Source organism: Salvia miltiorrhiza, chromosome 6 (assembly GCF_028751815.1).
Source record: "Salvia miltiorrhiza cultivar Shanhuang (shh) chromosome 6, IMPLAD_Smil_shh, whole genome shotgun sequence".
NCBI classification, from domain to species: domain Eukaryota; kingdom Viridiplantae; phylum Streptophyta; class Magnoliopsida; order Lamiales; family Lamiaceae; genus Salvia; species Salvia miltiorrhiza.
Window position 1 is genome coordinate 39,755,745 of NC_080392.1, and position 72,089 is coordinate 39,827,833.

General features: G+C 40.2%; 1 protein-coding gene and 2 long non-coding RNA genes across 5 annotated transcripts; 2 read left to right on the top strand and 1 right to left on the bottom strand.

Annotated features, from left to right (window-relative positions):
- Positions 1–1,040: 1,040 nt before the first annotated feature.
- On the bottom strand, positions 1,041–3,337 carry LOC130989483 (uncharacterized). Of its 2 annotated transcripts, XR_009090634.1 has the most exons (3): positions 2,618–3,337; positions 2,232–2,412; positions 1,041–1,282 (listed from the first exon to the last, which is right to left on the bottom strand). It is a non-coding gene; the product is annotated as an uncharacterized LOC130989483 (long non-coding RNA). The 2 variants fall into 2 exon arrangements; XR_009090633.1 differs by having other exon boundaries at positions 2,232–3,337.
- A 9,620-nt stretch (positions 3,338–12,957) lies between these two features.
- On the top strand, positions 12,958–18,720 carry LOC130989414 (uncharacterized). 2 transcript variants are annotated; one of them, XM_057913413.1, is made up of 2 exons: positions 12,958–13,888; positions 14,511–18,720. In XM_057913413.1, the coding sequence occupies exon 2, from the start codon at positions 15,565–15,567 to the stop codon at positions 16,666–16,668; it is 1,104 nt and encodes a 367-aa protein (XP_057769396.1). In that variant the 5' UTR covers positions 12,958–13,888; positions 14,511–15,564; the 3' UTR covers positions 16,669–18,720. The 2 variants fall into 2 exon arrangements, 1 of the variants encoding a protein (XP_057769396.1); XR_009090599.1 differs by lacking the exon at positions 12,958–13,888 and having other exon boundaries at positions 13,895–17,392; positions 17,477–18,720.
- A 230-nt stretch (positions 18,721–18,950) lies between these two features.
- LOC130989477 (uncharacterized) lies at positions 18,951–20,790 on the top strand. The gene is made up of 2 exons (XR_009090626.1): positions 18,951–19,894; positions 20,517–20,790. It is a non-coding gene; the product is annotated as an uncharacterized LOC130989477 (long non-coding RNA).
- Positions 20,791–72,089: the final 51,299 nt, after the last annotated feature.

Here is a 72,089-nt window from a genome sequence, read left to right on the forward strand (position 1 = left end):
AATACAATTGCAAATTTAGTAATCTACCATTTATGCGTTCTTAAGAAAACAATTGTCCGTGGCATAAAAAAAGAAAACAATTGTCTGTTGTTTTGTAGCATATCAATATACATGACCGGCAGTTTTTTTTTTTTTTTTTCATTTATAATTTTTTCCTCAATTCCAATTTATCATTCTAATTAAATTCATTTACATTTATTTCTCTCTCTCTCTCTACATATATATATAGTTAAACTATTAATTAAATAAAAAGAAGCATAACACCCTGTATGCAAACCAACATCCAATATCTTAAGAAATTAATTACTTTACAAACAATATTTTTAGATAACAAATCATTATTCTATATCAAATTATGGATTTGGCATTAGTTGCAGAATTGTTGTACGATTTTGTTCAAACAAATCACCAATATTATAAAACCAAAGCCCATAGTTAATTTGCAGCAATGTGTATTCATTTATAGCAAAATCAAAGCCCATAGTAATAGTGTAAATAAAAAAAATAAATTAAATTCAAATTTTTTGTCTTATACAAAAGTGATTTACATATTGGATAACTGAATGAATTTTAATTCACATTACTTCTTTCCCAAAAATTTATGTGCATGTGTCTTCATTAATAAAATTGAATTTGTATGATTTACATGCATTCATAATCCATGATTTAAAATAATATTTTCTTTATATTTTTCCAATTTTACCTATACTGTCTCTAACTTACAAATTAACCCATATAACATTCAGTTTTATTTGATGTTTGTAATGTATATCATTATTACATTTATCATATTTGAACCTATAATAAATAAGATCAGATATAATGGATTGAAAAAAAAAAGTTTATGAATTGTATAATTTTTTCTTGAGAGGAATTATGTTTAATTTTCAATAACTCATATTTTGTGTTTTATACAAATCAACAACCCAATTATAACAGGATTGTTTTGAAACCTTAATTAGATTAAATTAAAGGTTGTAGGCGTTAGTGGTTACATATGAAAAAACTCAACTACTATTAAATTAACCTAAAAATAGATCCAAATTTCAAGTACTAATAGATAAAAGTAATTCCCTCAAAAAAGAAGAAAAAAGAAAAAAAAGAGAAGAAGATAAAAGTAATTAAAAATATGTAAACTTAAAAAAGGATGATAAGAAAATAACATAAAATGCAATACAGATTAGGAAGCCCTAATTTTGTTCCTCAATCAGTGTGCGTCGCTTCATCTTCTCGATTCACCGCTCTCTAATTTGGTACCCGTACGTTGTACGGAGTGCAAACGCTAATTGGATTAAATTATAAAAATTTAAAATTGGCGCATTGATTTATTTTTAACTTTGAAAATGAAACCTTATAACTAAAAATTAACGCACAAACAAAAAAATTGATATCCAATACATAATAAGCAGTAAGCAATAAATAATATAAAACAATAAATTTTGTCTAAAATGATAACAACAATAATGATAAGCCCACTATAATTATACAATATGTACTATACAATAAGCAAATATATACAACAAATATTCATCTATAATTATATACAATATATTGCTCCCTCAAAGAATATAATTGGGCATAAAATAGTATAAACCCACTAAAACCTATTGTTTTTTCAATTCTCAGCCCATAAATTTTAAATTTTAAATTTTAAATTTTAATTTTTGTAAAATATTTATGACTTAAGTTGAAATATAACTATTTATTAATACATAAAAAAATATAAGAAAATATATAAAAAAGATAATTTTTCTATTTTTTTTTACTTTAAATTGTACGTATTTATTATTTGTGTACATACACAACACATCATATCTTGATTATTATATAATGTCATTAATTACTCAAATATCTTGATTATTATACATATTTTAATACAAAGTGGTCAATGTTTAGTATATATTGCAACGTGGGCACAGGTTCTCCATTTAAATTTATCTATAAATAAATGTTTGTTAATTCATGATTTAACCAATATTGCGTAAGTGAAAACCGATCGCATACTATGCGACCGGGTGTATGCAAGACCAGCCCAAAAATAAAATATGTAATGGGAACAAACAAAGTAAATGAAAAAACAATGCTAAATTTGCAATGTGATGGCACATTCAAATGCAATCTCTCGACAAATATTCGAGTTTGATCACCAAAAACCATGAAAATTATACGAAACCATGCACACCATAGGCAGTAAACTATCATTAACAGACGAAGCGAGAATCAAAACTAACCTCAAACGGGCCTTCGAAGAGGGGAGGCGGCTACCGAAGAAAGACTAAGAGCGGCCGGTGAAGCACGGCGGACCGGAGGCTCTGAGCGGCGGAAAAGCACGGCGCTGGTGTAGACCAGGCAAGAGATTGCTGATCGGAGGGCAGCGGCGAGGGAGGAGAACAACGAAATCCAACCAGATCACTGCTGAAGACACTCACCATGGTTGAAATTAATGTGAAAGCAATATATAATTAAAGGCGAAGGTTGGAACATTAGAAAGACTGATATATAAGAATATGATAGATATATGTGATTAATCTCTTCTCTGCTCCTCAATTCGTCCGACAACACAAAACAAATTGAAACATGAAGGTTTAAAGAAAAAAACTTAAAAAAGATCCCTGACCTTTGCAATTGTCTTCCTCAAACTGACAAACACAAACATGATTATCAGTATATGGTCACTCAATATTGCTACTCTCTAGAAAATTGTAACCCAAAATCGTGAGATGTGCTCCTGCCCCTCACATGAATTTTCACCTGATCTCGACTTCATGAAAATTATACGGAAACCATGAAGTTGCAGACGATGTTTTGCTATATTGGCGTACGAAAGAAGTATTCTAATGCAATAAGTAATCCTATAGTTGTAAGATATTGGATATATATCTTATTATAAAAAGTAGATCGGAACTAAAAAAAAAAAATCGAATGGGTTTCGATGATGGTGGTAGCAGTAATAGTAGTATTGGCAGTGGCATTCTAATATTTTCTTTTTCTTATCTCTTCTTCTTCTTGTGTTCTCGCTGTGGTTTTCGGTGGTGGTGCTTGCTGGTAATTTTCGGATGCTCCAATTAAAAGAGCAGCCATGATTTATGTGAGATGTCATTTGATTGTGAATCTCTAAGGGCAAAACGTGTTGGCTAAGCATACTTGTTCTCCAAGAACAAATCTCAGTTATTAATGTGAGAAGTTTTGGATGAAGAGGTGAAGGGGAGGTTGGTGGTAATAATCTGCTGGATAATACAGATTTTGTTGATTTTGCTGATGACACATACTTACACATTGGATAAAAAAGATGACGCTTTTGGCGGGAAAAGGCTCTTAACATGTTAGGGCTAAGCTTTTATATATATATAGATGTTATAATTAAGCTCAAGTCCTATTTCCTTTATTTCTTTTTTCCCCCAAATTACAAGTTGTAAATTAAGAGTTGTAATTTTATTTTAGCATCCAAAAGTTGTAATTTGTAAATTATACTAATAAGAGTTGTTATGTGTAACTTAAATTATATTTGTAAGAATTGTAATTTATAAGTAGTTGATTCAAATAAAGTAATTATGCAATATTTGTAAGAATATATTCTTAGAAATATATATTCTTACAAATATTCTATCAAATATATTTAACTTAAAAATTGCAATTGCAAATTTGTAAGAATATATTTGATAGAATATTTGTAAGAATATATTTGTACTCCTAGTTAAATATATTTGATAGAATATTTGTAAGAATATATTCTTTGTTAGAATAAATTGCAAATTTGCAATTGCAATTTTTAAGTTAAATATATTAGATAGAATATTTGTAAGAATATATATTTCTAAGAATATATTCTTTGTAAGAATATATAACTTAATTACATAACAATATAAGTTAATTAAATAAGTTAAGAATATATTCTTTGTAAGAATATATATAAGTTAATTATTTTATATTTGTAAGAATTACAACCTTTATTTTATTTAATTAAAGCATATTTAATTTGAATACAATTTAAAAAAAAAATAACGGCGGTTCGGAACCGAAACCGACGGTTCAGAACCGAACCGGAACCGCCGGTTCACGGTTCGGAACCGGAACCGTCAAAGGTGTAACTCGGTTTGGGACCCAATGCTTCGGAACACATCCCGTCGAGTACCCTTATAACGCCTCATACATGATTAGTGCCCGATGGAGATCAACCCACCAGGTCAGCTAATAGGTGTACACAATTCTCAAATAACGTGTTAGGTCAAGAGAGAACCTCGATCGATTCGTTGTTGCGAGCCTTAAACAGAGCAGAGTGCACATAAACATTTTATTGGATAAACAGTTTTCATTTCATTAAATAAACAGTTTGCATTTCATTGAAACATTTAGAGCTTAATAACTCAATCATACTTTGTACATTTGGAAAGTAAGCCCACCTGGATAGGCAAAGCCTGAAGATCATACACATATAACTTGTCTTGGGAAAGCAGCGCTAATCCCCTTGGTCCACAAAGCCTACAAGAAATTCTATTCTTAATAGGTCTCCTTAATCTTATCTTAAGTCATAGAGGACGTGCTAGACATTCTTTGATTCATCACGCCGAGTTCTCAAAATTTAATAAAGATTGAAAACTAATTTTCTTGAGTCAAGGACACCAACAATATCCTTACTCGATTTTCTTAAATAATTGGATTTATAAATAAACCAATTAAATCATAAATACTTTTATTGCATGATGCAAATGCAATGTCATGTCATGCTTAGCATATAAGTAATTACTTAAAATATGCACTTCATAATAATAATATTATTATGCTAATTATCTTTAAAATAATTAATCAAACTTTATTATAAGTCTAATTAATAAATATTGGGTAGCCCATTTAAAATAATTAAATCAAGGGTTAATTACGCCAAAAACCATGAACTTTGGGCCCATTTCCAAATTTTCCATGAACTTTGTTTTTTATCAAATTTTCCCTGAACTTAAGGGCGTGATCAATTTTTCCATGCTTTTTTGCTCCGGTGATGTCCCGAGCTGACGTGTCGCCTACATGGTATTACTAAGCTGACATGGCGCCTATTGGACTGTATGATTGACACTTGGAAAAAAAAAACAAAAAAAAGACAAAAAATAAACAAAGGTGGCTGTCCTCCACCGTGGAAGTCCATCGGAGGTCGCCGGCAGCCATGGCTCCCTCCAGCCATTACAGCCGCCACCACACAGGTGGCTGCTCCTCCACCGCCGCCGTCATCAGATAGCTTTCTCCATCGCGAGCCCACCGCCTTCCCCCACCGCGCGCCCACCGCCTTCTCCCACCCTCACAAAACCAGATCTGGCGCCACCAACCACCTCTGCGAACTTGGGCTCGACTGCTGCTGCTCGATTTCCGGCGGACTCCACCGCCCATTCTCTCTCCACCAGATCTGCCCCCACCTTCGCAAAACCATCTCTGCGAATTCCACCAGATCCGCCGCCTCCACCAACCATCTCTGCGAATTCCACCACCAAATCCCGATCTGAAAATTGGAAACTCAAACAGAAAATCCCAATCGACCACCTCCACTGCCGCCGTCCACCGCAGATCCGCCGCCCCCCTCCGCAGTACCTGGTTGCTGGCTATGCTGTTGTTAGCCAACGCCGAACAAGATGAAGTCGGAGTTCAGAGGGCAGGGGTGGTCCGGTGGGCGACGTCGTTTCTTCACATGAGTATAGGACGACGTCGTTTCTTCACATCGTCGCCGGTGCCAAGTCAGCTTTCAGGTGACTTAAATGGTGCCAAGTCAGCAGTCAAATTGGGGATTTTCGAAAATCATGGAAAAATTGATCACGCCCTTTAGTTCAGGGAAAATTTGATAAAAAACAAAGTTCATGGAAAATTTGGAAATTGGCCCAAAGTTCATGGTTTTTGGCGTAATTAACCCTTAAATCAAAGACACCCTCACATTTTTATAAAAATTTCGTAGCCCAAAATATAAGGGCAGCCCAAGTTTATTATAAATAAATCGGCCCAACTCTTTTGAATTAAAAGGTCCAACTGAAATAAAGTCAAGGCCCAAACCTAAGCCCAACACCCCAAGCCCAAACCTAGCCCAACTCTCAACCTTTTCTCCCCCTATTCTCTCTCTCGGTCGCAGACTCACATGCACACACACGTACCCAGCGCCGCCCAGCCTCCCTCTTCCTCCTTCTCTCTTCCGGCGGACGACGGCAGCCACCGCCGAACACGCCGCCGCCCCTTAACTCTCATCTCCCTCAACTGCTCCTCTCTCCCTCGACTGTTCCATCGTGCCCGGCGACAAGCGCCACCCGGAACACTTCTCCCTCGACTCCTGTCACTCCCGCCGCCTCCCTCGCAAAATCGGCGGCCGCAGCAGCCGACAAGGCCTACCGCCGCCGCCTGACGTCCCTCGAAACAGACCAGCGAACAGCAGCAGACGAAGCCCACTGCCGCCGCCGAACGCCCTCTGAAACTCCCCTCCGTCCGTCCTTGGCTGGGCAGCAGCGGCACCACCGCCGCCAAGCCCAGCCTCCCTCATCTCTCTCCGACGACGACGCAGCTACAGGCTGCGCCTCCGCCTCCGGTCTCGCCCTCCGTTAGACCGCAGCAATGGCCGCTGCTACCACCCATCTACCCCTTCACCCTGCTCAATTCTGGTCGACAGCAACTGCTCTTTGCAGCCACCGTCGCCGCCCAGACTCTACCTGACTCGAGGCAGCGGCCCGACTCAGGCATCGCAGTTTAAAAACAAGGAATAAAAATCAAAGTTTCAAACTCAACTTCTTCTCCTTTTATCTCAAACATGCATCATATATGTATGTATATATGCAGATATATATAAAGCTTGTATCTTCAGTTATGGGGCTGCTACTCATGCTTGTTGGTTTGTAAAATCTTAATGGTGTTTGAATCATGCTGCATCAATGAAAGAGATTAAAATAGGGGTTTAAAGGCAAACCTTGATTGAATGAGTTCTGCTATGTTATGTGGTGATCTTGTTTCTGTTTGAACTTCGTTGCTGGGGTGAGGAATTAGATGAATAAGGGAGATATTTAAGGGAGTAGGATGAACATGTTAAGGTAGGAAACGTGGGTGAAGGAGTCAAAAGAGTGGGCGCGCATGGTGGTGAGTTGCGCTGATAACTGTGAGTCAAAAGAGTGGGCGCGCATGGTGGGTGAAGGAGTCAAAAGAGTGGTGCTGTACTTGGCAGCTAGGAAGCGTGGGTTGGTTGGGCTTCTCTTTTAGGAAAAAATGACTCTTGGGCTTAATTATTAACAAGGAAGGCTTAATTAAAATTAGGGCCCAAAATAATATTTGTCGAAGCCCAACACATTCAAAAATTAAAGCCTAACATAGACTTAAATTAAATCATGTACAAATAAATACTAATCATATAGAATAATCACATATTCATATAATTCGATTTATGAAATGCACAAAATTTCAAAAGACTAAATTTTTATAAAGGCTTCTGAAAATAAATTTTGTTGGAATTTAAAATATAAATCATTTCTCATTTTTCCGGCGTAAATCATCCTAATCTAAGTTTAAAATAAATTCTAAACTTAATATAAATAGGCGGGGTGTTACATTCCTCCCTCCTTATAAAAATTTCGTCCTCGAAATTGCATATCTGAGTCATCTAGTTTGTGATACTAGTCATTCGTTTGCGAACTCCTTCACGCGTTTCTCATACGTGTCCACCATATTTGGAGCACGTCCCGACATTTTGTTGAAAACTCTATCATACTAGTGATCTGCTCTGGTTCTCCACTTGGGATTCCAGAAGTTGCTTTGTTTCTACCGACTGACAGTTAAAAGATAGGTTGATGCTTAGTGTATCTTTCTAACTGTGAGAATATCACATTCTAGTACTTTGAAAACTAATGACAACTAAGTAATTCTAAATTATCACTATACTTATCATGATAAAAGGAAATCTTATTGTGACAACTACATAGTGCGAGTCCATACATTGGGATGACGTTCTACTTAAACATTAAAAATCTAAATTGACAATCACCGAGATCTTAGTCATGTGGGCTGGCCAGACCCAGCACAACGAATCACTCAGTCAAATGGGAGCTTCGCCCCTAATCATGTCAACTTCTTATCTCTTATAAAGCTCTAAGTCAACTTCTAACTTAAAGCACTTACTTCTAAGTACTTAAATCATAAATCATTGGTACCATATAAATCCATTCTATGCCGTTCTAGCGGTGCTATCACGACTAACATTCTTAAGACATTCTTGGGTGGTTCTCAAACAGTTTGTAAAAGAACTCATCATTCTCATCATATAGGCAGTGAACCTAAAATGATAACATAAAACTTTCACATTCATTCATACATACATACATACATACATACATACATACATTTGCTTTCTTTAAAACTTTGAGTCATATGGACATTAAATGCCCCTTTCATGAACAATTTTGCTTATGCCGGAAAGATTCAAGGAATCTAACTCGACCATACATACATACATACATTGATTCGTTAAGGGCTCGGGTAGTCCCAAACACGACATTGAGCTTAGTTATATGAGTCAGAGACCCAAAATAACAACATGAAGAATAATTTGCATTCACATAACATCATAAACATAAGGCGCACATTTTCTTGAAAATTTTTCATAACTTTGAATATACATATATATTTTTGAAATTATTATCGTACCTTAGTTGCGGCAGTGTGACGGCGAGCTAAGGGCTACTAACATTCTTAGAAGTCTAGAGATACTATTCTAGACTCTACATCTAAAAGCTTATGGTTATCAGAAACATGAAAGAAAACTCATGCTCTGATGCCATTCTGTCACACCCCAATTCTTGAATGAATAAATATAATCGAAGTGTAACTAATTCATAGAAATAAACAAGGAACAACCTTGTTAAAACCCGAATAATAAGATAAAGAGTCAGGCTAGCCCCCTTTGGATCACAAGTTTTGTTTCATGTTTCTGACAACCGACATTCATTGGCATAAATTTAGTAGTGAAGAGTCTAAGCTCGGTCAGGTATATCATTTGAATTTTAACATGAAGATCTTAAGTTGGGAAAACAAAAGACTAATATGAGTAATTGCTACAGCGGAAGTCTAACATAGGAATTTATCTCTAGCCTCAGCTCAGTCCCATCAGCACCGGCCAGCCAACCTGAAAACATTTGAAAGTATTTTTGGGCTAAGTACTAATGTACTTAGTGGGCATGCATTTTCTGAAACATCTCATATTTTAATAAAGACAGTTTATCCAATCATACTTGACATGACTTAGAAGGTTTTAAATTGAAATAACTTCTAAGCATGTTAAAACATTTCTTTCATTTGTGCGCACATGTCACACTCCCTTTCCGTTACTCGCTGTGATCCCGGACCTTTTAGCCACCGACGGATCCATTACTCCTGCTTTACTTGGACTGAGGGCGTAACCCAGCCAAGTTTCCATTTGGGACCCAATGCTCCGGAACACATCCCGTCGAGCACCCTTATAACGCCTCATACATGATTAGTGCCCGATGGAGATCAACCCACCAGGTCAGCTAATAGGTGTACACAATTCTCAAATAACGTGTTAGGTCAAGAGAGAACCTCGATCGATTCGTTGTTGCGAGCCTTAAACAGAGCAGAATGCACATAAACATTTTATTGGATAAACAGTTTTCATTTCATTAAATAAACAGTTTGCATTTCATTGAAACATTTAGAGCTTAATAACTCAATCATACTTTGTACATTTGGAAAGTAAGCCCACCTGGATAGGCAAAGCCTGAAGATCATACACATATAACTTGTCTTGGGAAAGCAGCGCTAATCCCCTTGGTCCACAAAGCCTACAAGAAATTCTATTCTTAATAGGTCTCCTTAATCTTATCTTAAGTCATAGAGGACATGCTAGACATTCTTTGATTCATCACGCCGAGTTCTCAAAATTTAAATAAAGATTGAAAACTAATTTTCTTGAGTCAAGGACACCAACAATATCCTTACTCGATTTTCTTAAATAATTGGATTTATAAATAAACCAATTAAATCATAAATACTTTTATTGCATGATGCAAATGCAATGTCATGTCATGCTTAGCATATAAGTAATTACTTAAAATATGCACTTCATAATAATAATATTATTATGCTAATTATCTTTAAAATAATTAATCAAACTTTATTATAAGTCTAATTAATAAATATTGGGTAGCCCATTTAAAATAATTAAATCAAAGACACCCTCCCATTTTTATAAAAATTTCGTAGCCCAAAATATAAGGGCAGCCCAAGTTTATTATAAATAAATCGGCCCAACTCTTTTGAATTAAAAGGTCCAACTGAAATAAAGCCAAGGCCCAAACCTAAGCCCAACACCCCAAGCCCAAACCTAGCCCAACTCTCAACCTTTTCTCCCCCTATTCTCTCTCTCGGTCGCAGACTCACACGCACACACACGTACCCAGCGCCGCCCAGCCACCCTCTTCCTCCTTCTCTCTTCCGGCGGACGACGGCAGCCACCGCCGAACACGCCGCCGCCCCTTAACTCTCCTCTCCCTCAACTGCTCCTCTCTCCCTCGACTGTTCCATCGTGCCCGGCGACGAGCGCCGCCCGGAACACTTCTCTCTCGACTCCTGTCACTCCCGCCGCCTCCCTCGCAAAATCGGCGGCCGCAGCAGCCGACAAGGCCTACCGCCGCCGCCTGACGTCCCTCGAAACAGACCAGCGAACAGCAGCAGATGAAGCCCACTGCCGCCGAACGCCCTCTGAAACTCCCCTCCGTCCGTCCTTGGCTGGGCAGCAGCGGCACCACCGCCGCCAAGCCCAGCCTCCCTCATCTGTAGTAGCCCGCTCTTTTAATTATGATTAAAACTAGTAAATGCAATTTTTATAAATGAATCCAGTTTATGCTGTTTGTGATTAGTATAGCACCAACAGGTTTTAATGTGCTTTATATCGTATGTACTTATGTGATATATTTATGTGTATGAACATCATGAAGATTATTGACTATGATAAATCATGTGTACGTCTATTCAATATATACAATTAAGTGTCATAAATCATAGTGATGATGTGTGTATATGTGTAATATAATAACTCTACATTATTGATGTGCTAATAGATAAAGCAAAATCAAAGTTTAGATAAGTTATTTTTTTTCATCTTTTGCTAATGATGTACACGTCTCTCTCCACCAACTCTTACTTTTTCCAACTCCACCACCCTTTGCTCCACCAACTATCAGCCACCACTCCTACATCATTTGCTTTCCACCCAACAAATGCAATGCTTGGCTTCAATGCTTTCTTCTTCTTTGATTAAGTTCACCTGAAATAAAACAAGAACCATCGTTCATTACAGTTAATCTCCTATTAAAACCAATCTACTATAGCAAACAGTACAGCAACTAAGCCAAATAACTTCAAGGTGAGTTTTATATCTTTTAACTCTACCATTTCTGCCAGAGTTTTCTTCATTCGTGTAAGCAAAGGCACCTTCAATTTATTTCAGTTTCTATCCACTGATTCAATCACACAGCAGCCACCCAAGCACAAGGATCCACAGGTAAATACTAAGCACTATTATTTCGAATCCAGTACGCATATCATCCAACAAGCATGAAGTGAATAGCATAATCAGTTCCAGATGATATAAGACTCTCATAAGCATGATAGACATAACAGACGCGGGCTTTATCATGTAGAACACCAACCACTGTTGTGAACAAGTGACAGTTCATATGAAATTTTAAACGAGCATAATTTGAGATGTAAGCAAAACAAGAAAATTACACCTTATCTTTGCCTATTTCACGTTAAGAACCGATAGAAAAAGGAGCGAGATTATTTTTGACTTAGCTTTAGAAGGGAGCGGGCTGCTGCCCTGCTCTGATTTGAGGAGACGACTCGACGACGGAGTTTCCATCAACATCGGAATGGGAGAATCGCCGCTGCAGCAAGTTTTCCCCTCAACTCGCCGATTCTGGATGGAAGCAGGGGCGGCATACCTTCATCAAAACCAGCAGCAGCGTGGCTGAACCGAAGGCGAGAACGACCAGCAGTGACTGATTCGCCGGATCCCGGAGCCGCGGCGGCGGACTCCTCGGCTGAGGACGGATCGAGAGAAAGAGATGGCTGCGGTGCGTGAGTTGATGCGAAAGAGAGAGAAGAGGTGGAAGAAGCAGACGATCCCTGGATTCCGAGCGGCGGCTGCTCGCCGGCGGTTGGGACGGCCAGAGCAGCGGTAGACGAAGCCCTCGGCGGCCTGACGAGCAGCGGACGCCGCTGCGAGTGAAGCGGCACGGTGTATCTCGCCGGCCTTCTAGTTGCAGTGGCGGCAGTCTTCGTTTCTCTGGAAGAACTAGGGCTTGGTTCTAGCCCCATCATCCGTGCGCTCTAGCGACTGATCGAGACTCGAGAGGGAGAGCTGAGGTGGTGATTTCTGAATTGAGAGAAACTAGGGCACGATTTTGGGGACTTTGCGCTGAGGAGAGAGAACGGCGGTGAGGTTGGAACGCCGGTCGGAGAAGAGGCGGCGGCTGAAGTCTCGACTGATTTTGAGAGAGACCGCGATTGATTTTTGAAGAAGAGGGAGAGAAGTCTCGACTGGTTTGAGAGAGAAGGAGGAATCGGCTCCTTGAGAAAGAGAGAAGCCGAGAATTGAGAGAGAGAGAAATAGTATGGGTTGTGTTTTATTTGGGCCATTCCCTTATGTGATTTGGGCCGAATGATTTTAAAAATTTGGGCTTTCTTTTATTTTGGATGGGCTGGTAGTGATTGGGCCGAAAATTTTTGAAAGAGAAAGAATTTTGGGCCATTTTCCTTTAAATACTAATTTTGGAGCAGATTGGGCTTTATCCTTATTATTATTAGCTTGGGCTTTCACAGTTAAATTCGAATTGGGCCAGTCTTTTATTTAATTGGCCCTTCTCATTAATTCTATTGGGCTCGATTAATTTAAGGAGTTGGGCTGATGCATATATTTATGATGGGTTATTATTCTAATCCCATTTATATTTTATTGGGCCAGTTTAATTCATCACTTGGGCCGAGTTTTATTTAATTTTAAGCTCAGAATAATTCATTCTATTCTTGGGCTAATTTTAAATTATGGACTGAAATTTTATTTAGTTGGGCTTTACATGATTTATTTATTTGAGCCCAACAGACCTTATTTTAATATCGGCCTTATTATTTTATTTCTTTGGGCCGAGGCTTATTTAATTGCAGCTGGGCCTTGCGTACTTATTTAACTTAGCCCAGCTATTCATTATTTATTCATTGGGCCAAGATTTATTTAATTACTTAAGCCAATGAATTATTTCGATTGGGCTTTCGTACTATTTATTCAGGCCCACTTCTACTTAATTAATTATCAGGCTGCCTTGTTGAGCCTCTTAATTATTGAGCTTATATTATTGTTTCCTTAAGGCCAAATATTATTTTGAGCTACCATTATTTATTTGAGTTAAGCTACTCGTTTTATTTAATTAATTGGCTACTCTCTTTTGAGCCTATTAATTATTTGAGATTATATTAGTAATTATGTTTCTATCGAAAAGCCCGATAGTTTCTACAAGGTCACACCTCGTTTAAAGCCGAGTTAGTCATTTTTCAATCAAGTACAAATGCGAGATTTATTTCACAACTAGAATATTACGATGAGGAAGGAAGAAGCACAACTTTATTCGACCGCGTTAGACGAGAATTAGTTAAATCTATTAACAAGGATTAATAGTAGAATTCCCGATTATCGCTCAAAAGATTAGATCATGCATACCAGATTCATGCATAGTTAAATTACGCTTTCTCATTAATTAAGAATTTTCCTCGAGGCAATGTCTTATTTTATATTCTCGTGATTAAGGTCAAGCGCGAGAGTAAGAACTACACAAGGAGTTAGAGTACCTTAGCAAAACTTTGCTATCAGGTGGGCAATTTCTTACGCGTAAATAAAATGCTATGCATGTGTTATGCTTTATAATGCAAATTGGATCTTCAAGTATGGTATGCTTTATTATGCTTTACGCTAAATGATTTACGCTTGATTACGCTTATTTACGCTTGAATGCTTTACGCTGATAAGTTTATGCCTGTGTTTGATGCTTGCGTCTGTTGGGGGAGGCCTCCCTCAACAGTACGATGCCGTGTCCGCTGAGGAGGGCCTTCCTCACGGCGCGATGCCCGTGTCCGCTGAGGGAGGCCTCCCTAGCGGCGCGATGCCAGTATTCCAGTGTTACAGCGTCTATTGGGGGAGGCCTCCCTCAATAGTACGATGCCGTGACCGCTGAGGGAGGCCCCCTTCACGGCGCGATGCCCGTGTTCGATGGGGAAGGCCTTCTCCACGACACGATGCGTGTTGATGATTGTTAATGATGAAGAATGCGCTCATGCTGTTTATGAATATGGAAATGTTTAATGAGCAAAGGATTTGAAAGAAACTTATGCCTCTTATGCGAAGTTGTGTTTTGTTGTTGATATTATGTTATATGCTTGGCACTGCCCACTGAGTACTCTTGTACTCAGCCCTTCGTATGTTTATGTTTGTGCAGGTTGAGTTGTGATGGGCGATGAAGTGTTGCTGAGTGGAGTTTTTGTTGAACTTAAAGTAGGCTCAGAAAGGATACATGTCTTCATACATGTATCTCAGTTATGCATTCCGCTGTAAACACTGATTATTTCAGTTACACCTTCCGTTGCAAACTCTGATAATGTTTTAGCCAAGCCCCTAACGATGCCTTTTTCCTTTTAAGGAATATAACGCTTATACAAGTTCGTTGAGTACCCTTTTTATGCGAACTATGCCTTTTTCCTTTTTAAGGAATATTTCACGCATATTCAAGCTCTTTGAGTATTCTTTTATGCGCCCCTTTCTAAACCCGCTTCTTAATTTCCCTTCCCCAGTCATGGTTTTCCCGGATTAATTATCCTTAATTAAGGCCGGTCGTGACAGAGTGGTATCAGAGCAGTTCGTTTGCTCTGAGCCTAAGAGTTTATTTAAGCCAAACTTAGAATGAATCACTAAAGTGTCTAGAGTTCAATCGACAAAGCTCAGCACTTCATCGCATCACACTCAACGAAGCAGAATGGTAAGCTCTTCCATGTTTTGAGTTAATGTTTACAAAAAGTGAGAATTATCGTAATAGCAAAGTGAGTAACTGTCAATAGCTATGTTATGTTGTTGAATGAAATGATTTACGCAAGCGCGATTAAGTATGCCTATGGAATGAATCCCTATGAACATAGAGCTATTAAGATATGAGATCACCACTACGACAGAACATAGAAGCAAACATAGAAAAAAAATTAGATTGTATCTTTTGGTGGCTATAGTGAAGGAAGCAAGATAAGTGATACGTATAGAAAAATTTTCTTAAGCTGATGATATTATAGCCACTATAAATCTCCATGACTTATGCTTAAGTATCCAGTTTAGATGATGTGATATTATATGCTTAAGGATTGTTATGACTCATAGATTTGAGATGCTAAGGACCCTTAAAGCTTACTACATCAATGATCAATGATGTCATTGGAGTCATGACTTGTTTACAAGTTATATTAAGTTGACATTTACAAGAATTCTTTTGAGGTTTGTATTAGATTATGCTAGGGTGTACTAATTGGCACATCCTTGCTATCAGAATGCCACCTAAGAGAGGACGCCCTGCGAGAAACAATAACAATCGCAGAAACCGTAACGCTGTACCCGAAGAACCACAAGATGCTCGAGGACATAACCCATGCCCTCCGCCCCCAACTAGGAGAGTCGAAGAACTCTTTTTAAGGCAGAACCCACCTACGTTTGACGGAACGAGTGAACCGGCTGAAGCTGAGATTTGGGTGCGTGCAATGGAACGTATTTTCAACTTTCTACGTTGCACTGATGAAGAGCGCCTATCTTGCGTCTCTTTCCAGCTAACAGGATCAGCTGACTTCTGGTGGGAAGCACGTCGAAAAATTCTGACACCTGAACAATGGGCAAGTTATACTTGGAAAGATTTTAAGACAGGATTATATGATAAATATATTCCAAAAAGCTATAGGAAAAAGAAAGAAGCTGAGTTCTACGAGTTGAAGCAAGGAAAGAAATCTGTGGTTGAATACGATAAGGAATTCTGCAACCTGTCGAGGTTTGCTCCACAACAAGTGGACACAGAGGAGAAGATGGCAGAGAAATTTTGTGCTGGACTGCGGTACGAAATTAAGATGGCTCTAGCAAGCCACGGAGGACTCTCATACACGGAGTCTCTGAACAGGGCACTTGACATTGAAGCTGCAATGCCGTCAGACAAGTCAGCCCCACCATTGATCTCAACGCCAAACGATCCACCAGGAGCCTCACATACTCTCAAAGGGAAGCGCAAGTGGAACAACAACGAAGACAATATCAATCAGACTAGTAAGAAAGTGTGGCAAGAAAAGGAACGGGCCGAACAGTTTATTCAACCAAGGTACGAGGCACAGACTAATCTCGAGCCAACTGGAGGTAACCAAGGTCAGAAAGGATTTTCACCTTGCCCAAATTGCGGTAAGATGCATAGGGGTATCTGTCGGGCTGGAACTAACGGTTGTTACAATTGTGGCCAAAAAGGTCACTACTCCACGCAATGCCCCAACAGACAACGAGGTTCAACAATTGAGAACAACCACACCTCTTTGCCAGCAATACGCGGACACTTGCGAAATCAGCCTCAATCACATCAGTAAAAATCTTATGGAGACACCGCAGACAAGAGAAGCTACGCGGGAACTTGAAGACAAGATGAAGGAAAAATATCCCGAACTATTTTAACAGAGATATGCAAATTTCGGGACGAAATTTTTGTTAAGAGGGGTAGTATGTAGTAGCCCGCTCTTTTAATTATGATTAAAACTAGTAAATGCAATTTTTATAAATGAATCCAGTTTATGCTGTTTGTGATTAGTATAGCACCAACAGGTTTTAATGTGCTTTATATCGTATGTACTTATGTGATATATTTATGTGTATGAACATCATGAAGATTATTGACTATGATAAATCATGTGTACGTCTATTCAATATATACAATTAAGTGTCATAAATCATAGTGATGATGTGTGTATATGTGTAATATAATAACTCTACATTATTGATGTGCTAATAGATAAAGCAAAATCAAAGTTTAGATAAGTTATTTTTTTTCATCTTTTGCTAATGATGTACACGTCTCTCTCCACCAACTCTTACTTTTTCCAACTCCACCACCCTTTGCTCCACCAACTATCAGCCACCACTCCTACATCATTTGCTTTCCACCCAACAAATGCAATGCTTGGCTTCAATGCTTTCTTCTTCTTTGATTAAGTTCACCTGAAATAAAACAAGAACCATCGTTCATTACAGTTAATCTCCTATTAAAACCAATCTACTATAGCAAACAGTACAGCAACTAAGCCAAATAACTTCAAGGTGAGTTTTATATCTTTTAACTCTACCATTTCTGCCAGAGTTTTCTTCATTCGTGTAAGCAAAGGCACCTTCAATTTATTTCAGTTTCTATCCACTGATTCAATCACACAGCAGCCACCCAAGCACAAGGATCCACAGGTAAATACTAAGCACTATTATTTCGAATCCAGTACGCATATCATCCAACAAGCATGAAGTGAATAGCATAATCAGTTCCAGATGATATAAGACTCTCATAAGCATGATAGACATAACAGACGCGGGCTTTATCATGTAGAACACCAACCACTGTTGTGAACAAGTGACAGTTCATATGAAATTTTAAACGAGCATAATTTGAGATGTAAGCAAAACAAGAAAATTACACCTTATCTTTGCCTATTTCACGTTAAGAACCGATAGAAAAAGGAGCGAGATTATTTTTGACTTAGCTTTAGAAGGGAGCGGGCTGCTGCCCTGCTCTGATTTGAGGAGACGACTCGACGACGGAGTTTCCATCAACATCGGAATGGGAGAATCGCCGCTGCAGCAAGTTTTCCCCTCAACTCGCCGATTCTGGATGGAAGCAGGGGCGGCATACCTTCATCAAAACCAGCAGCAGCGTGGCTGAACCGAAGGCGAGAACGACCAGCAGTGACTGATTCGCCGGATCCCGGAGCCGCGGCGGCGGACTCCTCGGCTGAGGACGGATCGAGAGAAAGAGATGGCTGCGGTGCGTGAGTTGATGCGAAAGAGAGAGAAGAGGTGGAAGAAGCAGACGATCCCTGGATTCCGAGCGGCGGCTGCTCGCCGGCGGTTGGGACGGCCAGAGCAGCGGTAGACGAAGCCCTCGGCGGCCTGACGAGCAGCGGACGCCGCTGCGAGTGAAGCGGCACGGTGTATCTCGCCGGCCTTCTAGTTGCAGTGGCGGCAGTCTTCGTTTCTCTGGAAGAACTAGGGCTTGGTTCTAGCCCCATCATCCGTGCGCTCTAGCGACTGATCGAGACTCGAGAGGGAGAGCTGAGGTGGTGATTTCTGAATTGAGAGAAACTAGGGCACGATTTTGGGGACTTTGCGCTGAGGAGAGAGAACGGCGGTGAGGTTGGAACGCCGGTCGGAGAAGAGGCGGCGGCTGAAGTCTCGACTGATTTTGAGAGAGACCGCGATTGATTTTTGAAGAAGAGGGAGAGAAGTCTCGACTGGTTTGAGAGAGAAGGAGGAATCGGCTCCTTGAGAAAGAGAGAAGCCGAGAATTGAGAGAGAGAGAAATAGTATGGGTTGTGTTTTATTTGGGCCATTCCCTTATGTGATTTGGGCCGAATGATTTTAAAAATTTGGGCTTTCTTTTATTTTGGATGGGCTGGTAGTGATTGGGCCGAAAATTTTTGAAAGAGAAAGAATTTTGGGCCATTTTCCTTTAAATACTAATTTTGGAGCAGATTGGGCTTTATCCTTATTATTATTAGCTTGGGCTTTCACAGTTAAATTCGAATTGGGCCAGTCTTTTATTTAATTGGCCCTTCTCATTAATTCTATTGGGCTCGATTAATTTAAGGAGTTGGGCTGATGCATATATTTATGATGGGTTATTATTCTAATCCCATTTATATTTTATTGGGCCAGTTTAATTCATCACTTGGGCCGAGTTTTATTTAATTTTAAGCTCAGAATAATTCATTCTATTCTTGGGCTAATTTTAAATTATGGACTGAAATTTTATTTAGTTGGGCTTTACATGATTTATTTATTTGAGCCCAACAGACCTTATTTTAATATCGGCCTTATTATTTTATTTCTTTGGGCCGAGGCTTATTTAATTGCAGCTGGGCCTTGCGTACTTATTTAACTTAGCCCAGCTATTCATTATTTATTCATTGGGCCAAGATTTATTTAATTACTTAAGCCAATGAATTATTTCGATTGGGCTTTCGTACTATTTATTCAGGCCCACTTCTACTTAATTAATTATCAGGCTGCCTTGTTGAGCCTCTTAATTATTGAGCTTATATTATTGTTTCCTTAAGGCCAAATATTATTTTGAGCTACCATTATTTATTTGAGTTAAGCTACTCGTTTTATTTAATTAATTGGCTACTCTCTTTTGAGCCTATTAATTATTTGAGATTATATTAGTAATTATGTTTCTATCGAAAAGCCCGATAGTTTCTACAAGGTCACACCTCGTTTAAAGCCGAGTTAGTCATTTTTCAATCAAGTACAAATGCGAGATTTATTTCACAACTAGAATATTACGATGAGGAAGGAAGAAGCACAACTTTATTCGACCGCGTTAGACGAGAATTAGTTAAATCTATTAACAAGGATTAATAGTAGAATTCCCGATTATCGCTCAAAAGATTAGATCATGCATACCAGATTCATGCATAGTTAAATTACGCTTTCTCATTAATTAAGAATTTTCCTCGAGGCAATGTCTTATTTTATATTCTCGTGATTAAGGTCAAGCGCGAGAGTAAGAACTACACAAGGAGTTAGAGTACCTTAGCAAAACTTTGCTATCAGGTGGGCAATTTCTTACGCGTAAATAAAATGCTATGCATGTGTTATGCTTTATAATGCAAATTGGATCTTCAAGTATGGTATGCTTTATTATGCTTTACGCTAAATGATTTACGCTTGATTACGCTTATTTACGCTTGAATGCTTTACGCTGATAAGTTTATGCCTGTGTTTGATGCTTGCGTCTGTTGGGGGAGGCCTCCCTCAACAGTACGATGCCGTGTCCGCTGAGGAGGGCCTTCCTCACGGCGCGATGCCCGTGTCCGCTGAGGGAGGCCTCCCTAGCGGCGCGATGCCAGTATTCCAGTGTTACAGCGTCTATTGGGGGAGGCCTCCCTCAATAGTACGATGCCGTGACCGCTGAGGGAGGCCCCCTTCACGGCGCGATGCCCGTGTTCGATGGGGAAGGCCTTCTCCACGACACGATGCGTGTTGATGATTGTTAATGATGAAGAATGCGCTCATGCTGTTTATGAATATGGAAATGTTTAATGAGCAAAGGATTTGAAAGAAACTTATGCCTCTTATGCGAAGTTGTGTTTTGTTGTTGATATTATGTTATATGCTTGGCACTGCCCACTGAGTACTCTTGTACTCAGCCCTTCGTATGTTTATGTTTGTGCAGGTTGAGTTGTGATGGGCGATGAAGTGTTGCTGAGTGGAGTTTTTGTTGAACTTAAAGTAGGCTCAGAAAGGATACATGTCTTCATACATGTATCTCAGTTATGCATTCCGCTGTAAACACTGATTATTTCAGTTACACCTTCCGTTGCAAACTCTGATAATGTTTTAGCCAAGCCCCTAACGATGCCTTTTTCCTTTTAAGGAATATAACGCTTATACAAGTTCGTTGAGTACCCTTTTTATGCGAACTATGCCTTTTTCCTTTTTAAGGAATATTTCACGCATATTCAAGCTCTTTGAGTATTCTTTTATGCGCCCCTTTCTAAACCCGCTTCTTAATTTCCCTTCCCCAGTCATGGTTTTCCCGGATTAATTATCCTTAATTAAGGCCGGTCGTGACATCATCTCTCTCCGACGACGACGCAGCTACAGGCTACGCCTCCGCCTCTGGTCTTGCCCTCCGTTAGACCGCAGCAATGGCCGCTGCTACCACCCATCTACCCCTTCACCCTGCTCAATTCCGGTCGACAGCAACTGCTCTTTGCAGCCACCGTCGCCGCCCAGACTCTACCCGACTCGAGGCAGCGGCCCGACTCAGGCATCGCAGTTTAAAAACAAGGAATAAAAATCAAAGTTTCAAACTCAACTTCTTCTCCTTTTATCTCAAACATGCATCATATATGTATGTATATATGCAGATATATATAAAGCTTGTATCTTCAGTTATGGGGCTGCTACTCATGCTTGTTGGTTTGTAAAATCTTAATGGTGTTTGAATCATGCTGCATCAATGAAAGAGATTAAAATAGGGGTTTAAAGGCAAACCTTGATTGAATGAGTTCTGCTATGTTATGTGGTGATCTTGTTTCTGTTTGAACTTCGTTGCTGGGGTGAGGAATTAGATGAATAAGGGAGATATTTAAGGGAGTAGGATGAACATGTTAAGGTAGGAAACGTGGGTGAAGGAGTCAAAAGAGTGGGCGCGCATGGTGGTGAGATGCGCTGATAACTGTGAGTCAAAAGAGTGGGCGCGCATGGTGGGTGAAGGAGTCAAAAGAGTGGTGCTGTACTTGGCAGCTAGGAAGCGTGGGTTGGTTGGGCTTCTCTTTTAGGAAAAAATGACTCTTGGGCTTAATTATTAACAAGGAAGGCTTAATTAAAATTAGGGCCCAAAATAATATTTGTCGAAGCCCAACACATTCAAAAATTAAAGCCTAACATAGACTTAAATTAAATCATGTACAAATAAATACTAATCATATAGAATAATCACATATTCATATAATTCGATTTATGAAATGCACAAAATTTCAAAAGACTAAATTTTTATAAAGGCTTCTGAAAATAAATTTTGTTGGAATTTAGAATATAAATCATTTTTCATTTTTCCGGCGTAAATCATCCTAATCTAAGTTTAAAATAAATTCTAAACTTAATATAAATAGGTGGGGTGTTACAGAGCCCTAGGTTTCAAAAAGGGCAGAACGCCGTTGCCGAGCGTCCGCTGCTGCTGCGCTCGAGCCCCTGCTCGACCATGGTTCCGGTCGGCCTCATCGATTCTCCAGCTCCGACGCCTCCGTTGTCGCGCTGTCTTCCTGATTCAGAGCAGGGCAGCAGCCCACTCCTCTCTAAGCTAAGTCAAAACTCGCTTCCTTTTTTATCGATTCTAAAACGTGAACTGGATAAGGTGCAATCTATGTTTCGGTTATGCAAGTAGTAGGTATTGGTTAGGAATTGTTGTGGTTTTGCTACTGTCTGGGAAAGTTTTATAAGCAAGCTGTTGAGAAATCCTCAGTGCATCTATCATGATACGAAGTCTCTAAATGTCTTATGCCTTTTATGAAACACATATGTATAACTATATACTTGATGCATAAAGAAACTGAGATAAATATGAATAATGTTTAAGTAACTGAACTGGAAAATACCTTGATATGGTGTTGGTTGTTGTTATGGTTGGTTTAAATGAAGCTGATAGAATCTGAAATAGAATCATATGATGTTCCCCTTAATAATGCAGGAGGAATACAAGGCAGAGCTAGAGAGAGTTAAAGCATGGCTTACCCTTTGAACTTGGCAGAGTAATGAATGAAGGTTATATCTCTACTCCTTCAATTGTTGAGGTATTGAGCAAATTGAAATGGCTGAAATGATTAATAGTTGTTGCTCTCCATTAATTGCGGTTGATGTCAGGGAATAAGGTGGAAGAATGTGGTGTTGTTTGGCTGGAGTCGACAAAGTGGAGGAGGAGTTGTTGCTCCTCAATTGGCTTGACAAAGTGTAGTGGTGGGGTAGTATAAAGGGTGGATGGAGGCTGCTGCAGATTTTTCACATCCCCACACATTTCTTTTTCTTTCTTTTCCTCCATTTTTTAGCAAGTAGTGAGTAGGAAATAGGAAGTGAGTGATGATTGCGCTAGCTATGTAGTAAGAGTAAAAGTTGTATTGTAACTAGGAACAAATCCTTATGAATTGTATTCTTTATGCATCTGTAATATGAATCGTGTGCTCGTATCTGCTTGATACTGTTTATATAAATAAATCTCGTATTTCGACATGTGATTTCTCGCTAAAATCGATAAGTTATAAAATGAATCTAAATTAAATCTGTAGATTTAATTCGTTCGTTGTTCTAATATCTAAATTAAATCCGCATATTTAATTAACTCACGAGTCGGAAATAATCCACGACTTAAGTAAAAAAAAAAAATCTAGTTCCATCTCGCTTAAATAAATAACGTGACTTTGCTAAGTCGGTTATAACTCTGAAATAATATCATTGACTGCTTTAACAATATAAATTCAGGATCATAAGCTGAATTCATATCAGGATAATAACCGGTTTCTTTCACTGATGAACAATAATAAACACGCATTACTGGATTTAAAATATATAAAAGAGCGGGTCACTACAAAAACAAATTAAAAGAATTAAAAAGTTTAACATTTTAAAATTTGAAAAAACAAAATTCAAAATTAAAATAAAAAATATTGAAAAATAAAAACTAAAAACTACCCGCCCCACCCGCCACCCCGCCCCACCCCACCCCATTCTTTTTCTTTTTTTCTTCTTCCCCCAATCGCCAGCCTGTCTTCCACTTGTAATGACCCGACTTTTTATTAAGGATTATATACTTTTAATTACTGATTTAAGGATGTATTATGGTAATTAGAGTTCAGCATCCATTAATAAAATACGAACTTATATGAATTTGATAATTTATATATGTGATGATTTATCTTTTTATTTTCAATAGATGATGCACTCAAAATATATTTTGAGTCCATTAATTTATTGTGGAGAATTTAACACTGAAGTGTTAAATATGAATCTTTTATCGATTGTTTACTTAAGCCCATGAGTAATTTAATTTATGTTAGAAGCAAGCTCAAATGGATTTTATGCTTCCATAAGAATTAGGCTTATATGTCTTAATGTATTTAAATGAGTTTGGAACCATATAATTAATATATTAATCTCTTAGATTTTTTTTTAATGATTAAAGTTGAATAATCCTAGCATGCTGAAGAAATTCTTACTACGCATGCTGAAGGAAATTCTTCAGTCTTACATGCCAGCTGAAGAAATTTGGAGCGCATGCTGAAGGAAATTCTTCAGTCTTACATGCAGGCTGAAAATGTTCATACCTGTAAGCTGAAGAATTTCCATCCAAGCCACCCCATTTTTTTTCTTTTATAACCTACACCATTTTTCAGCCAATTCCCACCTCTCACATTCATCTACCATCTCTCTCGCAGCCAAGAAACGACACCACATCTTTCATCATTCAAGGTTTATATTTCTAATTTATATATTATCCTTCAATTGTATACATCAATTCCAGAATACCAACACATGCTCATTAACTCAGATTTACATATGCTTTGATAAATGAAGAAAATAAGTAGCAAATTCATAGATTTACAGTTACTAAATATGTACTTGTGAACTGAAGTTACAAGGAAAGAGTTAAAACTTTTATTTGAGCAATTACAGTATATGATTCTCGCACAAAAACCCTTTGTGTTGGCTGTTTGCGTGTGTGAGTCGAGGTCAGGGGGAGGGCAGCCTCGGTGGCTCGTCGTCGCCGGCGGTTGACGGACGGCGACGGAGCCGCGGTTGTCTCCGATCTGCCAAGAAAGGGAAAGAGGAGTTTCAGTTTTTAATTCAAATTTACGAACCTATCGTGAGTGATAAAACGAGAGAGAAAGGATGGTGGATTGTCGGAGCCCTGCGACTCACGGCGACGGCGGCTCCGGGAGAGGCGGCTGCCGGGCTCTTGCTGCCAACAGCAGCGGCCGGCGGCGGCGCTCCTCCAGCGAGCCACTGACCACCGGACGAGCCTGCAGCAACTCCAGATCCGTCGACTCTCGGCGAAGCAGCTGCAGTCGGCGGCGACTCCGTGCAAGCCAACGGCGGCGGGAGCTCCGAGCGAGACGAACGGCTGAAGGCCAGATCCGTCGACTCCCGGCGAAGCAGCAGCAGCTCCAGCGGCTCCCGTCGACCCAAGCGGTGGCCGTGGCGTTGAACGGCGGCGGCGGATCTGCCATGGAGGAGAGGCGGAGGCGACGGAGCGGCGGCGTGCTTGCGCTGCTGCGCCTGGTTCCAGCGGCCGAGGGAGCGAGGGAGTCGAGGGTGGCGACACCTGGTGGCTGGTCGCGGTGGCCGAAGGAGAGGAGGCGACGGCGAGGCGGCGCGCCGGAGGCGGCGCCGCCCTCAGCCGAACAGAGAGGGAAAGGCGAGAGAGAGAGGTCCGAGAGTTAGAGAGAGAGAGAAGCTTGAATGTGTGTGTTTAAGTGTTTGTGTGTGTATATTTAGGTTAGAAAAGGGAGCCGGGTTTGGGCCGGGTTTCAGCCGAGTTTGGGCCGGGTTTGAGCCGGGTTTGGGCCGAAAATATTGGGCTCCTTCTTGGGCCGATTTAATTAAACTCTTGGGCCGATTTAATTAAATTGTTTGGGCCGATTTAATTAATTGTTTGGGGCTTATTCAAAGAAAAACATGATAGACTTAATTTATCTAATTAATTTGGGCTTATATCTATTTAAATTATTTGAGCTCTTAATTATTAATTTAAATTGAGCTTGATTAATTTAATTATATATTGACCTTTAAATTAATTATTTAAATGGAGTTCTTTATTTCAAGTATTTATAAAGGGATTATAAAATAAAATATTTTGAGTTAAACTCTCATTTAAATTAATTCTTTTCAAACGACTTATTAATATGGATTATTTGAAAAGGATTAAACTGTTTTATGTATGAGAAAGCATGATCTATGATGATATAATTTATCTATGTAATATTATAGGTTTTGTTTTTAAATAACGGAATATTTGACTTGATGACATAAATAGAACGAGTTATGATTAATGCGCATGTTGATGTTCGAATAAATAGTTTCGAACCTAAATGATAGTATGTGATAATGTTTTGAGTCTAAGGTTTTGACGAGATAAGATTAATATTAAAATTTACTAATTATTTTAAGGATGATGATGGGCTCACTTATTGGGCTTCATGATTTTATTATCTTGGGCCTCATTTGTTGGGCTTTAGAATTTAATTGATGTTGGGCCTAATATTATTAATGCATTGGGCTTTGAATTTGTTCATTTGGGCTCGAATTAAATTCCTTTTGGGCCTAGTTTATTTTATTGGGCCAGAGATTAATTCAATTGGGCTTTGCTTATTTTATTTCCATTGGGCTAATATATATATTGTTTGGACTCTATTATTTTTATAAATGGGCTCTTATTATTTATTTTGATTGGGCTTCTATTAATTATTAATAATGAATTTATTATTTTTATTAATTGAACTCCTACTATTTTAATTGATTAAATTCAATGAAATTTATTAGTTAAGACCAATGAAATTTATTAATTTAGGCCTATTATTTAATCCTAATTATTTTAATTAGTGATAAATTTTAAGACTTACTAATTATTAATTAGTAAGTGAATTAGATTATTTTAAGATGAGTAGATTATTAAAGATTAATAATCCGACCTCATAAGACGAGCTTTAATTCCTTAAATAGGATTAACATCTCATAATTTAATTAAAGGAATATGAGTCATGCATAATCATTTCACGCATCCTCATTTATTGAGATTTTTCGAGAATTAGAATCTTATTTTATTTTCTCGAATTAAAGGTCAAGCACCAGAGTTAGAGCTAAACCGTGAGTCTGCTATTCAGGTAGGCTTTCTACGTATAAACTAAAATTATATATTAGAATTGTTAAGACTTTATGCTTATGAATTTAAATGATATTGTCAATGCCTAAATGCTTTATGTTTTATTATTAATTGCCTATCTGATGTTAATCGAATTCGGATTCTGGATGGGACCGCAAATCCCTTCGGAATTAGTGTACACCTTGTGATCGTGAGTCATCTAGCGGGTTGGCCGATCATAGTGTCCGTAGAGGGAGGCCTCCCTCTCGGCACGAGTTACTGATATGGTGATTAATAATATAAAATACCTGCGCGGGTTATTGATGAAAGAAATGATATTATGTTTGGTAAATACGAGTCTTTAAAGGAAAACCCTCGTATTTTACTACTGTTGAAAGGCTTGACAATAAAATATTATGCATGTATGTAAATTTCGGCAAGTGTCCACTAAGTACTTTTGTACTTAGCCCTGCATGTATTTTTAAATGTGCAGGTTGAGCGGTGATCGAGGATGTAGTGTGCAAGCGGAGCTTTGTCAAACTAGGATGATTACCTCAGAGTAGAGTATATGTCTTCATACATATACTCAAATTGTTATTCCGCTGCGAACACTGATTATGTTAAGATATTATGTCAAACAATATGTATTATTTAATAATGTACTAAAACTATTGAGTACCCCGTTTTGGGATAATATTATGTACGGTCCCCTTGTGGCCTTCATTGATATCTAGATATTTCGATTGATTTCCTTATACAAGTCGAGTCATCAAGAAACCGAATATGCCCCTTTCTTACTCCCGCTCCTAAATTCCCTCCCTTAGTCGCGGTTTCCCCGAATTTGCTATCCTTAGCAAGTGCGGTCGTGACAGAATGGTATCAGAGCATTTCTTTTGCTCTGAGTACTAATCATTCCTTCTAAGTTGAGTCTAGATTAAGTAAGTTAATACACTTTTGAACTAGTTGACAAAAGCTTGGCACTACATCTCGTCACGCTCAACGGAGGTTATGGTAAGTACTTTCAAGTTTTAATTAAGTTAATTTCTTGAAATGTATGAAGCATGAATAAGTATGACTATGGTATGAATCACAAGAACTTAGAACTGTTAAGTTATATATGCTCACTCTCACGACGGAACATAGAAGAGAACTTAGGGAGATGCCTTAACTTTTTCTTCATGTTACGATGACATCGACAATGATGGTCGAAATAGAGAAAGAAGAATTACACGAAGGGTCGCATGATGAAACCACGAGCATGAAGATTGAGCAGCGTAACGAACACCAATAGTACGTTGATGGCATGGGCATAGCTTAAATATTCGAGTGTTTTTCTACGATGAGATCTCGAATTAGCCTGGCCTTTTGAACTTATTTTGTTGAAACTTTTAGTGCTCGTTGCTAGATTTAAGAAAATATCATCATCACATAACAAGCCCTAAGTTCGGGAAACAACGACACTAGAACTATATGATAGTCGAATTGGTAATCTGTGATTAAGTAATAAGAACCTGTATGGCTTGTGTAAATGCTAGATTTAGATGATGAGGTGTTTTTGCACGTTATGGTTATTGAACCAAACTTGTTTTCCGATTTTAGATATTTAGAACCTTATCGCCTTAAGTTACTTGTCGTGTGCTACTTTTGACGATAGAATTTCCTTTGTTAGATGGCGAGAACTGTTTTCACCCGACGACGACCACTGCCCCCATGGGCTAGTCCAGAGGAGGTCGAGCGGTCCTACCGCACCTATGCTCCATGTCACGGGGATAACCTCGGACAGTTCCTCGCAGGTTTTCACAGACACTGGGTCGAGGCGAGCGCACATGGAGTATCAGGGTATGACGGTATCCAGAGGTTGATCTTACTGTTACCTTCCGAGTGGCAGGGATGGGCTAGGCAGATCTCTACCCAATATATCTTTCGCCGAGAAAATTACCACGACCTCATGGGAGACTTCCCTAGCTTTATTGCGGAGCTTCAGATCTGTTTCACTTTGTGGGGCCGCGCCCCTCTAGGGCCCTACATCCTTCCGGGAGACTACGTACAAGTGGGGACGCCTTTGCCAGCGGAGACACCCGCTACTGCCCCTGAGTCTCCGATGGCCTTGCCACGAGATTCTCCACCACGTGCCTCAGTTCTAGGGCGCCGTGGTAGGCACGATGACGAGACAGGCCCTTCTCGTCCACGGGCTCGTAGGGATTTCCCATCGCCTCCTGACTCAGCAATCCGAGCTACTACTACTCCACCACCACTGATACCTACGATAGACGCAAGGTTTGAGGCTTCCATGGCAGATGTCGACAGGGTCATGGCCAACATGAGGGAGTTTCTAGATAGGGGCAAATACCCTATGCAGGAGGATGACGAAACAGCACAGTATGGTACGATGAGAATTACTCGTTCCAAGCCCGTGCCACCTCCAGCTCCGATCAAGCCTCGTGCCACGGCCAGGATCAGCACCAGAGACGATCCGATCCGTGAGATTGTGGACGATATCTTCCGCTCAGCTCAGATCATGCAGGAGACAGGCGAGGGCCAGGGAGAGACTCCGTTGCCCAGCTGGGAGCCGGGCGAGGATGAGGAGGAGGACCCCGAGGAGGATGAGGAGGAGGACCCCGAGGAGGATGAGGAGGAGGACCCCGAGGAGGATCCAGAAGAGGACCCCCTGGCGTCACCGAGGAGCAGTCATACCGCGACTCAGAGTTCACAGATTTGATAGTTTTAGCTTGTGGATGTACTCCGGAAATGATAATTCGTTCCAATGACTATGTTTTTAATTATGTTGTTTCTAGCTAGCATTAGTACGGAAATGTTGGTCTCTAGGACGTTCCGTGAATAAAAACCCTTTTGTGATTGCTTAACTAGTAAGCCGATACATCATAGGGAGTACTAGATAGACTTTACTTACATTTTTGGGTTGACAATGTAAAAGCCCTCGATGAGAAAATTTTCCATGAGATATAAATGACCCTAGCATGGGCTTTCTGCGATGATCTCGTGTATGTTTTATGTTTCTCTACGGGTTTTATTCTTCACAAGTCAGTTAAGAATGTAGTAACTTTGAATAATGTGACTTGTGTATGCAACGGTTCCTGTTAATATCTTAGTTTTGGAGTTATGATAAGTTAAATTTAACAAACAGTTCTTTATTAATTGCCTTAGAGATTCCTGTATAGAATGTATTAAAAAGGGTGTTTGTAATTTGCAGAATGCCGCCTAAACGAGGTCGCCCCCCTAGGAGAAACGTTAACAATGATGGAAATCGCGATGAAATACCTGAAGGGCGGCGAAACGATAGGGAACCTACCCCACCCCCTCCACCCCCTGCTAGAAGGACTGAAGAACTTTTTCTTCGACAGAATCCGCCCACATTTACTGGGACAGGCGACCCAGCCGAGGCCGAAGCTTGGATACGCGCCTTGGAGCGTATCTTCACTTTCCTACACTGCACAGAAGAGGAGCGACTCTCGTGTATGTCTTTCCAACTAGCCGGATCGGCTGACTTTTGGTGGGAAGCCCGCCGAAAGACTCTGACTCCCGAACAATGGGCAGCATACACTTGGGAAGACTTTAAGACGGGATTATATGATAAGTATATTCCCAAGAGCTACAGAAAGAAGAAGGAGGCTGAGTTTTATAGCCTGAAACAAGGGAAGAAGACGGTGACCGAGTATGACAGAGAGTTCTGCGATCTATCGCGTTATGCTCCACAACAGGTGGATACTGATGAGAAAATGGCGGAGAAATTTTGTGCCGGTCTGAGGCACGAGATTCGGATGACTCTAGCTAGTCATGGTGGACTCTCATACACTGAGTCTTTGAACAGGGCACTGGACATCGAAGCTGCGATGCCAGTAGAAAGGTTGGCTCCATCACAGACCCCAGCGCCAGCCAACCCACCTGCACGCCCTCAGAACTTTAAAGGGAAGCGCAACTGGAACGACCATAGAGGATATGAAAACCAGACTAACAAGAGGCCATGGCAAGGAAATGCGCCGTTTGGACAATATCAGCAACAAGGACAAGGGAAGCAACAGGGTCCTGCCCCGGCTGGAGGCAGCCAAAGACAAAATGAAGTTCCCCTTTGTCCAAAATGCCACAAACCACATCGTGGTGTCTGTAAGGCTGGAACTGACAGTTGCTACACGTGTGGCCAGAAGGGCCACTACTCCTCACAATGCCCCAACAAACAGCAGGGCGCGGCAATCAGGGCCACTTATGCCCAGCCCCTGCAAGCAGTTCAAGGGCAACACCAGCCCCGCCAACAACAGTCATACCAGCAGCAATACCAATACCAGCCCCGCCAACAACAGCCATACCAGCAGCAATACCAACACAAGAACCAACAGCGCCAACAGCAACAGAGGCGGCAACAACCATTGCCGCAGCAGGCAAGAGCCTTTGCTCTCACCCAAAACCAGCCCGAGAAAAACCAAGGAAACCTGGCAGGTATGGGCAAGCTTAAAGGTTTTTCCATAATGATTCTGTTCGATACTGGTGCCTCGCATTCTTTTATATCTGCCCCTTGCGTAGATACCTTAGAAATCGAATCAGAACGAGCTAAGTGTGCCTTAAGAATCACTACACCCTCAGGAGGAAGATCTACCACTACACATGTTTGCTCGAACGTAGAATTTGAAATAGGAGAACTTAAGATGGTAGCGAACAATCTTAATATTCTGCTCATGTGGGATGTAGATATAATCTTAGGAATGGACTGGCTAGCTGAGAATCACGCCACCATCCTTTGTAGTGAACGAAAAATTTCTATTCGACCACCTGGAAAGGAACCGACGGAATTTCACGGCATCGGTATGAAGAAAAGAGTACCAGTGATATCCGCATTACAAGTCAGAAAAGAGATGATGAAGGAAGGAAGCACAGCTTATCTCGTCTACCTAAACGGGGAAGCTAGTGAAGACAAGAAGGTGGAAGATGTGGCAATAGTACGAGACTTTCCAGAAGTTTTTCCTGAAATATTGCCAGGACTACCTCCAGACAGGCAACTAGATTTCACCATTGATCTAGAACCTGGATCTGCCCCAGTATCAAAAGCACCGTACAGGATGGCCCCAAAGGAACTACAAGAATTAAAGGTGCAACTACAGGAACTCTTAGACTTGGGTTTCATCAGACCCAGTGTCTCGCCTTGGGGAGCGCCTGTACTCTTTGTCAAGAAGAAAGATGGAACCATGAGAATGTGCATTGATTATCGAGAGTTGAACAAACTGACGCTTAAAAACAAATACCCTCTTCCAAGGATAGATGATTTGTTCGATCAACTTAAAGGAGCCAGTGTGTTCTCAAAAATAGATTTAAGGTCTGGGTATCATCAACTGAAGATCAGACCAGAGGATATATCTAAGACCGCTTTCCGCACAAGATATGGTCACTATGAATTCGTTGTCATGCCATTTGGTCTAACCAATGCACCGGCAGTATTCATGGACCTCATGAATCGAGTTTTCCATCCATACTTGGACAAATTTGTCTTAGTGTTTATAGATGATATCCTCATCTATTCTAAGAATGACCAAGAGCATGAAAATCATTTAAGAATCATCCTGGAGACATTAAAGACGGAGAAGTTGTTCGCCAAATTCAGCAAGTGCGAATTTTGGTTGAAAGAAGTAATGTTTCTAGGGCACATCGTATCAGCAGATGGAATCAAGGTGGACCCCGCCAAGGTGCAAGCAGTGCGCGAGTGGAAATCACCAACCACACCTAATGAAATCCGAAGTTTCTTAGGTTTGGCAGGATACTACCGGAGATTCATCGAAGGATTCTCTAAAATAGCGAGACCAATGACGCAATTACTTCGCAAAGGAATCAAGTATAAGTGGAACGAAGAATGTGAAGCCAGCTTCCAAGAGCTGAAGAAGAAATTGACAACTGCACCAGTGCTAGCAGTTCCAGCAGCCGATAAAGAATACGTGATCTTCACGGACGCGTCCAAAAATGGGCTAGGTTGTGTGTTGATGCAAGAAGGAAAGGTCATTGCCTACGCCTCGCGACAACTAAGGCCACATGAATTGAACTACCCCACTCATGATCTGGAACTGGCAGCAATTGTGCATGCTTTGAAAATTTGGAGACACCATCTATACGGAGTTAGATGTGAAATCTTCACTGATCACAAAAGTCTTAAGTATTTTTTCGAGCAGAAAGACTTGAACATGAGACAGAGGAGATGGCTCGAACTCGTAAAGGATTACGACTGCGGTATCAACTACCACCCGGGAAAAGCTAATGTAGTAGCTGATGCTTTAAGTCGTAAAACTCAATCCGAGTTAGGACTTCTTCTCACTCAAGAAGACACGCTTGTAAGAGATTTTGACAAATTGAAGATAGAAGTGGTTCAGCCACCGGCAACGACAAGAGCAATTATTGCAACTCTAGTAGCCGTCCCGGACCTCAGAGAAAGGATCGTCAGTGCTCAGAGAGCGGATGAGAGCTTGGAAAAAGTTCGTCTCAAGATCCGAACAGGCACGCCAGGAGGCTACCAAGAGGCAAAGGATAACGCAGTTCTTTTTGAAGGAAGATTGTGTGTTCCCCATAACGAGGAACTCAGAAACGAGATCATGAGTGAAGCTCATGACACGCCCTATACCGCTCATCCCGGAAGTACCAAAATGTACCAAGATCTAAAACAGAAGTTTTGGTGGGACGGGATGAAACGAGACATAGCCTCGTTTGTAGAGCGTTGCCTTGCATGCCAGCAAGTGAAAGCTTTACATCAACGACCATATGGGAAATTACAGCCATTGGAAATTCCAGAATGGAAGTGGGAGCACATAGCGATGGATTTCGTGACGGGTCTACCCAAGACAAATAGGGGCAACACATCTATTTGGGTAATAGTAGACCGTCTCACAAAGAGCGCTCATTTTATACCGATTCCAATTACCCATGGATCGGAGAAACTAGCCCAACTGTACGTTCGTGAGATTGTACGGCTACATGGAATACCAATATCCATTACTTCAGATAGAGATTCAAAATTTACTTCTAGATTTTGGATCAGTTTACAGAAAGAGTTGGGAACGAGATTAAACTTTAGCACCGCCTTTCACCCTCAAACAGATGGACAATCAGAAAGGACAATTCAGACCCTTGAAGATATGTTGAGGACAGTGGTGCTAGACCGAGGAGGAAGTTGGGAATCAGTGCTGCCGTTAATCGAATTCGCCTACAACAATAGTTACCAGGCAACCATTGATATGGCACCTTATGAGGCGCTGTATGGAAGGAAGTGTAGATCACCACTTTACTGGGATGAGGTAGGTGAAAGAAAAATCCTTGGGCCAGATGCAGTAAGCGAGATGATTGAGACCATCCGCCAGATTAGAGCAAGAATTAAAGAGGCCCAGGACAGACAGAAGTCTTATGCTGATACCCGACGAACTGAACTACAATTTCAGATTGGAGACAAGGTTTTCCTTAAAATATCACCCTCGAAAGGGATCGTTAGATTCGGTGTTAAAGGTAAGTTGAGACCCCGTTTTGTAGGACCTTATGAGATCCTTGAAAGAATAGGTCTCGTAGCGTATAGGTTGGCACTGCCACCTAGCTTTGGAAACGTCCACAATGTGTTCCATGTGTCACAGCTGAGACGGTACGTGTTTGACCCCAAACACGTGATTCACCAAGATGAAATGATTCTTAACCCAGACTTGACGTACGAGGAAAAACCTAAAGCCATTTTGGACCGAAAGGTGCAAGAGTTAAGGAATAAATCGATCGCGTCAGTCAAAATACTGTGGAGACACCATGGACCGGAAGAAGCAACGTGGGAACTTGAGGACCAGATGAAAGAAAAATACCCAGAACTTTTCACATAGGTATGCAAATTTCGGGACGAAATTTCTTTTAAGGGGGATAGTATGTAATGACCCGACTTTTTATTAAGGATTATATACTTTTAATTACTGATTTAAGGATGTATTATGGTAATTAGAGTTCAGCATCCATTAATAAAATACGAACTTATATGAATTTGATAATTTATATATGTGATGATTTATCTTTTTATTTTCAATAGATGATGCACTCAAAATATATTTTGAGTCCATTAATTTATTGTGGAGAATTTAACACTGAAGTGTTAAATATGAATCTTTTATCGATTGTTTACTTAAGCCCATGAGTAATTTAATTTATGTTAGAAGCAAGCTCAAATGGATTTTATGCTTCCATAAGAATTAGGCTTATATGTCTTAATGTATTTAAATGAGTTTGGAACCATATAATTAATATATTAATCTCTTAGATTTTTTTTTAATGATTAAAGTTGAATAATCCTAGCATGCTGAAGAAATTCTTACTACGCATGCTGAAGGAAATTCTTCAGTCTTACATGCCAGCTGAAGAAATTTGGAGCGCATGCTGAAGGAAATTCTTCAGTCTTACATGCAGGCTGAAAATGTTCATACCTGTAAGCTGAAGAATTTCCATCCAAGCCACCCCATTTTTTTTCTTTTATAACCTACACCATTTTTCAGCCAATTCCCACCTCTCACATTCATCTACCATCTCTCTCGCAGCCAAGAAACGACACCACATCTTTCATCATTCAAGGTTTATATTTCTAATTTATATATTATCCTTCAATTGTATACATCAATTCCAGAATACCAACACATGCTCATTAACTCAGATTTACATATGCTTTGATAAATGAAGAAAATAAGTAGCAAATTCATAGATTTACAGTTACTAAATATGTACTTGTGAACTGAAGTTACAAGGAAAGAGTTAAAACTTTTATTTGAGCAATTACAGTATATGATTCTCGCACAAAAACCCTTTGTGTTGGCTGTTTGCGTGTGTGAGTCGAGGTCAGGGGGAGGGCAGCCTCGGTGGCTCGTCGTCGCCGGCGGTTGACGGACGGCGACGGAGCCGCGGTTGTCTCCGATCTGCCAAGAAAGGGAAAGAGGAGTTTCAGTTTTTAATTCAAATTTACGAACCTATCGTGAGTGATAAAACGAGAGAGAAAGGATGGTGGATTGTCGGAGCCCTGCGACTCACGGCGACGGCGGCTCCGGGAGAGGCGGCTGCCGGGCTCTTGCTGCCAACAGCAGCGGCCGGCGGCGGCGCTCCTCCAGCGAGCCACTGACCACCGGACGAGCCTGCAGCAAACTCCAGATCCGTCGACTCTCGGCGAAGCAGCTGCAGTCGGCGGCGACTCCGTGCAAGCCAACGGCGGCGGGAGCTCCGAGCGAGACGAACGGCTGAAGGCCAGATCCGTCGACTCCCGGCGAAGCAGCAGCAGCTCCAGCGGCTCCCGTCGACCCAAGCGGTGGCCGTGGCGTTGAACGGCGGCGGCGGATCTGCCATGGAGGAGAGGCGGAGGCGACGGAGCGGCGGCGTGCTTGCGCTGCTGCGCCTGGTTCCAGCGGCCGAGGGAGCGAGGGAGTCGAGGGTGGCGACACCTGGTGGCTGGTCGCGGTGGCCGAAGGAGAGGAGGCGACGGCGAGGCGGCGCGCCGGAGGCGGCGCCGCCCTCAGCCGAACAGAGAGGGAAAGGCGAGAGAGAGAGGTCCGAGAGTTAGAGAGAGAGAGAAGCTTGAATGTGTGTGTTTAAGTGTTTGTGTGTGTATATTTAGGTTAGAAAAGGGAGCCGGGTTTGGGCCGGGTTTCAGCCGAGTTTGGGCCGGGTTTGAGCCGGGTTTGGGCCGAAAATATTGGGCTCCTTCTTGGGCCGATTTAATTAAACTCTTGGGCCGATTTAATTAAATTGTTTGGGCCGATTTAATTAATTGTTTGGGGCTTATTCAAAGAAAAACATGATAGACTTAATTTATCTAATTAATTTGGGCTTATATCTATTTAAATTATTTGAGCTCTTAATTATTAATTTAAATTGAGCTTGATTAATTTAATTATATATTGACCTTTAAATTAATTATTTAAATGGAGTTCTTTATTTCAAGTATTTATAAAGGGATTATAAAATAAAATATTTTGAGTTAAACTCTCATTTAAATTAATTCTTTTCAAACGACTTATTAATATGGATTATTTGAAAAGGATTAAACTGTTTTATGTATGAGAAAGCATGATCTATGATGATATAATTTATCTATGTAATATTATAGGTTTTGTTTTTAAATAACGGAATATTTGACTTGATGACATAAATAGAACGAGTTATGATTAATGCGCATGTTGATGTTCGAATAAATAGTTTCGAACCTAAATGATAGTATGTGATAATGTTTTGAGTCTAAGGTTTTGACGAGATAAGATTAATATTAAAATTTACTAATTATTTTAAGGATGATGATGGGCTCACTTATTGGGCTTCATGATTTTATTATCTTGGGCCTCATTTGTTGGGCTTTAGAATTTAATTGATGTTGGGCCTAATATTATTAATGCATTGGGCTTTGAATTTGTTCATTTGGGCTCGAATTAAATTCCTTTTGGGCCTAGTTTATTTTATTGGGCCAGAGATTAATTCAATTGGGCTTTGCTTATTTTATTTCCATTGGGCTAATATATATATTGTTTGGACTCTATTATTTTTATAAATGGGCTCTTATTATTTATTTTGATTGGGCTTCTATTAATTATTAATAATGAATTTATTATTTTTATTAATTGAACTCCTACTATTTTAATTGATTAAATTCAATGAAATTTATTAGTTAAGACCAATGAAATTTATTAATTTAGGCCTATTATTTAATCCTAATTATTTTAATTAGTGATAAATTTTAAGACTTACTAATTATTAATTAGTAAGTGAATTAGATTATTTTAAGATGAGTAGATTATTAAAGATTAATAATCCGACCTCATAAGACGAGCTTTAATTCCTTAAATAGGATTAACATCTCATAATTTAATTAAAGGAATATGAGTCATGCATAATCATTTCACGCATCCTCATTTATTGAGATTTTTCGAGAATTAGAATCTTATTTTATTTTCTCGAATTAAAGGTCAAGCACCAGAGTTAGAGCTAAACCGTGAGTCTGCTATTCAGGTAGGCTTTCTACGTATAAACTAAAATTATATATTAGAATTGTTAAGACTTTATGCTTATGAATTTAAATGATATTGTCAATGCCTAAATGCTTTATGTTTTATTATTAATTGCCTATCTGATGTTAATCGAATTCGGATTCTGGATGGGACCGCAAATCCCTTCGGAATTAGTGTACACCTTGTGATCGTGAGTCATCTAGCGGGTTGGCCGATCATAGTGTCCGTAGAGGGAGGCCTCCCTCTCGGCACGAGTTACTGATATGGTGATTAATAATATAAAATACCTGCGCGGGTTATTGATGAAAGAAATGATATTATGTTTGGTAAATACGAGTCTTTAAAGGAAAACCCTCGTATTTTACTACTGTTGAAAGGCTTGACAATAAAATATTATGCATGTATGTAAATTTCGGCAAGTGTCCACTAAGTACTTTTGTACTTAGCCCTGCATGTATTTTTAAATGTGCAGGTTGAGCGGTGATCGAGGATGTAGTGTGCAAGCGGAGCTTTGTCAAACTAGGATGATTACCTCAGAGTAGAGTATATGTCTTCATACATATACTCAAATTGTTATTCCGCTGCGAACACTGATTATGTTAAGATATTATGTCAAACAATATGTATTATTTAATAATGTACTAAAACTATTGAGTACCCCGTTTTGGGATAATATTATGTACGGTCCCCTTGTGGCCTTCATTGATATCTAGATATTTCGATTGATTTCCTTATACAAGTCGAGTCATCAAGAAACCGAATATGCCCCTTTCTTACTCCCGCTCCTAAATTCCCTCCCTTAGTCGCGGTTTCCCCGAATTTGCTATCCTTAGCAAGTGCGGTCGTGACACCACTACTCTCTCCTTATCTCTTCTCTTTTTATTTTTTATTTTATCCGTGTCTGCTCTGTACACGTTCGTCATTTCTCTCTTCTGTGCTCGGTGCCTTCGTTGGGTCGCCAGCGCGGCCTCCTCCACCCATGTCGGCTCGGTCTGGCATGCCAAGTAAGGCGCTGGAGATGCTCTTAAATTTTAATATCTGATAATGTCGCATGTCATCTTTTGATTAGTTGGTTAAATATTTTAGATATTAGTTAATGTATTTTTATATATTATATTATTCAAAAATATAATTTTTTTATAAAAATGGAACAATCTGTAGTTATATAAATGATGTATTTCTCGATTTTATAAAAAGATTAAAATTGAAAAAAATATTAATATTATTTCTTTTTTCACATATCAGTAATAGAGGAGTATAGAACCGCGCGGTTCAAAACTTCATAATTTGCTAACCAATGATGCATGGTTCACATATTTATTAATTCATTATTATACCCTAATCACATCATATAATACCAAGATTTCATGTTAAAATAATTATATAGCTCAAATATAATTTATCACATAATAAGTTTTAGCCTATTAGGCTATACATATAATTAAAACAATAAAAACAATAATAATAATTATTACAAGAAATAAATAAATAAATAAATAAGAAGACTTACACAATAGAAGTTTTTATTGCAAAATACACCACTCTTGTACAAATATTTTACAACGGAGAGAATAAAGAGAAAGAAAAAAAAACTGCGGAAGAAAGAGAACGCCTTCCCCTCTTCCATTACAATTATTTATAGCACTATTTTTAGTACTTAATATTTTACAGAAGTCAAACGAAAATCATTACATCTTTAGAAAATTAAAACTTTCTAAAGGTATTATCATACCTTATCTAGAATATCCGATCATATCTTCAAATATATCTTCAACAAGCAATATTATTGCTTTCTTGAACTTGTTCGTCATATCTTCTGATTAGAAGCAGAAGAAGATTCTCATTTTTTTAAAGTTTTCAATAAGGACATCTCTGATAGCTCCAAAAATATGATCCATTGAATTCTCATTAGGTGTAGTGATCCGCTCTTTTTATATTATTTAAATACGGTATCGCGATAATTAATATCGCATCTTTCAGTAAATGAAATCCAGTTGACAGTTTATGAGAATTTGACTTATGATCCTGATTTATTTATCAGAGACGGAGTTATTATTTTAGCTTTATGCTTTTGTATCGCGTGAGTAAATCGCGATGAGAATTATTGAACCATATATTCAACAATAATTATCTCCAAGTTATAACTGACTTAGCGAAGTCATGTTATTTATTAATCGAGAAACAAATGCAGTTATATTTTATTAGTGCTACTAGAAGTTTATTTCCGACTGCGAAGTGAATTAAATCCACGGATTTAATTTAAGTTATATTACAGTTTATCGATATTGGCAAGCAAGGAAGCAGATATCAAACGGATATAGAAACGCGATGTTTAGGAACTCAAACCAGTATTTTATTTACAGTTCACGGATTACAGTTTAGTTCCCAACTTGGGGAAATTCGTCTAGTATATTACAAAGGTTGGGACTTACATGGCCCACTTACTGCCACTCACTCAAGTTTGAGCACAAAAGTCAAAGAGAGAGAAAGGTAAAAGTAGGGTGCTGGAGCAACAACCGACCACCCCCTCTGCACTCCCATCTCATCAACCATCGGCAAAAGCCCCAGAGAAGTCTTTCAGGCGCCTTCCATGGCTGCCCGGTTCCCTCATGTCACGACCGAACTTAATTATGGATAATTAAGCCGGGAAACCGTGACCAAGGGTTGGGGATAAGAAGTGGGATAGAAAGGGGATGAACGAATATATAATAAGCAACGAAGAAACATACTTAAATATTAACAACGAAGGGAACATTTACAACGGAGTTAGAGTCGTGATGACATAGTCAAACTAGTAAGCTCGGATAGCTCCGACTTAGCCAAAATAATATGAAATTCTATTGAGTACGCAACGTAAGAAGGTTCTGATTACATGTATGAGGACATGTACTCAAAAGTTCTTTAATACATATGACTTCAGACAAAAGGGATTTCCTGCTCGTCACTTCATCACCACCGGCTACTGCTCAACCTGCACATTTAGAAATACATGCAGGGCTGAGTACAAAAGTACTCAGTGGGTACATATGCCTACTGTCGTCATCCCTCCTATTGGTGATGATATAATCAACTCCTGATTGGCTCTTCCCGTCTTAAGTCTTAATGCATCAACACATGCACTTGCAATGAAAGTATGTGATGCGCCCGTATAAAAAAGGAGTACAACAGGAGTATTGTGCAGCATGCCCATACCTGCCAGGTTTCCCTGGTTGTTCTCGGGCTGTTTCTGTCTCATTGCATAAGCTCTAGCATGATGAGGTCGTCCATGCTGCCTCTGCTGTTGCTGCGGTTGTTGTCGAGGCTGTTGCTGAAATGGTTGTTGCCGTTGAGGCTGATACTGTTGTGGGCGTTGATATTGCAGCTGCAGATGCTGTGGTTGTTGATTTTGTTGTGGTTGCCCAAGGTGTGGTTGGGGTTGAGCTTGGATTGCTCGCAGGTGTGGAGCCTGAATAGATATGATCGGCTTTAAACTTGTTCCGTACTGCTTGTTCGGGCACTGCTTCGCGTAGTGTCCCTTCTGGTGGCAAAAATAGCAGCCATCACTGCCAGCCTTACAAACTCCCCCATGATTCTTGTTACACTTGGGACATGGTGGAGCCCTTTGCTGGTTACCTCCCATCGGTTTCTGTGCATTTTGGTTCCCATAGCCTGGTGACTGGAAAGTTTGTCCTTGCCATGGCCTCCTCTCGGATTGGCCAGGGTTATTGCTGTCTCATTTTCTCTTTCCTTTGAAATTCTGATCATGACTCTGGTTCTGCGGCAGTGCAGATGCAGTTGCCGTTGCTGGTCTTTCTCCTGGCATTGCTGCCTCAATGTCTAGCGCTCGACTAAGTGACTCAGTAGGACAATCCTCCGTGGCTTGCCAAAGTCATCCTAATCTCGTGCCTCAGACCGGCACAGAACTTCTCAGCCATCTTTTCATCCGTATCAACCTGATCTGGTGCATACCTAGACATATCACAGAACATTATGTCGTATTGTGTTACCGACATCCTTCCTTGCTTCAGGTTGTAAAATTCGGCTTCTTTCTTCTTACGATAGCTCTTGGGTATGTACTTGTCATATATACTCGTCTTGAATTGCTCCCAAGTTAAATTTTCCAATTGTTCCTCCGTCATCGTTTTCTTTCTCGCTTCCCACCAAAAGTCGGCTGACCCAGTCAGCTGAAAAGACATGCAAGCCAGGCGCTCTTGGTCAGTGCAACGCAAAAAGTTGAAGATGCGCTCAATAGCGCGTATCCAAGTCTCGGCTTCTGCCGGGTCCCCTGTTCCGTTAAAGGTGGGTGGATTCTGTCACAAGAATAATTCCTCAATTCGCCGTTCCGGCTGTACAAGTGGTGGGACTATTTCTGGTTCTGGCCCTGCTTCTGGGCCTCTTTCTTCATTTCGGGGAATTCTTCCCCCTCCTCTTGGGCGTCCTCGCTTTGGCGGCATTCTATTTAGTCAAAACACAAGTTGTTAATGCAACATCACAAGGTATACTATCATTCTTATCGTTCTATCCAACTTCTCATATTTTATTCATGATCAAACATCGACAAAACATATAGAGTAAACATTGGTGGGCAACTCATCGCGAAAGACCGGTAAGGTCACTTTATAACATAGGAAAATCGCCTCAGTGAGGACTTTACATCTGCATAAGGATCTAGATTCATCCAAGTACAACTCATGATGTACTGGCTAACTGGCTAAGCCATCACAAAAGTACTTAGTTCACGGAACGTCTCCACATCTCGCGTTTCCGTACTACTATTACACAAAGACTGCGCCATCATAAGGCGTACAAAACATCAGTACTACATATGCTTCTGGAATAATTACATAACAACCTACTAGGTACATAAAGTTCTATCTACGAAGGTCAAGTGTACGATCCCTAAGTCGGGGCCTGGTCGCTAATTGGTGTGGCAGGTATGTCCTCCTCGGGGTCCTCTTCCGGATCTTCCTCCGGATCCTCCTCTGTTCCTCCACCAGAGGGGTGCAACTCCCCATCTCTCATGCCCACGGCCTGGGCGATGGTAGCCAAGTGAGCTAACTCCTCTGTGACCCTGCTGTTCGGGTCGTCTCCTGTGCGAATCCGGGTCGTAATGTCCCTGGGCTGGTGCTGGGCGACAGGTGATGAGAATCCCAAGCGGACCATATCCAAGGTGGCACGTAAAGCTGAGTGGTTGTCCTGGGCCGGGGCCTTGCCTTTGTTGATATAATTCTTAGCATCGGCTAAGACTCTGTCGATGTCAGCCATAGCGGCTGTTATCTCTGTATCACTCATCCGCCTCGATGGTCGTGGTGATCCCAGGGCTAAGGGTACTGAGCTCATATCAAAAGGAAAATCTCTGTGGGCTTGAGGCCGAGAAGGGCCTGCTTCTGTATCATGCCTCCCGGGGTGCCTGAAGGGTTATATACTTAAAGCAACACTTTTATGCTTGTATATATTGATACCTTATTCACTACTATTTTCCTATCTGAATTATTGTTTTTGCATAATCATATAATAGTCCAATTTATCTCATACTATAGATTATATGGTGTGTTGTAGATCACAGAAGATCATATAATCGGTGAAGGTGAGATATAAATTATGTTCACAGTTGAGACAACTACGGGACGAGTTGTTGGTTTACACTGTAGCATAAATGGATAAATAGTTTATCTTGACTATTTATTTATGCTAGTACATTTATGTATTGAACATGATCACAGTGAGATGTATTCTTATATACTGACTAATTAAGAATCAAGATCTCGGTGACTTAAATAGTTTAACCTTAATTGAATTAATCGGTGTAAATAATTAATTGATTATTACTTTGATTTATCAAGGGTGAGAACTCTGTTGAAGTTCAAAATACTCGATACTTTGAGTGATAACAATTATTATTTGATATGCGATTATATTGCAATAAGGATCCGTGTCCTGCTGATAACAGGATGATAATATCCTCTTGAGGAACTTAATAAGTTTATCGTATTAAACCCTGCAGGTGGAATTAGTTCCGATACGATAATAAGTTTAAGTGGTAGCACTCGAGATGTCGTTTATAATTAAACGACTAATTAATTAATTAATTGACCGTCAGAGGAATTAATTAATTAATGGATATTCGATATCTTAAACACGGAGATTCATTAAGTCTAATACTAGCCCCGACTCACCTAAAGAATAAAGAGGTAATTCAGTATTAATTTTCTAGTGGAATAAATTAATACCAGTGTCTCGATTTATATTCTAGGCTGAATAAGAAAAATCGAGCACTGGGAGGCCAAACTTTATTCGAGCTAGTAGATCCCCGATTGGCCCAAATTAAGGCTTAAATCTCAAGTGGGCAAACAATTCATTATCTCTAGATTCTTTCTCATAAATAATTGCTAAAGATATCACTTTGCCAAAAGTGAAATAAATAAATGACAAACATAATAATTGCTATTATTCTTATCTTTTGCTATTTTAATCAAAAGTAAAAGAAAAGAAAAGCATGTGATATCATTCTTAAGAATGAAGAATCACGTAGCAATTGGACACAATTTGAGAAAGAGAGAAATTGAGAAAGAAAGAGATTGAGAGTGGAGATAGGATTCGAAGATCGTTGCCATCCAACGTCGAATCTTGCCGTGGGAACAATTCGGAAGATCAACTCTGGAGTCGATCACTTCTCGTTTCGCATGTATACTTCTTTTACCCAATTGCTACGTGATTCTTCATTCTTAAGAATGATATCACATGCTTTTTTTTGGGGTTATTGCCAAAAAATACATGTAGTTTGTCAATTTTCTGGTTTATAACATGACTTTATAATTTAACTAGAAAATACATCAATTTTCAATTTAATCGCAATTATAACATGACTTTATAGTCTGACAAGAAAATACACCAATTTTCAATTTATTCTCAATTATAACATGACCTTATTTAGATTAGTTTTCATCATAGATGTATTAATATTTATTGTATTTATATTAAATTGTTATGTATAAAATATTGTTAATTGATTGATTAATTTTTATAAAAATTAAGTTAGACGATTAATTATTTCATAATATATATATATATATATATATATATATGTGTGTGTGTGTGTGTGTGTGTATTTTTAAGCCATCAATATAATATCTTGTTATATATATATATATATATATAAATTTGATTTTAATATTCTATTAATGTATTATATATATAATAAGTATTTATTTATTTAAATTATGAAATTATAAAATATTAGGACCAATAAAAAAATTAGGTACATATATAATAGAAACTATGTTAAAAAGTAAATATATATGTATATATATATATAGTATATTGTGAGATGAAAAGAAAATTAAAAATATTTAATGTATTAAACTTGATATTATTATACTAAATTAATTACAAGGTCATGTTATAATTGAGAATAAATTGAAACTTGGTGTATTTTCTGGTCAGACTATAAATTCATATTATAATTGCAATTAAATTGAAAATTGATGTATTTTCTGGCCAAATTATAAGGTCATGTTATAAACCAGAAAATTAACAAAGTATATGTATTTTCTGGCAATAACCCCCTTTTCTTTTCTTTTACTTTTGATTAAAATAGCAAAAGATAAGAATAATAGCAATAATTATGTTTGCCATTTATTTATTTCACTTTTGGCAAAGTGATATCTTTAGCAATTATTTATGAGAAAGAATCTAGAGATAATGAATTGTTTGCCCACTTGAGATTTAAGCCTTAATTTGGGCCAATCGGGGATCTACTAGCTCGAATAAAGTTTGGCCTCCCAGTGCTCGATTTTTCTTATTCAGCCCAGAATATAAATCGAGACACTGGTATTAATTTATTCCACTAGAAAATTAATACTGAATTACCTCTTTATTCTTTAGGTGAGTCGGGGCTAGTATTAGACTTAATTAATCTCCGTGTTTAAGATATCGAATATCCATTAATTAATTAATTCCTCTGACGGTTAATTAATTATTTAATTAGTCGTTTAATTATAAACGACATCTCGAGTGCTACCACTTAAACTTATTATCGTATCGGAACTAATTCCACCTGCAGGGTTTAATACGATAAACTTATTAAGTTCCTCAAGAGGATATTATCATCCTGTTATCAGCAGGACACGGATCCTTATTGCAATATAATCGCATATCAAATAATAATTGTTATCACTCAAAGTATCGAGTATTTTGAACTTCAACAGAGTTCTCACCCTTGATAAATCAAAGTAATAATCAATTAATTATTTACACCGATTAATTTAATTAAGGTTAAACTATTTAAGTCACCGAGATCTTGATTCTTAATTAGTCAGAATATAAGAATACATCTCACTGTGATCATGTTCAATACATAAATGTACTAGCATAAATAAATAGTCAAGATAAACTATTTATCCATTTATGCTACAGTCTAAACCAACAACCCGTCCCGTAGTTGTCTCAACTGTGAACACAATTTATATCTCAACTTCACCGATTATATGATCTTCTGTGATCTACAACTAGGGATGGCAATCTACCCACGGGTAACGGATATCCGCGAAAACCCGAACCTATTAGGGTGGGTTTGGATACCATTTGATATCCACGGATAGTTTCGTGGTTGTAATTCACTATCCATTTAGTTCGTGGGTATGGGTTTGGATACTTACTATCCATACCCGCGAAACTCATATACCCACGAAAAATACCCGCCAACTATCCATTAATTACCCATCAAATATCAACAAAAAATTTCATAAAATATAGGCTTTGAATATATATATTTTGAGATTTTGGGCTAGCATATTATATCTTAAAATAGGCCCAGACAGAAACTGAACTAAGGCCCAAACTCTAATAGTCTAATTTAAATTCGAATTTTGTTGAGCAATTATAGAATTTTGTTGAATTTTATATTTTAGTTGATGAATTTGAATTTAAACATTGTTCTTTGTGGATTTCAACATGTGGATTTGAACTATGTTATTTGTGTTGATTTTTTTTTTTCTGTTAAATTTGTTGTAAATTTATATTTAAATTCTATTTTGTGGGTATCCGGCGGATAGTAGGTGGTGGGTATCCGACGGATAGTGGGTCTTCGGCGGATAGCGGGTGACGGATACCCGCCGGATAGTGGGTTCGCGGATACCCGACGGATAGCGAGTATCCGCGGGTAGCGGGTTTGGATATCATTTGATATCCATGGATAGTTTCATGGTTAAAAATTACTATCCATTTAGTTCGTGGGTATGGGTATAGATAGTCACTATCTGTACCCGTCGTACCCGATTGCCATCCCTATCTACAACACACCATATAATCTATAGTATGAGATAAATTGGACTATTATATGATTATGCAAAAACAATAATTCAGATAGGAAAATAGTAGTGAATAAGGTATCAATATATACAAGCATAAAAGTGTTGCTTTAAGTATATAACCCTTCAATTCTCCCACTTATACTAAAGCAAACTTTTAGTATACAACGTGACTAATAAACTGATAACCACAGCTCGGACGGGGTCTTAGCAACCGACTTAGAAGGCACTAAGTTTAGAATGTAACCAGCTGTGTAGTGACCCGCTCTTTTATATATATTAAATCCAGTAATGCGTGTTTATTATTTTTCATCAGTGAATGAAACCGGTTATTATCCTGATATGAATTCAGCTTATGATCCTGAATTTATATTGTTAAAGCAGTCAATGCTATTATTTCAGAGTTATAACTGACTTAGCAAAGTCACGTTAATTATTTAAGCGAGATGGAACTAGATTTTATTTTTATATTTACTTAATGTAACACCCCGCCCATTTATATTAAGTTTAGAATTCATTTTGAACTTAGATTTAAGATGATTCACGCCGGAATGAGAAATAAATTTATTTTTTAATTCCAACAAAAATGATTTACAAAAATATTTGTATATTTAGTTATTGAATTTATATGCATTGCATATTTATTTAATTTAGCATTCAAGTATTTTCACGAGCTATTTATTTAGCGAACCCTGAAGTATTATTAGGGTCCCGATATTTTATCCTGAGGAATTTTATTAGTCCAATCAACACCCACACTTTACACTCTTTATCAGCCACCCTATTGCCAGCTAAAAGTAAGCATCCCATCAACCACCTACTCCCTCCCACACCCACCTACTCCCACCTTTTTGCAACTTAACATAGCTGGGTTGATCCGAGCTTCCATCTTCCATCCTACACAATCTCCCACACAATTTGCCATATTTCACTCTCACAAGGAAACCCAACGAACAAGTGCAGAGCTGCCACACAAATTCAAGCAAACTGACCCAGCCGGAACCTTTCTAAAGGTTTTACTTCTAAATCCTTATGCCATTTTATTGTAGTTCTTAATTGAGCCAAAAGCAAGGAGGCATAAGCATACATTCATTCATCTAATCATCAGTGCATATTTTCATGCATATCAAACTGAAGCACAGAGACACAAGCATACATTCATACACCATTCGAGTAATAAAAGAATAATTTGAGAAAAAGTTTGAAGCTTTGAATCTCCTTATTTCCATACTTGTTGTGCGTGTTTTTCTGTTGTGAAGAATCCATTCTTTAAAAGAAGAGTCTTGAGCTTGTTTTGCTTTTAAATCGGGGCTGAGGTGGTGGTGAGCGGCGACGGCGGGGCGAAGCTACTGCCGTCGGCTGCCGAGTCAAGTCAGGGAAGGGGCATTTGGCTGTGAGCCGGCAGACGGCTGTAGTGGCGTGAAGATGCTGCTGTCAGTCTGGCCGAGTAAGTGGGAGAGAGAGAGAGCTTGAGGGCTGGGAATCGGCGATGGTGGCAGCGTATGGCTGCTGCTATCGGCCGGAGTTGAGAGAGATCTGAGGACCTGGGGCTTCAGGCGGCGGCGGCCTCGTCGTTGCTGCCCTGAGTCGCCGGAAAACGGGGATGAGGCGGCGGCAGTGGCTTCTCGCTGCTGACTCGCCGGAGTTCCAGAGAGGAATCGTGGCGGCGCGATTTGGTTAGGTCGGAGGGAGATGAGGCCGGTGGCCCTTCGCCGGAGACGAAGCCGCGGCGGCGGAATTTATGGCTGAGAGAGAGGGGCGAATTTTGAGAGAGAGAGAGAGAGAGAGATGAAGCGGCTGTGCTAAATGAGGAAGAAGGGTTAATGTGTTGGGCTTGAGTTGTGTTGTGGGCCGATTTCTTTGTTTTAATTCTTCAGTTGGGCTCCTTGTTTGGGCCGATTTTTGTTTTAAAAATTTCAGCTGGGCCATCGTTTTAAATAAATGTGTTGGGCCCCTATTTTATTTAAATACTTTGGACTGCCTTCAATTAATTAAATTGGACTTTCTTATTTTTAATTAATTGAACTATTATTAGTTTGATTAATTTATTTAAAGGATAATTTTCATAATAATATTAAAATATTATTATGTGCATATTTTAAGTAAATTACTTATTAAATGTTAAGCATGACATGAAATTGCATTTTTACTTGCAATAAAAGTATTTAATTGGTTTTAATTAGAATTCCAATTATTAAAGAAAGACGAGTAAGAATATTGTTGGTGTTCTTAACTCAAGAGAAATGTTTTCAATTATTTATTAAATTTTGAAAACCCGGCTAAGTGAATCATAGAATGTTAAGCACTACACCATGACTTAAGATTAGATTCAAGGAGATCTATTGAGAATAGATTTCTTATAGGCTTTGAGCATCAGAAGGATTAGCACTGCTATTCCGATTCAGAGATAAGGTTAAACGACAGGCTTTGCCTATACAGGTGGGCATTACTTTCATATATATCAAATGAATTTAATGTTACATTTGAACAAGATATTTCATTACAAAATCATTGATCTGAAAATTATTTCAATTGTTGTCTTGCCATAAATGTTTCAATTTTAGTATGATATCTATCTGATGTGGCTTTGCCAGTTATGTAATCGAATTCGGGTCTTGAGCAGTTGATAGCTATCCTGCCAGGGCTAGTGTACACCAGTGACCGTGAGTCATCTAGCGGGTTGGCCGGTCAAGTGTTCGTGAGAGGTGGCCACCTCTCCAACACAAAGTTCCAGATATGATAGATTACAAGAGAACTTAGTCTGCAGACGAACTTTAAGAATCACAAATGAACTTAGTAAGCTTGGGCCTTTTTAGCGAAAAACTCCCTTGCTGTACTGTTTATGATGGCATGACAATTTACAGTTTTGAAGCATGTATTTTTATACTTAGGCATACGTGCCCACTGAGTACTTTTGTACTCAGCCCTGCATATATTTCTAAATGTGCAGGTTGAGTAGCTGCCGATGGTGATGAAGTGACGAGCGGGACTCTTTTGTCTTATTATGTATTAATGAACTCTAGGGATACATGTCTTCATACATGTAATCAGAACCTTATTCTGCTGCGTACTCAGAAGTTTTATGTTATTTTGGCTAAGTCGGAGTTATCCGAACTTATTAGTTATTTGAGTCTATACGACTAAACCTCCGTTATATTATAAATATCCCTTTTGTTAACAATGATGAAATGCGATCATTCCTTGTTTGATTATTCCCCTTTCTATCTCGCTTCTAATCTCCCTCAATTAGTCACGGTTTTCCCGACTTAATTATCCTTAATTAGGGCCGGTCGTGACAGGGTCCAAATTTTTTGGAATGGAAGCGCAATCTGGGATATGTCCTTGACGCGGAGGAGTATAAGTTTGTGCTTACTACTCCAGCTCCCGCGAACCCAACTGCTCGGACTACTGATGAGCAAAGGGAGGTTCACAAGCGGTGGCATAGGGCGAATAATATGGCAAAAGCCTATATTATGACCACTATGTCTTCCACATTGCAGCTACAACATCAGTCCTTCGAGACTGCGGCTGCAATAATGGTGAACCTCGAGGAGCTTTTCGGGGAAACTGACCGTTCAGTCCGTTTTGAAATCATGAGGAAACTTATGGCTTCGAGGATGACGGAGGGTTCATCTGTGCGCGAGCATGTGCTCGAAATGATTAATCATTTCAATGAGCTGGAAATGCTCGGTGGAGGTATCGAAGATGATATTAAGGTTGATATGGTACTCCACACTCTCCCCAAGTCCTATGAAAACTTCCGCCTCAATGCAATCATGGGCAAGAAAAAGTTCACCCTAAATGAACTGCTCAATGAATTGGTTGCTGCAGAGGTCAACTACAAGCCTGTGGACTCTTCCCCATAACTCCCTCTGCAGCAACCAATTCATTAGGACTTGGGGAGAGTGTGGAGTACCATATCAACCTTGATATCATCTTCGATACCTCCACCGAGCATTTCCAGCTCATTGAAATGATTAATCATTTCGAGCACATGCTCGCGCACAGATGAACCCTCCGTCATCCTCGAAGCCATAAGTTTCCTCATGATTTCAAAACGGACTGAACGGTCAGTTTCCCCGAAAAGCTCCTCGAGGTTCACCATTATTGCAGCCGCATTCTCGAAGGACTGATGTTGTAGCTGCAATGTGGAAGACATAGTGGTCATAATATAGGCTTTTGCCATATTATTCGCCCTATGCCACCGCTTGTGAACCTCCCTTTGCTCATTAGTAGTCCGAGCAGTTGGGTTCGCGGGAGCTGGAGTAGTAAGCACAAACTTATACTCCTCCGCGTCAAGGACATATCCCAGATTGCGCTTCCATTCCAAAAAATTTGGACCCTGTCACGACCGGCCCTAATTAAGGATAATTAAGCCGGGAAAACCGTGACTAATGGAGGGAGATTAGAAGCGGGGTAGAAAGGGGAATAATCAAACAAGGAAGGATCGCATTTCATCATTGTTAACAAATGGGATATTTATAATATAACGGAGGTTTAGTCGTATAGACTCAAATAACTAATAAGTTCGGATAACTCCGACTTAGCCAAAATAACATAAAATTTCTGAGTACGCAGCGGAATAAGGTTCTGATTACATGTATGAAGACATGTATCCCTAGAGTTCATTAATACATAATAAGACAAAAGAGTCCCGCTTGTCACTTCATCACCATCGGCAGCTACTCAACCTGCACATTTAGAAATATATGCAGGGCTGAGTACAAAAGTACTCAGTGGGCACGTATGCCTAAGTATAAAAATACATGCTTCAAAACTGTAAATTGTCATGCCATCATAAACAGTACAGCAAGGGAATTTTTCGCTAAAAAGGCCCAAGCTTACTAAGTTCATTTGTGATTCTTAAAGTTCGTCTGCAGACTAAGTTCTCTTGTAATCTATCATATCTGGAACTTTGTGCCGGAGAGGTGGCCACCTCTCACGAACACTTGACCGGCCAACCCGCTAGATAACTCACGGTCACTGGTGTACACTAACCCTGGCAGGATAGCTATCAACTGCTCAAGACCCGAATTCGATTACATAACTGGCAAAGCCACATCAGATAGATATCATACTAAAATTGAAACATTTATGGCAAGACAACAATTGAAATAATTTTCAGATCAATGATTTTGTAATGAAATATCTTGTTCAAATGTAACATTAAATTCATTTGATATATATGAAAGTAATGCTCACCTATATAGGCAAAGCCTGTCGTTTAACCTTATCTCTGAATCGGAATAGCAGTGCTAATCCTTCTGATGCTCAAAGCCTACAAGAAATCTATTCTCAATAGGTCTCCTTGAATCTAATCTTAAGTCATGGTGTAGTGCTTAACATTCTATAATTCACTTAGCCGGGTTTTCAAAATTTAATAAATAAATAATTGAAAACATTTCTCTTGAGTTAAGAACACCAACAATATTCTTACTCATCTTTCTTTAATAATTGGAATTATAATTAAAACCAATTAAATACTTAAATACTCTTATTGCAAAAATAAATGCAATTTCATGTCATGCTTGGCATATAATAAGTAATTACTTAAAATATGCACATAATAATAATTTAATATTATTATGAAAACTAGTCTTTGAAAATAATTAATTAAACTCAAAGAAGTCTAATTAATTAAAATATGGACTGCCCAAAATAAATAAATGTAAGGCCAACTTCAAAAATTTCGCAGCCCACATAAATAAAACAAAGGCCCAATACTTGAATAAAACTAAGCCCAAGCATGTAAATAAATAAATGACTACAGCCCAAGCCTCGGCCCAAAACTCAAGCCCAAATAATTAAAACCTAAAGCCCATCTTCTCTTTTAAACAAACCCACACACACACACACACACAAACACAAACGCAGTTGCACACTCCTCTCTTCTCTCTCTCTCTCTCTCTCTCTCTCTCTCTCTCTCGGACGATTTGTCCGCCGCCGCTGCCGTTCAACGGCGCCGTCGCCGCCGGCGAGCGGCGCGGCTCTCCCTTCTTCGGCATCTCTCCTCTCCCTGACCCCTGGTCCTCTCTCAACCTCTCGCCTCTATCTGTCTATCTGCCATAAACAGGACGCACGTCGTCGTTAAAGCGGTGCGCCGCCGCCGCCTCCGTCGTCTTCCTCCTTGGAAACGGCGAGATCGCTGCTCCCTCCCTCGTTCTCAGATCCGAAGGCCCACCCTTCTCTCTCTCTGAATCAGTCCGGCGACTGCAGCAGCGATAAGCCGCCTCGCCATTCTCCCTCACTGAACTCTCTCTGTGACTCCCGCCGACGAGCAGCAGCCGGAGCCGCCCGCCGGAGCCCTAGGCTCAGCCTCTTCTCCTCGGCTCTCCCTTCAAGCCCTTGCCGGAGCAACGGCGATGAGCCGCCTCACAGCCTTCGACTCTCTATCTTTCCAGCCAGACCGACAGTGGCGCCGAGCCACCGCCGTCGACCTTCCAGCCCAAAATCGACAGATATGAACAAGGATCAAACTTTTCTTTCTTCTTTTGTAAATCATGCTTTACATATATGTATATACAAGAACAGGTTGTATGCATATGTATATGTGGACACGTTTATGAATGAGTGAGTCGTCTATTGCTTTTGAAATCAAAGTGAGAAAATTAGACAAGAAAGTTTGAGGTGGAACCTTGAGTTTGAATATATGGCTGACAGTTGGGGTTTGATTTTCTGCTGCGTTGCTGAATCTCAGTGGATTGAGAGCTCTTGCATTTTGAGTTGCTTGCTAGCTATAGTTATTAGTGTGTGATGGAAGGAGGACTTTGGCTGATGAGATAAAGAGTGAACCTCCTACTTCTTGCGAGAATGGGGTAAGTGAAATTGTAGGAGAGGTGCAAGAATAGATTTGCTGTTATGTAGTTCAGTTTGCAGGGGAGTTGGTGGCTGCCAACTGCCAAGTATGGCTTAAAGCTTAAAGCAAGGGAATTTGATTGACTCCAGCATGGTTTAAAGCTGGAAAGAGAGTAAGTACAGGGTGGCTTGTAGGAAGTAGGGTATGGGTGTAATAATAGGTATTGATGGTAAGGGTTGAAAAAGTCATGATGATGATGGCAGTAGAGTGGCGGATAGGAGTTGTAGGGTGTAGGTGATTTGACAATTAAAAAGTCTTCAGGGTTGCTAATTGAAACTCGTGAAAATGCTTGAATGCTAAATTAAATAAATATGCAAAGCATATAAATTTAATAGCTAAATTTACAAATGCTTTTGTAAATCATTTTTGTTGGAATTAAAATAAATTTATTTCTCATTCCGGCGTGAATCATCTTAAATCTAAGTTCAAAATGAATTCTAAACTTAATATAAATGGGCGGGGTGTTACATTGAGTAAATATAAAAATAAAATCTAGTTCCATCTCGCTTAAATAAATAACATGACTTCGCTAAGTCAGTTATAACTTTTGAAAAACATCACTGACTGCTTCAACAAAATAAATTCAGGATCATAAGCTGAATTCATATCAAGATAATAACCGGGGTTTCATTCCCTGATGATTAATAATAAACACGCATTACTGAATTAATATATATATAAAAGAGCGGGTCACTACATGCTACCCCTCTTAACAAAAATTTCGTCCCGAAATTTGCATACCTCTGCTAAAACAGTTCGGGGTATTTCTCCTTCATCTTGTCTTCAAGTTCCCACGTGGCTTCTTCCTGTCCGTGATGTCTCCATAAGATTTTCACTGATGTGATTGCCTTATTTCTGAGCTGTTGTACTTTTCGGTCTAGAATGGCTTCAGGTCTTTCTTCGTAGCTCAAGTCTGGGCTAAGGATCATCTCTTCTTGATGGATTACGTGCTTTGGATCGAAAACGTATTTTCTGAGTTGTGATACGTGGAAAACGTTGTGAACGTTTCCAAAACTTGGCGGTAATGCCAACCTATAGGCTACTGGGCCTATCCTCTCTAAAATCTCACAAGGTCCTACAAACCGAGGTCTGAGCTTTCCCTCGACACCAAACCTAGTTATCCCCTTGGTAGGAGATACCTTTAGGAAGACCTTGTCTCCTATTTCAAAACGTAACTCAGTTCGACGTGCATCAGCGTAAGATTTCTGTCTATTTTGTGCCTCCTTTATTTGTCCTCTGATCTGGCGGACTATCTCAATCATCTCATTGACCATGTCCGGTCCTAAAACTTTTCTCTCACCCACTTCATCCCAGTAAAGTGGGGATCTGCACTTCCATCCATACAGCGCCTCGTAAGGTGCCATATCAATGGTCGCCTGATAACTATTATTGTAGGCAAACTCGATCAATGGCAGCATTCATTCCCAATTTCCGAGGGTTGAATTGTCTAACACAACTGTTCTTAACATGTCTTCGAGGGTCTGAATTGTCTTTTCAGATTGTCCATCTGTCTATGGGTGGAAGGCGGTGCTAAAATTTAGCCTCGTGTCTAACTCCTTCTGTAAGCTCATCCAAAATTTAGAGTAAACTTTGAGTCTCGGTCTGAAGTGATCGACACGGGCACGCCGTGTGAGCGCACAATCTCTCGAACATACAACTGAACTAGCTTGTGTGACCCGTAGGTGATTGGTATTGGTATCTTCTTCGAGGGAATGGAAGTGGGAGCACATAATGCTATCTTCTTCGAGGGAAGGATATGCATCCCCACGATGATGAACTTAAGAATAAAATCATGAGCGAAGCTCACGATATACCCTTATACTGCCCACCCCAGGAGTACAAAGATGTATCAAGATCTAAAGAAGCATTTTGGTGGGAAGGCATGAAGAGAGACATAGCTTCATTTGTAGGGAGATGCCTAGCATCCAGCAAGTGAAGGCCCTACACCAAAGGCCATATGGAAAGCTACAACCATTGGAAATCCCGGAATGGAAGTGGGAGCACATTGCAATGGATAAAATGAGCACACTTCGTGAGTCGATCCACTATTACCCAAATGGCAGTGTTTCATTTCCTTGTCTTGGGCAAACTGATCACAAAATCCATTGCAATGTGCTCCCACTTCCATTCCGGGATTTCCAATGGTTGTAGCTTTCCATATGGCCTTTGGTGTAGGGCCTTCACTTGCTGGATGCTAGGCATCTCCCTACAAATGAAGCTATGTCTCTCTTCATGCCTTCCCACCAAAATGCTTCTTTAGATCTTGATACATCTTTGTACTCCTGGGGTGGGCAGTATAAGGGTATATCGTGAGCTTCGCTCATGATTTTATTCTTAAGTTCATCATCGTGGGGATGCATATCCTTCCCTCGAAGAAGATAGCATTATCTGATGCTTCTTGATAATTCTTGATGCCTCATTTCCTTACCATTTCTCGTAGCTTTTCCATTTTCTCATCCTTTCTTTGTGCTTCTACGATCATCTTTCTCAAGCTATGTATCATTGCAACAACGCTTGCTATCGTTCCTGGTGGTTTGACCACTTCTATGCTCATTTTTCCAAATTCTCTTATGAGCTCATTCTCTCGAGTGATAAGATATCCTAATTTAGATTGAGCCTTACGACTCAATGCATCAGCCACTACGTTGGCCTTGCCTGGGTGGTAGTTAATACGACAGTCATAATCTTTCACTAGTTCGAGCCATCTCCTTTGTCACATATTAAGGTCCTTTTGCTCGAAAAAGTATTTCAGGCTTTTGTGGTCCGTAAATATCTCGCACCTAACTCCATATACGTGATGTCTCCAAATCTTCAGTGCGTGTACCACTGCAGCCAATTCTAGATCATGGGTCGGATAGTTCAGTTCATGTGGTCTAAGCTGTCGCGACGCATATGCTATCACTCTTCCTTCTTGCATCAGCACGCAACCAAGTCCATTTTTGGACGCGTCTGTGTAGATCACGTATTCCTTGTCAGCTATTGGGACGGCTAACACTGGTGCCGTAGTTAACTTTTTCTTGAGTTCTTGGAAGCTCTTCTCGCACTCCTCTGTCCAAGAGAATTTTATTCCCTTCCTGAGTAGTTGCGTCATTGGCCTTGCAATTTTGGAAAATCCTTCTATAAACCTCCGATAGTAACCTGCCAATCCTAAGAAACTTCTTATCTCATTAGGGTTAGTAGGCGATCTCCATTCGCACACCGCTTGCACTTTCTCAGGGTCCACTTTAATCCCTTCTGATGACACAATACGTCCTAAAAACGTGACTTCTCTGTGCCAAAACTCGCACTTGCTGAATATGGCATAAAGGCGCTCCGTCCTCAACGTTTCTATGACAATTCTCAGATGTTCCTCATGGTCTCTCTTGTCTTTCAAGTATACCAAGACATCATCTATGAATGCTAAGACAAATTTGTCTAAGTACGGGTGGAACACTCGATTCACGAGGTCCATGAACACGGCTGGTGTGCTGGTTAATCCGAATGGCTCAACTACAACTAGTAGTGGCCATATCTAGTTCGGAAGGCCGTCTGAGGTACGTTTTCTGGCCGGATCTTCAGCAGATGATATGCAGACCGCAAACCTATCTTTGAGAACATACTCGTCCCCCCCTTGAGCTGGTCAAAGAGGTCGTCTACCCTTGGTTCAGTTCTCTATAGTCTAAGCACATTCGCAATGTGTCATCCTTCTTCTTGCGATAGCTCTTGGGTATATACTTGGCATATATGCCCACCTTGAATTGTCCTGAAGTCAGATTTTCTAACTGCTCGGCTGCCATTGTTTTCATCCTTGCTTTCCACCAGGAATTAGCTGACCCAGTCAGCTAAAAAGGGCACGCAAGTTAGGCGCTCTTGGTCAGTGCAGCGAAAAAGCTGTAAATGCGCTCCATCTTTCGTACATATGTCTCAGCTTGGCCGGATCTCTTGTTCCACTGAAGACAAGTGGACTTTGTCACAGGAATAGTTCTTCTATTCTATGTTCTGGTTGTATGGGTGGTGAGGCCATGTTTTGTTCTAGCCCTGGTACTGGGCCTCTTCCATCATCTCAGGGAATTCTTTCCCCTTCTCTCGGACGCCTTTGCTTTGTTGGCATTCCGATGAGTCGACATATGGTCACCAATGTAATACACATATGCATATCGTCGATTCTGTAAATCATTTTCTTGATTCTCAAATCTCGCTCATACTCTATCTCATGAAAGTATATAAATAACATAGCAGAAGTGACTTGCCGCAAAAGACTGATAGGGTCGCTACATAGACATGGGAAATTAGTATCAATGAGGACTATTTCATCAACATTTGAATATAGATATGGTGATCTATCCAAGCATTATACATGATGAACTGGCTATCTTGCAAGGTCATCATGAAAGGGCTCAGTTCCGAAATGCCCTATGAACCAGCGTTTCCGTACTAATACTAGTCAAAATAACTAAGCCAACATAGGGGCATACAAAAGCATCGAAATGATCATCGTTTTCGAAATACACAAATAACGTCCTACTAAATGCACAAGAGATTGTCTGTATGCATTACAATTGTAGGAACCATATTTTGATATACGGTTCGTGTGCCCACGATCCATTTCGGATATCTAACAAGTACATACAAAAACCATAATCCTACAAGGTAGTAAAAGAAGTATACCTGCGAAACGAGAAGTGATCGACTCCAGAGTTGATCTTCCGAATTGTTCCCACGGCAAGATTCGACGTTGGATGGCAACGATCTTCGAATCCTATCTCAACTCCAATGAACAAACACTCTCAATCTCTTTCTTTCTCAATTTCTCTCTTTCTCAAATTGTGTCCAATTGCTACGTGATTCTTCATTCTTAAGAATGATATCACATGCTTTTCTTTTCTTTTACTTTTGATTAAAATAGCAAAAGATAATAATAATAGCATTATCTCTAGATTCTTTCTCATAAATAATTGCTAAAGATATCACTTTGCCAAAAGTGAAATAAATAAATGGCAAACATAATAATTGCTATTATTCTTATCTTTTGCTATTTTAATCAAAAGTAAAAGAAAAGAAAAGAAAATCATGTGATATCATTCTTAAGAATGAAGAATCACGTAGCAATTGGACACAATTTGAGAAAGAGAGAAATTGAGAAAGAAAGAGATTGAGAGTGTTTGTTCATTGGAGTTGAGATAGGATTCGAAGATCGTTGCCATCCAACGTCGAATCTTGCCGTGGGAACAATTCGGAAGATCAACTCTGGAGTCGATCACTTCTCGTTTCGCAGGTATACTTCTTTTACTACCTTGTAGGATTATGGTTTTTGTATGTACTTGTTAGATATCCGAAATGGATCGTGGGCACACGAACCGTATATCAAAATATGGTTCCTACGTTGGATGGCAACGATCTTCGAATCCTATCTCAACTCCAATGAACAAACACTCTCAATCTCTTTTTTTTTCTCAATTTCTCTCTTTCTCAAATTGTGTCTAATTGCTACGTGATTATTCATTCTTAAGAATGATATCACATGCTTTTCTTTTACTTTTGATTAAAATAGCAAAAGATAAGAATAATAGCAATTATTATGTTTGCCATTTATTTATTTCACTTTTGGCACAGTGATATCTTTAGCAATTATTTATGAGAAAGAATCTAGAGATAATGAATTGTTTGCCCACTTGAGATTTAAGCCTTAATTTGGGCCAATCGGGGATCTACTAGCTCGAATAAAGTTTGGCCTCCCAGTGCTCGATTTTTCTTATTCAGCCCAGAATATAAATCGAGACACTAGTATTAATTTATTCCACTAGAAAATTAATACTGAATTACCTCTTTATTCTTTAGGTGAGTCGGGGCTAGTATTAGACTTAATTAATCTCCGTGTTTAAGATATCGAATATCCATTAATTAATTAATTCCTCTGACGGTCAATTAATTAATTAATTAGTCGTTTAATTATAAACGACATCTCGAGTGCTACCACTTAAACTTATTATCGTATCGGAACTAATTCCACCTGCCGGGTTTAATACGATAAACTTATTAAGTTCCTCAAGAGGATATTATCATCCTATTATCAGCAGGACACGGATCCTTATTGCAATATAATCGCATATCAAATAATAATTGTTATCACTCAAAGTATCGAGTATTTTGAACTTCAACAGAGTTCTCACCCTTGATAAATCAAAGTAATAATCAATTAATTATTTACACCGATTAATTCAATTAAGGTTAAACTATTTAAGTCACCGAGATCTTGATTCTTAATTAGTCAGAATATAAGAATACATCTCACTGTGATCATGTTCAATACATAAATGTACTAGCATAAATAAATAGTCAAGATAAACTATTTATCCATTTATGCTACAGTCTAAACCAACAACTCGTCCCGTAGTTGTCTCAACTGTGAACACAATTTATATCTCAACTTCACCGATTATATGATCATATGTGATCTACAACACACCATATAATCTATAGTATGAGATAAATTGGACTATTATATGATTATGCAAAAACAATAATTCAGAATATAAGAATACATCTCACTGTGATCATGTTCAATACATAAATGTACTAGCATAAATAAATAGTCAAGATAAACTATTTATCCATTTATGCTACAGTCTAAACCAACAACTCGTCCCGTAGTTGTCTCAACTGTGAACACAATTTATATCTCAACTTCACCGATTATATGATCTTCTGTGATCTACAACACACCATATAATGTATAGTATGAGATAAATTGGACTATTATATGATTATGCAAAAACAATAATTCAGATAGGAAAATAGTAGTGAATAAGGTATCAATATATACAAGCATAAAAGTGTTGCTTTAAGTATATAACCCTTCAATTCTCCCACTTATACTAAAGCAAACTTTTAGTATACAACGTGACTAATAAACTGATAATATCCTCTAGCTATCCACTCGCTTGTAAATCTCTATTACAAATTCTCTCACTTATACTAAAGTTTAGTTTAGTATCGGGAGGTCACGAACTCCAAGGTCTTCAACATGCTTGTTGAACACCGCACCAGGAAGACTCTTCGTGAAGGGATCAACAAGATTATCAACTCCCGCAATATGTAGTAATGCAACATCACCATGCTTGACCACTGACCGAATGTAATGATACTTGCCATCAATGTGTTTCATGGATTGATGACATCTTGAATCCTTGGTATTCACAATAGCAGCCTCATTATCACAATAAATTGTAATACATTTAGGCAAGCTAGGAATCACATCAATCTCAGCTAGAAAGTTCCTGAGCCATACAGCCTCTTTAGCAGCTTCACAAGCAGCTACATACTCGGCTTCCATGGTGGATAGTGAATTGCATTTCTGCTTTACACTTCTCCACACAATGGCTCCACCTCCAAACATAAACACATAGCCAGTAGTAGACCGCCTCTTGTCCTTATCACCTTGATAATCGGCGTCTACATACCCTACTGGTGTCAGATCATGAGACTGGTAAACTAGCGCATACTCCTTAGTCCGTTTAAGATACTTGAGTATGTGTTTTACAGCAGTCCAATGAGCTTGACCTGGATTCACTTGATATCTAGCCACAATGCCAACGGCAAAATAGATATCAGGCCTGGTACACTGCATCGCATACATGAGACTTCCTACAGCCGAAGCATAAGGAACTGTCTTCATGCTCGCTATTTGCTCAGGTGTTGTGGGACACAAAGCTTTAGATAGCGGAACACCATGTCTGAAAGGTAGAAAACCTTTCTTAGCATTCTGCATGCTGAACCGTGCCAAAACAGTGTCAATGTAGGATGCTTGAGACAAACTCAACATTCTCTTAGATCGGTCACGACCAATCTTTATTCCGAGAATATATGCTGCCTCTCCCAGATCCTTCATTTCAAACTATTGGGATAACCAATCCTTAATGCCAGACAATACATTCACATTATCACTAATGAGAAGTATGTCATCCACATAGAGTATAAGGAAAACCAAACTCCCATCGATACAGACCCTATAAACGCAGCTATCGTTGACACACTGCTCAAAACCATCAGTTTTGACCACGTCATCAAAACGTTTATTCCAGGATCGTGAAGCTTGCTTAAGTCCATAAATAGACTTCTTAAGCTTCCAAACTAGATGCTCTTCACCTTTCTTGATGAACCCTTCTGGTTGTAGCATATAGATATCTCTATCTTCTTCAAGATACCCATTCAAGAATGCGGTCTTGACATCCATTTGCCACACCTCAAGGTTCATATGGGCTGCCATAGACAAGAGAAATCGGATAGACTTAAGCATGGCTACTGGCGAAAAAGTTTCCTCAAAATCGATACCAGGTCGTTGAGTATAACCTTTCGCCGCCAGTCTCGCTTTGAAGGCCGTAACCTTCCCATCCGGTCCTCTCTTGCGTTTGTATACCCATTTGCTACCAATGGCCTTTCGACCCTCAGGTAGCAAACATTTCTCGTATACATCCATGGCAGATATGGATTCAAATTCTGAAACCATACATGCCTTCCACTCAAGAGCATCCGGATCTGCTAGTGCTTCGGAGTAAGTCCAGGGATCTTCTTCGATAAGCCCATCGTCAATTGAATCTTTAGATTCATTGACAAATGCATATCGACTGGGCAGTTTGCCCTTTGATTCCCTCTCACTTCGACGTGGCACTATTTCAGATTCGATATCGACATTCTGTGCATTTTCTGATGAGACCTGCGGTACTACATCTTGCACAGTTTGCTGAATTGGTTGACTTGTCGTGCCAATTTCTTTGACCTCTCCGAATATAATTTTACTCTTACTTTTATGGTTATTTATGTAGTCCTCTTCCAAGAATCTTGCGTTAGTGCTAATAACGACTTTTTGATCCTTAGGACAATAAAAATAACCCCCTTTCGTTCCTCTAGGATATCATATAAACAACTTTACTTCAGTTCTAGAGCTCAATTTATCGGCATCCTTGTTCAGCACGTGTGTTGGACTGCCTCAAACCCGGATGTGGTTAAGAGAAGGCTTGCGCCCTGACCACAGCTCGGACGGGGTCTTAGCAACCGACTTAGAAGGCACTAAGTTTAGAATGTAACCAGCTGTTTCTAAGGCATATCCCCAAAACGAAATGGGTAAAGTAGCAAAACTCATCATCGATCTAACCATCTCAAGAAGAGTTCTATTTCTTCTCTGCCACACCATTCTGTTGGGGTGTACCCGGTGTAGTCAACTGAGATGTAATCCCATATTCTAACAAGTATGCTCTAAACTCGTTACTGAGGTATTCGCCACCGCGGTCAGATCGCAATGACTTGATACTTTTACCTTGTCGCTTTTCTACTTCCGCCTTGAATATTTGAAACTTGTCAAAGCATTCAGACTTGTAGCGCAACAAGTAAATGTACCCGTACCTTGAGTAATCGTCAATGAAAGTGACAAAGTACTCGTACCCTCCACGAGCTTGAGTGGACATAGGTCCGCACAAGTCAGAATGAACCAGTTCCAACACTTCTTTGGCCCTATACCCCTTGGCCTTGAAAGGTCGAGTCGTCATCTTTTCTTCTAGGCAGGATTCATAGACTGGGATTGGTTCTACTTGAAGAGACTCCAAGATACCATCGGAAACCAGTCTTTGGATCCTCCTTAGATTGATGTGACCCAATCGTAGGTGCCAAAGAAGAGTTTGGTTCTCTAGAGAAGAAGCTTTTCTCTTCTTTTGGTTTGTAGTCAAAGTAAAAGCAGATGAAGAATAATCAAATGGACATGTAAAAGTATAAAGAGAATCAGCCGCACTTCTAAATAAAACTTGACCATCTTTAATGAATACTGCATTGTCTTCTAAAAGAACAGAATATCCATACTTTCGTAATTGAATGATAGAAATCAAGTTTTTCCGAAAACCCGGAACATAGAGTACATCTCTTAAAACCAAAACATGTTCATCAATTAATAAATTCACATCTCCAATTGAAACAACGGGTAAGCTTGCTTCATTTCCCATAGAGAGTGCTAGCTCGCCTTTACTAAGCTCCCTTGTCCGCATGAACCCCTGCAAGGTGTAACAAACATGGTCAGTTGCACCCGAGTCAACAACCCATTGATGGGAAGATCTCGAAACTGAATATGTTTCCGTTACTAGAGCAATAGAAATACCTTGAGCTTTCTTCATCAAGGGACAGTCGGATTTCCAATGTCCAGTTTTCTGACACTTGAAGCACTTGCCTTTCCCTTTTGGCGTTTTAATGCCTCCGGTAGGGCCTGGCTTATTGCTCCAACTCTTGCTTTGGCATTTCTTGCCATTTGGTCCTTTTTGCTATTTCCCACCTTTCGGTGCAAAGCGAGGACCTTTGGCGGTGGCCAAAGCCTGTGGACTCTTCCCCATAACTCCATCTGCAGCAACCAATTCATTGAGCAGTTCATTTAGGGTGAACTTTTTCTTGCCCATGATTGCATTGAGACGGAAGTTTTCATAGGACTTGGGGAGAGTGTGGAGTACCATATCAACCTTGATATCATCTTCGATACCTCCACTGAGCATTTCCAGCTCATTGAAATGATTAATCATTTCGAGCACATGCTCGCGCACAGATGAACCCTCCGTCATCCTCGAAGCCATAAGTTTTCTCATGATTTCAAAACGGACTGAACGGTCAGTTTCCCCGAAGAGCTCCTCGAGGTTCACCATTATTGCAGCCGCAGTCTCGAAGGACTGATGTTGTAGCTGCAATGTGGAAGACATAGTGGTCATAATATAGGCTTTTGCCATATTATTCGCCCTATGCCACCGCTTGTGAACCTCCCTTTGCTCATCAGTAGTCCGAGCAGTTGGGTTCGCGGGAGCTGGAGTAGTAAGCGCAAACTTATACTCCTCCGCGTCAAGGATATATCCCAGATTGCGCTTCCATTCCAAAAAATTTGGACCAGTAAGCGGCTTAGCAGTTAAAACATTCAAAAGGGGAGTAAAAGTCATATTTGAAATATTAAACAAACAAATGCAAATAAGAAACCCATTATTGCATAATTTATTCGTAACAAAAATATTGTAACCTTTTGATAAAACAATATTATTGAAACCTCCGTTAGCCCAATCGAATTACATGCAAGCCACGTTCATGTGGACGTTTACGCGCTCCTCGTTTGACCAGACACCCAGTCTTTAATTTCATTCCATTGTCAAATTATCCTTATGACAAAATGAAACCAATAAACGGACCTTAACTAGACCACGCAACTTCAAGAAGGGACTCCGTTGGGGAGTTGTACTTGAAATAAACGCCTAAGCTATGACCACAGTTTAGTCAATTCTATGACTATCTTTTATTTTAACCCTTCCTAGAATAATCCATGAGAAACTAACCCATGCAAGCCACGTTCATGTGGACGTTTACACAAGAAGCTCCCACTATTCACAAGGTTAAAATAATTATTTTAATCTTTCCTAGAATAACCCGCATGAATTAAAACATGTAAGTCACGATAGTGTGAACGTTTACATGCAAAACTGCCACTTATTCACAAGATTAAAATATTTTTAATTTAGAAGTTTAACCGACAAAAGCTGCAAATTAACAACGAGTGCAAGCCACGTTAGTGTGGACGTTTACACCAATTATCAATCTACTTTGTCTTAAACCAACCGTGGAGGTCTATGATCAATTTTTTTTTAAAAAAAATGAATTATCCGCTTAGTCTCTTACTTCAAAAGGTTTTGCAGGTTTACAGGTTAATCACGTTAACACGGAAAACCTAAGCATGCAGTTCTAGAACACATGTAAGTAAAACATGCTTGCTTGAAATTCTAAAACATGCTTAGAGAAAACGTGATAACACCTAGCATGATATACTATGCGCATTTAAAACCACATAGAGCAAAAAAAACATCATGCTAGTAAAACACCTTAACGGTGATTAAATTCCACGACATAAAAGAAACCCGACAAAAAAAATGTCGTCTTATCGTGGAAACCTGGAACCTGTTCTTCCCTGCCTATTTTATTACAAATGAATAAAATAAGGGAAATTAAATTCTAATCTATTACATAATAGATTTCTTCGTCTTTTGGCAAGTCTCGTCGTCCGCGAAACACTCCATCCATTAAGTAGCCCAAAATAAATAAAAGATCCCAAATTAATTAAATCAAAGAGGCTCAAATTAATTAAATAAAAGAGCCCAAATTAATAGGCTCAAATTAATTTAATTAAATAGGCCCAACTTAATTTAATTAAATAGGTCCAATATATTTAATTTAAGAGGCCCAAAAGAGAGACCAATGGAATTAAATCATAGAAGTCCAAAAGATAGGCCCAAAATGCCCTTCTTCATCGTTGCAACTGCTGCTGAGCTGTTGCCGCTTCCACTGCCGAGCTGTCGTCCAGCCCGCGCCGCGCCTCCAGCCACGGTAGCAAGCGCCCGGCGCCGCACGCCCTCGCGCCCAGCAGCGCCGCGCCCCCTAGCCTCACGCACAGTAGGCGCCGCGCGCCCTTGCAGCCTTGCCTGCGCGCTCGCCCCGCGCCCTTGCAGCCTTGCCTGCGCGCTCGCCCCGCGCACTGCCACATGCCGCCTCGCGGCCAAAGTTGTCGCGCCGCGCGCGCAGAGGCCGCCTTGAATCTCCAGCTCGTAACGTCGCCGGTCAAGACCAGGGCGACGCCGGAGCAGCAACACCGTGGCAATTTCAGATCCCCGCCCTCAGATCCGCCACGAGCTCAACTATCCGCCACCAGGCATTTCACAGCCGCCGAGCAGACGGTAGTTGCCGGAGCAACAGCCGTCCTCAACGCTGATGAATGGCGTCGCTGTGGTTGACTGATTCGGCGCCTAACAGCCGCGATTTTGAGTTCCAGTCGGTCTGTTCACGCAACCAGCTGTTTACCTTATTTTTGAGTGTTATTATTGGGTTGTGTGATACACATTCGAGCATACTCTGTGCATATTCGTGCCATTTTATTCTTGCTCGAGTGTTGTTTGCTGCATTTTCTTGTTGGTGCAGGATTCCGGAGTTTGGGAAGTTTTTCGTGAAGTTTTGAGCATTTTTGGATAAAGAGGCAACTGCCGGAGCAGCTGCCGCCGCCAGACTAGGCCACCGCCTCCGGGTAGGCGGCCGCCTACTCTTGCGGCCACCGCCGCACACACGGCGCCCGCCGCCTACGGCGCCCGCCTAGCCTCGCCGCTCGCCTACCTTGGATTTACGAAAGGGGTAGTAGGCGGCCGCCTACTTTCTGCGGCCACCGCCTACTTCTAGGCGGCCGCCTACTTTCTGCGGCCACCGCCTACTTCTAGGCGGCCGCCTACTGCGTATTTCTGGCAGTTACGGATTTTTGGTTTAAAACCCATTTTTAGGGTTTTTCTTGGCACACTCGACCCTAGCAGCCTCCAGGCGATTTTCCCTTGCTTTCCCTTAGTTTTAGAGTAGTTAAAGCATCATCAAACACCTCTTAGCTTGTGGATTGAAGATGATGATAGTTTCATTACATTAGATTGAAGATTTGGATCATACTCGCTGTAAGAATACTATTATGTTTTCTATCTTGATTGAATCCTAGTTTATTTCCTTTACATAAATTAATGTTGCTTCGATTTCATTTGATGATTTTCTTGTTCGTTTATCTCGCCTAGATAATTAGTGTTTATGATTGTTGATTTATTATTGCTTTCTTGATTGCTAGTTTAGAACCCTAAGTTATTTGCTTTCCTGCGTTCTTAATCTGCTTCCTATCTTTCGCCTAGATAGATTTATATGCTTTCTGTTGATTCTGCATTAGATAATTTTACAAGCCTTATTTAATTACGCCTAGATTTAAAAGAGAGAGTGCCAGACCCAGCTATCTGATTAGAGTGTGTAGGTTTATTTCCTGTTTCCTGTGAGTAGCACAATTGAAGCCCTGCTAAGCCTTCCTTGAGAGACGACTTGAGTCACCTTACCGCCCTAGGACGACCTCGTATAAATTCGAGTCCATCCGCTAGGTGTTTTTGGATGAGTCAAATTTTGGCGCCGTTACCGGGGAGGGCTTTAGGCATTTGATTGTGTTGCATTGTTTTCCGTGTTTATTTTTTTTATTTCTTTTGACTTGGTTATTTTCTCCCTCCGGTGCGTTTGATTTGGTTTGCTAGTGTCGTGTATGCAAGGTCGCCGCAGCTTGAAAAGAAAGCTAGTACCTTACTTTGACAACATTCACCGACCTCGTGAGGTCCTTTCTAGCCTGGAGGAGGAGTCCGAGTCCAGTTCGAGAAACTTTGTGGAATCGCAGTATCCTGAGGAAGATTGTGAAGAGGATTACCCCAGTCTCGACCAAGAAGTCATGGCGGAGCAAAATGTACAGTATATGGGGGATTTTTCCAGGCCTGTTATCGGGAACACTAGCACGTCGGCGATAGTGTTTCCCACGGTAGTCCGGAATTATAATCTGAAGCCCAACGACTCAAACTTGTTGCCGCTCTTTCATGGGATGCCGAGTGAGGACGCATTACAGTTTATCCGGGATTTCTGCACTCAAGTGCAAACCTTCCCGCTGTTGGAGCTCACCGAGGATCAGCTGAGACTCAAGTGCTTACCCTATGCACTCAAAGACCGGGCGAGGACGTGGTTGCTGTCCCTGCCGCCAAACTCCATAACCACGTGGAGCGAGGCATGTGAGAAGTTCATGCTCAAATATTACCCTAATCATAAGACACAGGAGATTAGGAGCCAAATAATGAACTTCATGCAAGGAGCTGACGAGCCTCTCCACGAGGCTTGGGAGAGATTCCAAGAGCTCCTCCGCCAGTGCCCGCAGCACCAGTTAGCACCCGTCATGTTGTTGCAGTTCTTCTATGACGGATTGATTCAGACGGCACAGTTTATGGTGGACAGTACAGCAGGGGGCAACATTGCCCGAAAGACAGCTGATGAGCTCAAGGAGATCTTCGATACACTTACCGCGAGTTCTCAACAGAAATCAGTTAGAAGGAGGGTGGAAGCCAATGCAGTAGCTCCCAACAATGAGCTTCAGAAGCAAGTAGCGGACTTGATGAGGCAAGTACAACACCTCAGAATGAACCAGGCAGAGGCCCCATCAGTTCACGCGCCACCAGCAGAAGGATGTGGCATATGTGGCGATTTTGGTCATGGAACCAACGCGTGCCATCGCATGGGGGAATGCACACCTGAAGGAGAAGCAGAGGTCTATGCTGCTCAGAGCTATCCGGGGAGGCCTCAATTTGAACAGAGGCCCATCTTTAATCAAGGGCAACAAAGTTCCAACTCGGGTTGGAGAAATGAGCAGAATTCGGGATGGAGGAACCAAGCTCTTGGCCAAGGGTCGGGATCAAACCAAGGCTATCAGTTCCCCCGACCTCCACAGCAATTGGGGTATCAGCAACAACAGCAGTTCTACCCACCTCAGCAGCACCAACTTCCAGGCCCCTTATTTGAAGATCAAATGCAAGCTTTCATGCAAGCTAGCAAACAGGCGATGGAGGCTCAGAGTGCTACCATCAAGCGCTTGAGACTACAGTTGGGCAGCTAACTGGAGCATTGAATCAGCTGCAGCAAGAACAGCCAACTGGGAAGTTCCCAAACCAGGACCAACAACCGCATCAAGCCCATGCCGTAGCGGTAATCAAGGAGAATGCCCCAATGACCACGGGGAAATGGAGAAGCAAAATCGTGCAAGCTATCAAGGCTACCCAATGCCCCAGTGAGCCACTGCCACCTGTCCCTGTTGCACCGGAACAACCACCACCCAAGCAAGGAGATCCAGGTAGCTTTATTTTTGATATTAGCTTAGGTGGGGTTGAAAAGGTCTTAGGAATGCTTGATTTGGGCGCGGCAGTCAATTTGATGCCGCTTGATATTTTTGAGAAATTGGGAAATAAAGAGCTGAAATGCACGAACATTAAGATAGAGCTAGCTGACGGCTCCATTAGCAGCCCACGAGGCCTTGTCGAGGATGTTGAGGTGGTCGTGAGGGGGATTAGTGTTTTAGCTGACTTTGTTGTACTTGATGTGGGAAAAGGGATTAGAGGCGAGAATGGGCATCTCGTGCTACTTGGCCGACCCTTTATGGCCACCACCCAGACTCGCATCGATGTGAGTACGGGGACTGTGAGTATGGCAGGGGCAGGTAGAGCGATAACATTCTCAACCTTTGATGAAAAACCTACTCCCTCCACTTCCTTAATTCAAAGCTGCTCTTATGTTGAAACTATTGATGCTTTGGAGGAGAATTGTATTGTGCAGGAACTCTTGAATAAGCTACAGGAGGAGGACGAGATCATGGAAGAATTTCTTGCTAACTTGCAAGATGAAAGAGAGATTGAGCAAGAATTTCTGGATAAGCTGCAAGAGGAAGAAAATAAAGAGCAAGGCCTTCTGTGTACCTCGCTACTAGAGGAGAAGCTTGATGAGGCTGGGGCACTCAATCTCGTTGGATATGTGGATAGAGGGCCATCTCATGATATGAGCATGAAGCGCTCATTTGGAGGACCCGCAGCTGCAATGCAAGAAAATGTGTTTACAAGGGCGTTAAGGCAGCTAGAGCTTCAATCGGATTTTGGTTAAGGGGTTCTCTTAGTCGGGCTGGCGACTTAAAAACTAGCGCTGCATGGGAGGCAACCCATGTTTTCTTGCTTTTTCTTGTTTCATTTTTCTTTCGTTTTGTTTGCGTTGTGTTTTGTTGTTTCTGTTGTTTGGTGCAGGTTGTTGCGTTGGAGACTGCTTGTTCTATGGTTGAGAGAGAGACAGACATCGTGGGACACTACAGACTCACCACTTGGATCGGTATTCAGGGAAGTTTCCTCTTTCACCCCTCTTTTTGTTTGCACTGAGGACAGTGCCAGATTTTAAGTGTGGGGGGTGTTAGTTGGTTTGGTATTTGTGGATCCTGTGGGTGTTTCTTTTTGTTGCGTTTGTGAGCTTTCTTGTGTGGGGGCGAATGGTCCCCTTGTCTTGATTTCTTGTTTGTTTTTAATTGCACCTCGCATGTTGATGGTGGTTCACTAGCGATTCTGGTTTGTGTTTTAAGTGGTTTGTTGTCCTTGTTCTTTGCGATTGAATTGTTCCCAATTTGGTGTAAGTAGTTTAATGTTTGGATGCAACACCCTGATGAGCAACTCTTGATGTGATTTGTCCGATAGAGGCTAGGGGGAGTGTTTTCACTGCAATTTCCTAATATCTTTCTCTGAGTTGAAATGTTTGGTTGGTTGTTGAGTTTTTGATAGCTCTGGGTCTCTGCTCCTCTAATGGCATCATTATGAGCATGGGAAACCACGCGAGAATATTTTGGATCACCTCCAAAAGTGTCAATCTCGTGAATTACGGTCCATCTATTAAGAGCGAAAATAACTTGACCCAACAAAAAAAAGAAGAAGTGAAATGTGAAAAAATGAAAGAATGTGAAAAAGGAACGAGATATGATTATAAAGGAAATTGCATTAGGAAATTCACCCCTAGCGGAGAATTGGGTCTGATCGGATTGAGTTGTATCACCTTGTTGTTGCATTCTAAACCTTAACTTTGAACACCTGATTGGGGACATTGATATCTTGGAAAACTTGGATTGGTTGGTGTTTTGCTTGGTGAGTAGAATCGCTTGTGGATTTCCATTTGATGTTGTGAGTGTTGCTTGAGGACAAGCAATGGATTAAGTGTGGGGGGTTGTTTACCTTATTTTTTAGTGTTATTATTGGGTTGTGTGATACACATTCGAGCATACTCTGTGCATATTCGTGCCATTTTATTCTTGCTCGAGTGTTGTTTGCTGCATTTTCTTGTTGGTGCAGGATTCCGGAGTTTGGGAAGTTTTTCGTGAAGTTTTGAGCATTTTTGGATAAAGAGGCAACTGCCGGAGCAGCTGCCGCCGCCAGACTAGGCCACCGCCTCCGGGTAGGCGGCCGCCTACTCTTGCGGCCACCGCCGCACACACGGCGCCCGCCGCCTACGGCGCCCGCCTAGCCTCGCCGCTCGCCTACCTTGGATTTACGAAAGGGGTAGTAGGCGGCCGCCTACTTTCTGCGGCCACCGCCTACTTCTAGGCGGCCGCCTACTGCGTATTTCTGGCAGTTACGGATTTTTGGTTTAAAACCCATTTTTAGGGTTTTTCTTGGCACACTCGACCCTAGCAGCCTCCAGGCGATTTTCCCTTGCTTTCCCTTAGTTTTAGAGTAGTTAAAGCATCATCAAACACCTCTTGGCTTGTGGATTGAAGATGATGATAGTTTCATTACATTAGATTGAAGATTTGGATCATACTCGCTGTAAGAATACTATTATGTTTTCTATCTTGATTGAATCCTAGTTTATTTCCTTTACATAAATT

Bases quoted from the DNA above. Each gene is read 5' to 3' on its own strand.
- LOC130989414 (XM_057913413.1), top strand. From the start codon at position 15,565: ATGCTAGGGTGTACTAATTGGCACATCCTTGCTATCAGAATGCCACCT.